The sequence below is a fragment of the Condylura cristata genome, unplaced genomic scaffold (assembly GCF_000260355.1).
Source record: "Condylura cristata isolate star-nosed mole 26May11 unplaced genomic scaffold, ConCri1.0 scaffold00005, whole genome shotgun sequence".
In the NCBI taxonomy this organism is placed as follows: domain Eukaryota; kingdom Metazoa; phylum Chordata; class Mammalia; order Eulipotyphla; family Talpidae; genus Condylura; species Condylura cristata.
Window position 1 is genome coordinate 25,809,822 of NW_004567106.1, and position 72,089 is coordinate 25,881,910.

At 38.7% G+C, this 72,089-nt stretch overlaps 3 protein-coding genes across 3 annotated transcripts; all 3 read right to left on the bottom strand.

The window, feature by feature from the left end:
• Window positions 1–11,039: 11,039 nt before the first annotated feature.
• Window positions 11,040–13,458, bottom strand: LOC101625994 (cytochrome c). The gene is made up of 3 exons (XM_004676786.2): window positions 13,336–13,458; window positions 12,145–12,321; window positions 11,040–12,046 (listed from the first exon to the last, which is right to left on the bottom strand). The coding sequence occupies exons 2-3, from the start codon at window positions 12,311–12,313 to the stop codon at window positions 11,898–11,900; spliced, it is 318 nt and encodes a 105-aa protein (XP_004676843.1). The 5' UTR covers window positions 12,314–12,321; window positions 13,336–13,458; the 3' UTR covers window positions 11,040–11,897.
• Window positions 13,459–20,566: 7,108 nt separating this feature from the next.
• LOC101626225 (chromosome unknown open reading frame, human C7orf31) lies at window positions 20,567–44,802 on the bottom strand. Its single transcript, XM_004676787.1, has 9 exons — window positions 44,669–44,802; window positions 40,370–40,546; window positions 34,934–35,005; window positions 32,675–32,704; window positions 29,049–29,230; window positions 27,157–27,245; window positions 24,464–24,638; window positions 24,082–24,173; window positions 20,567–21,388 (listed from the first exon to the last, which is right to left on the bottom strand). The coding sequence occupies exons 1-9, from the start codon at window positions 44,800–44,802 to the stop codon at window positions 20,567–20,569; spliced, it is 1,773 nt and encodes a 590-aa protein (XP_004676844.1).
• An 11,594-nt stretch (window positions 44,803–56,396) lies between these two features.
• NPVF (neuropeptide VF precursor) lies at window positions 56,397–59,630 on the bottom strand. The gene is made up of 3 exons (XM_004677131.1): window positions 59,493–59,630; window positions 57,907–58,301; window positions 56,397–56,463 (listed from the first exon to the last, which is right to left on the bottom strand). Exons 1-3 carry the CDS (start codon window positions 59,628–59,630, stop codon window positions 56,397–56,399), a joined length of 600 nt encoding a protein of 199 aa, XP_004677188.1.
• Window positions 59,631–72,089: the final 12,459 nt, after the last annotated feature.

Consider the following 72,089-nt stretch of genomic DNA (forward strand, 5'->3'; position numbering starts at 1 on the left):
GGCTCTGACTTTCCAATAAAAACCTTGAGGAGGTATTGAGGACGACCCAGAGGAGAGGTTACTGCCAGAAGTGCTCACCCTGGAGGCCAGAGTATTCTGATCAAAGGTGGATTTATTCTACCTTTGCCCTCAGGTGTGCTGGCCACACTCAAGTCATGGGTGTGCTCTGGCTGAGTGTTCCCCTGGTGGTGTGATCCAAGCCTCCCTGAAGAGGCATTGTATTACCACTGGCCCCATTCTGTCCTGCTTCGAAACTGTAAGCTCCAGAGGTGAAGCTGGGCGGCCATTTTCAGTCCAAAGGCCCTGCTGGCACCTGGGTTGCCAAAGCCCCAAAGGGGGAGGTAACAGCTTTGTGCTACCACACAGAGAGCTTCTGGTCCCACTGCAGGTGCTCTGGGATAGAGCTCTAAAGCCAGAGGTGATGGCTGCACCAAAGGAGAAAATCGCTGTGACAGAGAGCTGGCAGAGGTGCTGAGGGCACAGGCTGAAGGGAGTAGGGCTCATTACACAGAGAGGCTGTAGAGGGCTCACACTGGACTAGCAACTGGTGCTGGGCTGAGTTTCCAAATGTGAAAGAGCTACCAAAGCTCAGGGCTGGGGCTGGGATGGCCGCTCCCTGGTGCTGTCCATCAGTGGCCCCAAATGAGAACTGGGAGGTGAGTCGTGGGTATGATGGAGGTTGGGGGGAGTTTAATGCTTGAGCCAAAGGGAATGTGGAGTGCTGAGGTGATATTGCTACTGAACACCAAGCTGACATGGTGATGGTGGCAGAGGTTGTCCAGGTGCTGCCAATGCCACTAAAGATGCTGCTGTCAGCTGTCTGAATGGCACGAGGAAGGGACTGGCCCAAGTGGTGACTGTTGTTGAAGGAGGCATGGCAGGAGGCTGGCCAAATTGGATTAGGGAGCCCAGGGCTGGAGTGTCAGAGCAAAAACTGGGAAGTAGAGGTAGCGCTGGGCATACTGCTCATGGTGCTGGTCACTGTGCTCACAGCAGAGCAGAATCTGATGGTGATGGTCATGGTCCACTGCTTGTATGACTCTGGCTGGCCACTCAAGAGAGGGGCACTCATGCTAGTAGCCAGAGTAGTTGTTTGATTGAAGGAGAAGGAAGCTAATAAGGTCTTGTTCTTTCAGCCACTTCAACGTTCCCACTCTATCCTAAGAGGTTTCTTTCTTTTATTCTACAAACAACGTAGGGAAGGTCCACTTCAATCAACTTAGGGTTTACAGGGAGGAAATAGTTTGGGGCCTGAAAAGACCCTGTGAATGTCAGGTCTGATAAGGACTTGACCCAAAGAGTTTGAAATAAATATTTATTTATCTGAAGGGAGAGTCAGGCGAATTTTATGGCAATGTTTGATTGAACCCTCTGGTGTGTCCTGGATACTTGCTTGGGTCTTAACTGCTAAGGTATAGCAGTCTTGTTCTTCTATTTGTAGCTGCCATTGCCATCTTGAGATTCTAGAGGAATCGGTGAATCTGTCCCTCTCTTCAGTTTCATGCCTTTGACTAAAAAAATCAATTCATTTCTGAGTTAAATGTCTTTCCCAGTGGAGTATACAGCTATATAACATTTTAGTTTTAGGTAATCATTTAACAATATGTTCTTTGCTCTCAGAATCAATTAGGACATTTTTTTTTAAGATTTATTTATTTATGTATACAGAATTGGGGTGCAGGCCAGAGGTGCAGGGGCAGTGAGAGAATTCACCAGAGACAGAGTGGGGAGCAGAACAGGCTAACTGACGAAGTACGCTGCTGAGGGGAGCAGTGGGCGGGTTAGGGAGAGGTCTGCCACGCCATGTGGGTCACCTCCGGGGTGGGGATCAAACTCATGCTGAAGTGGCTTTAGCTTCTTAGTGCTGTGCTTTAACCTGCTGTGCCACCAGGGAGGGCCCAGGATATGTTTTTAAAAACAGGCCATATCAGATGTCTCCAGCAGTTGCAGAGACTGAAGGAGGCAATGATGATGGTAACAGTGGCGGTATTGAGGTGTGGTGAGGTGGGGGCTGCAGGCCATAGTGCTGGCCAGTGGGACACAGGCCTGGCTGGTTGTGGGGGCTGCCTGGTCTGCTGAGGACTGAACTTTGAGCTCCGAACCCTGCTCTTCTCCTCTGGTTAGAATGTGCAGTAAACAAACACCGCCACGTTGCCCCAGTTGGAGTCCCCGGTAACCCTCCTCCGAAGACTCTCTCTGCTCTACAGCCACTCATGTGCCGTTAGCATAGCCTGCTCCCACACTGGGCGCCTGGCTGCCAGCACCCTTGGTCCATGGCGTTTACCCTCTCATCAGACTCATCTTCTACCCTCTGAGGTCTTCCATCTGGGATGGTGGAACTTTATTAAATGAGTTTGTAAAAACACCTGGAAGACTATGTCCAATTCATCAAACCGATGTTCATTACTGGAATTACTTCCCACATTGTGCTGAATGGTTATCAGAGGACTGTGCTATCTGCTGAGATTTCAGAATAGTGTGCAGCCCTGTGACAGAACTGCACCTCCTGACTTTTCTCCACTACCAGAGCAGATCCACTTAACACTGTCTTCACTATCAAGTAGCACCCCTGTCACAGACAAAGGAGACTATGCTGAGTGCTCTCAAAGAAGACCAAATATTTGCTGATAGCCAGTAAAATGAATGAAGATGCTGTGATAGCAGTGGGAGATGTCCATGGGGGTCATTTAAGTTCCTGGTTCTTTTGTGCTTAATCCTGAGTCTCTGGAGAGAGGTGTCAATTCTGAGCTCAGAAGGTCACTTGAGTAAAAGATCCTGCATCTCTCCTATGAGTTCCTTGACCAATGCACACACAAGTGGTACCCCTGGTTCAACCACAAAGCCACTACCAGCTCTCACAGCTCTATTCCATACTTCTATTATCTAACCAATCTCTTTGGTAGAAGCATTGACTAGAAGATATTCAAAGGAGATCATTCTGGGGCAAAAAGGTAGTTCTAGCGATGAGAACGACATAAAGGTAAACTTGGCTTGAGAACTACGGCACCCCAGACATACTCAGAACGAGCCCAGGGAGTCTCCTCAGAGAGGACCACCTTGATAGCTGCGTGCGCCATGGCTCCACTTCTTCATATATACCCTTTGTTCTCAGATTTGTGCATTCCACCTGTCATTACGGGTTAGCTGTTAAGGGTGATGAACTGTTCTGAGTCATACACACTTTCACCAAGGAGCTATGGATGGTAATAATGACTACTAGGCAGTGTTGAGGTCAAACCGTCTATAACATCAGACACTTAGAATGAGGGGCCAGGGATAGAGAATTGTATTAGAAAGAAGGTGGTTTTGGAGTCAGAGAGATCTGAGTTTGAATCTTGGTTCTACCACTTAATAATGAGCAATTTAAACATTGCTCAGCTTTACTTCCTGATAAAATGAAGCTAGTAATTACTGCCACTCCACCCCAACATATACACATGCACAGGGCTTTTGTGTTAAATGAGACCAAACATAGAAAACACCTGATTGCCATGTAATTGGATCATAAAAAAAAATCAGAGCTATAAAATAGCTGCCATTATTGCTTTCAGTAAGGATTTTGACCCAGCTTGCCAAAATAGTCACAAATAGACTCATTTAAAATTCAAAGAACTGAATGCAACTCACAAGAGCATTATCAAAGCTTTTATTTAGGGAATAAATTGAAAAGTGGGATGTAATATGTCTGTGAATATCAAAATGAGCCTTTTTCTTGACAGACTTGGAACCAACACAGCACTTGCTCTATAGAGTTGTCAACAAGCAGGGAGGAGTTAAAGTGCTACAGAGGAAGATCGTGGGACTTGGAAAGGCAATTCTACTTTTCAGAAAATCAAAGACAGTTCAAGTATGATTAACTGTAATCTTGGATGCAGAATGAAGTTTGTTTGGGGCTTGGGACATAAACACGCCTGAGATGCTATTAGATTGTGGGGAGAGAAAGAATGCTATCCTTCTGTCATTAAAGCAGGGCTTAATAATAAGCAATTTAAACATTACTCAGCTTTATTTCCTGATAAAGTGAATCTATGAGGCAAGATCTTTACGGGGGAGGTCATTTGTAAGCGAACCTGCAGGTCCAGGATAGAAGGGTACAGTCCTCGAGGTCTGATATCCACTTTTCTCATGTGTGGAGCTACAGTGAAATAGCTTGCAGCTACTGCTTGAAGATAATGGAAAAGCAATCTGAACTTGACAAGATAAAATCTTAGAAAGAGTGGCAGAAAGAAGTGAGCTCACACTGTGTGACTGCATTTTGCTTCAAAGCCATTACCCATCTAGGTATGGAGCAAAGGCTAAAGAATCCAGGGAATAGACACAAAGGGAAAGACCTCAACTTCCTTTCTGTAATGGCAAAACAAAACCTAGAGATGTGAAGGGTGTCTTAGTGAGGAAGAGAGAGAATATGTACCCAACACTATTTTTACAGCTCAGAACAGAGCTGGATTTGTACTAGCCTTGCAACACTGAGGGGATAAGATTAGAGTTCAAGGTTCACCTTAGGACAAGTCCAGTCAACTCTCCAGGCTCTTAAACGTGTTTTTAAGAGCACAGTTGAACCAGACTGGAGAAAGGCTTTCCAAAGTTTCAATCCAGCCTCATCAGTTTGGCCTCAAAATAGGTTAGTCAGCTTCCATTCTCTCTACCTAGCAAACAACAGGGTGAACTTTCTCCAGAAGTTATCAACCCAGGCTATTATATTCATATTCTGTGTCAGAATTCAATTAAATATTCCTGCCCATCCAGTTAAGTTAGCCAATGTGGGCCCTCCCTGGTGGCGCAGCGGGTAAACGCAGCACTAAGAAGCTAAAGCCACTTCAACATGAGTTCGATCCCCGCCCCAGAGGTGACCCACATGGTGCAGCAGACCTCTTCTGACCTCCCAGCTGCTCTCCTCAGCAGTGTACTTAGTCAGTCAGCCTGTTCTGCTCCCCACTCTGTCTCTGGTGAATCCTCTCACTGTCCCTACACCTCTGGCCTGTACCCATCTCTGTATGTATAAATAAATAAATCTTAAAAAAATAAAAAGTTAGCCAATGTTTCAGTGTTTGCTGAATGCCAGACAATGTGCTAAATACTTTTGTTTAATCCTTATAATGGTCCTAAGTGCTAATATAATTACTATCTGCAGATGAAGAAACTAAGCACCAAAAGATTAGTGTCCCTGATTCTATCAAGCAGTGTCAGCAGGGGGCTCAGACCCATAGGTCATCTTTACACATTTACAAGTTTTTGTCTTACTTGAAAATATCATATGCTCCAATTCATGTCAGGTGACATGGAAATCTACAGATTTTTTTTACCCAAATCACAAAGATCTGTCTTTTCTTGGTCCCAATGTATTGCCTGATATAAGTAGGGAAAGCTACAATTTCGTTATATTTCCAGTTAATTAGAAAAGCTGTATTTTCCAGAATTTAGTCTATTCTATTGGAGCATGGCTCTTAGTGTGAAGTTCCCACACTGAATGAGAACAGTCTAAATCTATGTTAGGAAGGCAGATCACAAGGGGGATGGGAATGGGTGGTAGAGTGCTCATGCTGCATCTTTCTAATGAACATTCTGGACCATATCTGAATTAAGAACATTGCTGAAGGTGGGGAATGAGTGACAAGAACATTCCTTGTAGTCAGGAAGTAGAGAATTCGTATCTGAAATGGGAGGCAAGGTCATCTGCTGAGAATGGGAGTTTGAAGAGCATGATGAACTTCTAAATTAAACAAGAACTGGGAGGACATGGATAGTTCAGTTGAATATAGGTATCTTTATTATACATCGTTCCCTTGAACTCCTTCTATTTTGCTGTTAATGTCAACATCTTACCATACGATTAAATAGTGTTTCATTGTGTGGATGTATCACACTGATATAATCCTCTACCAGTGTACACATAGGTTATTTCCAAGCACTAGCTATTGTAAAAAAATGCTGCCATGAACATGGTAGAATATACTTTTTTTGAGTGGATCTTTTATTTTGTATAGAATGGAATTGCTGGGTCATATGGTATTTCCATGTTTAGTTTTAGGGTAAAATCCTGATTGTTTCCCAAAATGGCTGTTGTCTCATTGGGGTTTTGACCCACATCCTCCTATTATAAGCAATGAATGTTTTCCCAGGTATCTGCTGGTCTTCGGTATATCTCTTTGTGAATTGCCTGTAGATCTGATCTGCTGTGCATTTAGTGTGTTTTTTTGCTAAATTGTAACTTTTTTTGTTTGTTTTAGATATTATTCCCCTATTGGTTGTGTAATGTATACCTTTTCTCTTGTTTAGCAGAGTATCTTTTACATCTATTCTCCTCTGCTACGTAAAAGTTAAATTTGAGGTTATTTCAATTGCGTATTTTTGTCCCAGTTCTCTTGCTATAGGAGCTGAGCTTCTTTATCATTATGAAACATACTTCCAATGTTTTCTCCTAAGATTTCTAATTTTAGAGGTGTAGTAGTTCAGGAGAAATGACAAGGCTAAAATTGGAACCATGTGAAAAGCTGAGGAGCAAAAATCAAGTGAAAAAATGTTGAGAACAGGTGGCATTATGAAGGGTGGGTAATGCACTCACTTACATGCAGCTATTAATGGTATAATTAGAAAAAACAAACGAGAGTTGAGACAAGCATGTAAGCTAGAAGCTGAGGTTCCTGGTGAATGTGACAAAGATGCAGAAGTACAGACAACAGCAAAGGGCCCATGAAGCTATCAGGCATCTCAGAGGCCTGTGTGACTATTGGTCTGGGCTATGCCAAGAGGACAAGGCCTCTGTAGTGGAAGAATGAGCAGGCCCCACTTGTGAGGGCTGAAGAGGCCAGAAGTCTAGTCTCTAGTAAGGGAAGAACTGTGCAGTTCTTAAGACGCTAGTTTATAAGGAGTTAGGAGAACCATGGAAAAGCAGTTAGGACATGTGGTACTGCCAAGGTAATGCACCTCCTCTGGGCCTGTTAGATTTTATGATGCCTATGACTTTTGAGTATGAAACTAACTTCTAACAATGGTGTCAAATGTCTTAAAGATAATGGGTCGATTGAAATGACAAAAGACCTGACAAATAGGTTACTGCTAACTTTGGAAGTAATTTTTCACCAACTTTGAAGAAATCTGATGTGGATATTAAAATGAAGAAAAAAACTTTCACAGGTGTCACTCAATGAATAATCAACAGCAACCCCATGAAGTAATTTCTCCAAAATGGCAAAAACAAGTTTGTACAAACTCTAAACCAGAGCTCAAGAAATGTCTCCTGTAAGGTTTTTTAGTCAATACTTTAAACTTTGTGGACATTTCAGCCTTGCTATTATAGCACAACAGCCCAAGACATACCATAAGTGAATGCATGTGGCTGTGTCCCAATAAAGCTTTATTTATGGAACCAGGTGTCTAACCACGTTGGGCCCATGGACTCGTTTCTGACCTCTACTCCAATTTTTTTCTGATACTAAACACTACATCCCCACTCCTAAGACCACAGGTTAATAAAATTAAGTAGTTCAATGTTCCTTTTTTGAAGTACACTGTTCAAGCTATGGACTCATACTTAGTGATCCCCATGTGGAAGTCACTTTTTTAATGAATAGAGGAAGAAAAAGCAAGCAGGAAATTTCATGTTGGTTTCTGTCCTTAAAGAAGAGAAAGGACAAAATTGCCTTTGACTGGGACATTCACTTCAAATTTTTAAATTTACCACTTTTCCTTTTATATGATAGATTCCTTTGATATGATATAGGTTCTCTGTTTTAATAATCTTAAAGTTAACTCCATGCAATGGACAGGAAAAATGGTTTTCCATCCACAAAACATTTGTTGTATGTATAATATACCAAGCATATTCTAGTTCTAGGCTTCAATGATTTGTCTCTGCCTTCAGGTAGCTGTAATCTGATGTGGGAGATAAATCAAAAGGTAATTAACAGCTTGTGAAAAGGTCCAAAAGAGAAAGGATACTGTGAGGCGGCGGCAAAGATTTCAGAAATAGGAACCCATGACCTGGGTGTTTAAGGCTGGGTAGTCACTTTTTTCTCGACTGTATTACTAGAGATGGAATTTTTTGCACTGTAGACAGTATTTCTTGGCAGGTATTAGGAATGCCAATAGAGGGATGGAAAAGGCAGGCTATGGCCCCTCTTCCTCACTGAGGACTGCGAACACTTTCTTACTGCGGCCACTTTAGGTTCACATCTCTGAAGAACAAGTTCCCAGGCTGGTGGGCTGATTATGATGTGGGAGGGAGCAGCACCCAGAAGGGTTATGGGCTGTGTTCCACCCCGGACCACTTTGCTCTTGTACACAAATTATCTCAACCCAGCAGCTCAAGAGAGGGCCATTAGGGGACAGAATCAAAGGTACCTGCCTCAAACTCAAGGATCTGCCTTATGCCTGTTTCCCTCCTTCAAATGATTACTGGGGTAGGACCATTCCGATCCTTAGAAGCTCAGCCTGATTAAAAGTAGTTCCCAGCCCTCCCTGGTGGCGCAGCTGGTTAGAGCACAGCACTGAGAGTCTAGGGCCACTTCCGCATGAGTTCGATTTCCACCTGCCCCGGAGGTGACCACATGGTGTGGCAGACCTCTCCTGCCCCGCCCGCTGCTCCCCTCAGCAGTGTACTTCGTCAATCTGCCTGTTCTGTTCCCCACTCTGTCTCTGGTGAAGCCTCTCACTGCCTCTGAGCCTCTGGCCTGTACCCCAGTTCTGTATGCACAAATAAATAAATCTTTAAAAAAAAAAAATAGTCCCCATGGTTCGTTGGGCCTCGTTCAGGCTAATTTCCCCTCATAGTTGTATACTGGCACAGGTGGTCTTTGCCAGTATAAGACTAGCAAAGGTCTTTGCCAGTTCCAACATGAGGCTTTCCTAACCTGACTAAAATATCCCACCATACCAAAATTCTAGCCAATTAGTCAACCAGTTCCATCTCTAGCCAAGTTATTTCTAAAAACTGTCAAGGATGTATTATCTTCTACATATGTCCTCTTACTGTTGTGTATTTCTGTGTACAAAAAGCCATATTATTTGTTGGTGTCGCACAAAAACACAACCAGTGAAGTTCATCCTCAGAACCTGGACAGGTCACTTACTTACCCTTTGAGAAATAAGCCAATAAACATAGCAAATCTTTCTCAGCAAGTCAAGAAACATCAAGATAACCTGGAATCCAACTATTTAACAAGCAAGCAGAAATCTAGTAGTTTGTGTTATGTTAATTATGTGTACAGGGTAACGGTCAAAAGTGCAGACAAAGCAGCAGCTTAGGGTAGCCAGCACTACCTACAGGAGTTCCTCAGGGGGCAAAACCTTCTGGTCACTGTACAGGAATATTCACCTGCTGTTAAGCATCAACTTTGCCTACATGAACTATGCTACTCATTCTATGCTGAGTATCATTCTTGGCTTTCAAGTAGTCTTAGACAATGAAGGAGAGTTAACAGACCATCACCGTAAGAAAATTAGTTTTGGTTTAGTCTCATTAGAGCTAGACTGCTATCACACAACCTGAGTTGATAACTGGGGTTATACCAGCCTCTGGTAAGGCTTCTATCACAGCCTTCTCAATTTGTAATCTTCAGTGATTAAAGTGAGACTGAACATCTATAGAGAGACTGGAGAAAAATGTGGGGAAAAGGCAAGCTACATTTCTACTACCACAATACCACCTATGCAAAATAAATTGCCAACTTATGAATGGAAGAGGTGAAGTTATCGAAATGAGCATATCAGGTTTAGAAACATGAACTAGAATATGTATTCTCAAGGGCACTATTAAGTACTTGTTAGAATCCTAGATTAAGAAGGGAACATTGTTACAGATCCTGGTTCTATATCTGTGCTGTCCAAATAACAACCACTAGGCTACACAAACTGAAAGTAAAATAAAACTAAAAATTCAGCTGAGTCATATGAGGCCTATGTCAAGGGTTCAGAATCCAACTGTTTAGTGGCTAGCATCATACTGGACAGAACAGTCTAGAATACATCCATCATCACAGAAAATTGTTACTGGGCAATGCTGCTCAAGAAAACTTTGAGTGTAGGCAGCGCTCGGAAGAAACACTCCTTAAATATACTTGACCCTCGCTTTTGATACAGTATGTCACCTACCACAAAGCACTAAAAATGAAGATATGTGGGTGACAGTGCTTGTTTTACCTAGTTTCTTTATTTCTGAAAACATATATCCCTTACAACTAGTTTTGTCCCCTTTTGAATTATAGGGACAACTTATATTTGATTATCTATATAATATAGGCATTAGATGATGTGGCAGGACAAAAAAAAAAAAATCAACTCCCTGGACTCCATGTCTTTCCATATAGGTCCAGAATTATTGCTTATAAGCTAATTGCTGCATATTTGAATTATTAACTTGGGAATTTATCTCTGAAGGGTTTCCATACGAATTTTTAACTCTCCACCACTACCTCTCAGACTAGAACTTAATATCTCAATTATAACAGGCATTTTTTTTTGTTTCCCCAAATTTTTTCTACAAGTTTCCAGACTGATTTTTTTGTTCTCATCTATCTCTAATGATTGAAAATAAGATTTACAAGTTACTACTGGCTTTGCCAAGCCTATCTAATCACCCTACTACCTTTGAGGACCTTCCCAATCTCACTGTCCTGAGAGATGCCCTCACTAGATTTATACCAACCTAGATTTATACCCTTCAGTGAGAATTTTTTCATCATTCTTTGTGGCTTAATTCATGCCTACCCTATCCATGAAAATTTCAGGATCTACTCTAAACATGTATGGCATAGACTGTATGAAATAATTTAGCACATAAATTATACATTGTTTATGTGCCAGGTAATCACAACTAGAGGCACATTCTATCCACATTTGATATAAATGCTAAGGTGTTCATTTTGATCGAAGAAACACTAAGGATGAATTGCTAAAGTGTTTCAGCTCAAGCAAGCTGTCCTAGAAGACCAATTAAATGCAATCTAATATTATGACTAATGACAAATGTGCATTAACACAATACTGTACTTTTCAACCATTAAAAGTGTTACTGGGCATTAAAATCAAGTACATTAGAAAAATCATGATCTGTGATTGTTTTAATTATCTTAAGCCTTATGGTCACATGACTTACACATTTGTGCTGATGATATATCTGTTAATGAGTTGGCAAAAGCACCATTACCTATCACACATACATGGTAGTGCTATGAGTATATCTACTTTTGAATAGCTATTTAAAAGACAATCCTGAGCTGTATCTTAGTAAAGAATTCACAAGTTTTCGACTACATCTTGTCAAGCAAAAAATTTAAAAGTATCTGAAGTATCTTATAGATCACCTTTGTGAGAAGCATTTCTTTTTTTGATATTGTCAAACTAAAATGTCTTTCATTAAATGAAAGGCAACATTTTAGATACAGGAAATTTTAATCAAATTGGCATGTTAAGACCAAAAGGATAAAATGGGCATTGCCAGCTTATCTTCTGCCCCTGCCTTTACTAGGCTTATAACACAACTTGAAACACAGATGAATCTTGGTCTATATATGAGAAGCAAAGGGAATTTCTCAGTATTTATAAATATATTAATATAACCAGTTATATAAAATCTAAATATAAAACCAATTTCCTACAGGCTTGGAGATGGCATTCACCATCTCAGTTAAAAGTTGACGATCATTAATCAAGTAGCTAGATCTTTAGAAGGGCAAGCAAACATTGTACTTGATGAACTGTAACTGCTATCAAAATTCAAAACACCAATCATATTCATTTAACCACAAGCCAATCTTATTTAAATCAGGACTGTCAAACAAAAAAAATTCTATCAGCCATTCATGATCTGAATTCTGGTGTATGAGATCAATTTAAATATGGTACACACAAAAAGTCATGAGACATTTTCTGCTTTGTAATAAATAAGGCAGTGCCAACTATTACTCATTAGTAGCTTTCTTAAGGTAAGCTATCAATTCTGCCCTTTCTGACTTCTTCTTAATGCCAGCGAAGATCATTTTTGTTCCAGGGATGTACTTCTTGGGATTCTCCAAATACTCCATCAGTGTGTCCTCTTTCCAGGTGATGCCTAAATAAGAAAGATTTATTTAATATTTTACACTTCTGATTAAATTTTATGTAATGTGTGATTCAGTTGTGGCTATTTAACACCTGTCCCCCTCTTACCTTTGTTCTTGTTAGCATCTGTGTAAGAAAATCCAGGGGCCTGACCTGTCTTTCGCCCAAAGAGACCATGAAGATTTGGCCCAGTTTTGTGCTTGCCTCCCTTTTCCACAGTATGGCACTGAGCACACTTCTGAACAAAAATCTTCTTGCCCTTCTCAATGTCACTCATTTTTAAATCTAAAAAAAGAAAAGAAACAATTATTCTTGTTCTCTCCAATGAAAACCAATGATCATTCAGTTAATTATTAATCCACTGCAAAATCGATATTAATAACCAAAATAAATACTGTAATATTGGGATAGTCACTTCAATACCAAACATACTTAGAAGAACTTCTTGAAAACACCTGTCCGCATATGTAGATTTAATGTTAAAGCCCAAGTAAGTGTGGCCCTAGCTCAAAATAATTTCAAAAGATGAGGTCAAGGTCACACAATGTCATAAATCTGATTAAGCTGAACTGCAATTGCATTAAGTCAAAACCACCCAAATTTCAGTTTTTAAGAATATCCAATAATTCATACTATAATTTGAAGGTATCTCTCTGGGAATAAGGCAAAATATTTAAAAAAAAAAAAAAAAAGAAGAAGAAGAAGAAGTAGCTGCTTCAGCCTACTCGGGTCACTCTAAACTACCTTGTGGGCGTGAGGGCAGTGGCGGCTGTAGGGTCTGCCAGGGACCCCGGAACCCCTGAGGGCGACCACGAGGGTACTCGTTGGAGAAGCTACAACAAAAGCGACCTTTCCGAGATGCCTATGAAAGCTGCCGGTAAGAGCGACAGTGGTGAAGAAACGAGCCCTGACTGGATAAGTCTTTCTAAGAAGGGTGTGAGCGCTGCGCCCATTTCCCTCCATCCCTGCCCACACAAAAAGGAAGTCTCGTACATCATTTTCAGTTTCTTAGCCCCACTTACGGGAAGGCCCGCGTACTGGTCAGACTGCGTCCAAGCCGGTTTGGGCTTTCAGGGCCTTGACCGAGCTCATGCTTCTCGTTAGGCATGAGGTTCACTTCCCCGCCAGCAGTAGCCCACCATGCTCCGGCCCGGGACCTTAACTGCCTACCCTACCAGTCCCACGCCGGCTCCACTAGGATTTCCTAGGTACGGGCCTCTGTACACCCCTGAGCCTCAAACAGAAGGTCCCCTACGACTTGGCCTCCCACCCACTACGGTCCTCGCAGCCTGCACTCACCGCTTTGGTCGCGGGCGACTCGAAGGTTACCGTTCCCAAGCCGGACGTCCCGCTCTTTAAGTCCAAGGACACGCCGGTACGCGCCTATGTACCGGTGTTGGTGCAACCGAACTCGCTCCGCCTCCTCGCAGTCCGACGTACGTCCAGGCGGGAGGCTACGCGGTGACGCCTCCGCCCCTCATTGGCTCAGCACCAGCACCAGCAACTGCGCGCGCATGCCAGCTAGCAAGGTAGGATGTACTGCGGGGGTGCCCTTCTGCTCTAGGCCTCTCATGCACGGCAGTTACGACAGGCCTTAGGGCGTGCAACGGAGGTGGCTGACATCACCCGCCGGTCTTTTTGCGCATGCGTGCTCGCCTGGGCCAGTGGGGTGGAGTCCGGTGGTGGATCCCGGGCGTTATCTTACTGAGGCAACACCTTAGTGCTCGTTTAAGTAAGGCACTTGAGGCGGGGCGTTTTTGCCTCACTGGAGGTGAACGCCCCATCTTGCAAGCGCTTACAGGTGCTTTTGCTGGCTACGGTTCCTTCAGCTGGCGACATTTGCCCGGACTTGATCGAACTTGCACGGCAGGCGCCACAAAACTCCAGAGAAAGAGCCTAGAATCAGGCGTCTTGGAAATTGCCATTGAGCTGAACTTGTTCCGCCTTCAACATGTTCCTTTAATTCACTTAAAAAAAATCTCCGCTTGATGGACACCCTGAGATTAAGGAAGGTGCTGTCATTCAGTCTCTGCCGCCCTGCAGCAGCTCTTCTCACTGACCTGGTAACCATAAGTTCCTTGTCCTTCCTGTGTTCCTGAAAACAAAACCCAGTCGCTTGCACACGTGTGTGTGTCTGTGTGTACACATGCTTATGGTATCTATGCCCCAGGTATAGCTATGGGAATATACACGTATATAGTTACATAAGTATATATCTATACGTACTTACACGTAGTGATAAGTGATAAATAAAAAATGCATACGGTAAATTTGAGAGGACAGGGGGGCAGAATGAAGGAGTGCATATAGGTATACAGACGGTTTTGATAATTGAGATTGGATTATAGATTAATTTGTCTTTAAAATGTATACAATGAGAATATACGACATGACCAGTTGTCTCAAACAATCAAGAAAAGGGACCACGAAGCAGTCTTTTAAAAAGACTTCAATAAGACACAACTTAAAAGAGCTAAGGAGCTGGCTTCTGCCTCAGCAGGCCTCCCTGTGACTGTGGGGGACAGGGCCACAAAGTGACTAAGAACACAGGCAAAATGAAGCACAACCACCTCTGGTGTCTCACTAAACACACCTAGTTCCTGCAGGACCTGATCCAGGAAGTGTGTGTTTTGCCTTATGCGAGGGCGGGTCATGGAGCAGCAGCTGGAGGTCTCCTAAGGACAAGCAGGTCCTCAAGTTCATCTAGATAAGGGTGGGGACACAAAGCTGTTAAAAGGAAGAGAGAGGAGCTAGGCAAAGTCTGGGCTGCCATGAGGAATGCAGTCCCTAGGAAAGACTGAGCCCTGCCCCCAGCCCTCGTGCATAAATAATGAAAAAAGAAGTATTGAATGGGAAGATAAACACATTAAGAAATTACCAGTGTAATATAGAGAGCAAACACAAAACGGCAAGCTAAGGTGTAGGGAAGATAGAATAAGGAGGTCTAGTGTAAGATTATTAAGAATTTCAGAAGGATAAAACAGAGAACTAGGGAGAGCCCTATATTTAAAAATATGTCTTAGAATTTCCCAAAATGGTGAGAAGCTCAAATTTAGGAAATAGTGCCAAGCAAGATAAATAAAATGAACATTTAGACACATTAAGAACCCTTAAGACAAAGATAAGCACTTAAAATAACCAGGTATAAGAGATTGTATGCTAGAAATAAAAACACACAGCAATTACCCCAAATTCTTCAACAATGAAAACCAGAAGTCAGTAGAATAAGGAAACAGTAGACTATAGTAAAGCATAGAGTCAAAACCAAAATCCTTAGCATCCTCAGTTGGTTGAAGATGTTATTATTAGACCGAATTGTATGTCCAGATAAACTTTAAAGAATGAGAACAAAACATTTATAGGAAAGAAAAAATTACCATCAAGACTGTCACTGGAGAAACTTGTAAAGAGTGTACCTCAAGGAGGAGGAAAATTATCTTAGAAGAAAGGTCTGAAATAAAAGAATGAAATGTGAGAAATATAAATATGTAGGTGAATCTAAATATTAATTATATAAATCATGAAAATGTCTAATTTGGGAAATGAAAACCAAAGTGACTAAAATGTTCAACGATAGTGTTTAAGGAATGAGAGTTATCAGAATTTAGTTGTAAGTCTCGTGAAGTATTCATGTTAAAACTTTTAGCATAATTGCTAAATGAATAAAAATACAATATATAATTTCAGAAACCTTTGAAGGTAAAATAGAATGTAAAAATTTACTCTATCCCAAAGAGGATAAGAAAGGAGAAAAATACTGAATAGTATGGCAGAAGTTCTACTTCCAGCAGCCTATGCAGACAAACTCTTGATGAAGACAGTTAAAAAAATACTTGTGTAACAAGTCTCCCCCAAACTCAGCAGCTTAAAGCACAGATGTTTACCATCTTACTATCTGTGGGTAAGGAATCTGGAAGCAGGCTAGCTTGTTCTGGTTCTAGCTCAGTGTCTCTTATGAGATAGAGGCAGAGTTAGCTGAGAATCTAGTTCCAAACTCACTCGTGGGTAACAAGCCCTGATTTCTTACTGGCTTTTGGCTGGCGGCCTCTGGATGGGCCTGTTTACAGGATGGAAACTATGATGCACTGGGATGGGTCTTTGCAAAGGTGTAAATACACAGAAATTAGTGGGCATTACATGTCTGCATACCTATTTCTAGATACATAGATATACAGATGAATTTTTTATGTAGCAGTATGCTCATATCTATAATATCAAGTCAGAGCTTGCAGAGGCTGTGGACCCCGTTATCTCGTAAATAACTTTTGCTCTAGTCAGCATTTCAAAGGGCTATGCCCCTAAGAAGTGAGGGTGAGTTGGAAGATCTTACAGTCTACAACCTGACTTTTTTTCATTTTGGCCAAAGGAAACCTCAAGTTTTGAACTTGGAATTAAGGAACTCTGTTGCCTATAGGCATCAGGCAGAAAGAAATATCAATTCTCTCTAGAAGAAGAAAATATCAGCATAGGCCTCAATTATTTCTACAACTAAGGTTTTCAAATAAAACATTCACTGAAGAAAGAAAGGCAATTAGATCTATATGCCTAAGAAGGAGCAGAAGCAAGAAAGAACTCATAGGGACTCCAGGTTCTAGAATTATCAAACTGACTGAAATATTTGCTTATTCTCTAATAATAGCCAGTATATCCACACTGAAAAAAAAATTTAAAGGCTGTACTTTAGACCAATGGAGAATGATTACAAGTTGAGATTATTAGAGATGAAGGAAGAAGTCAAGAGCAACAAGAGGCTGACGCTAAATGAACACTTTTAATAATCATAGTGTTTGTAGGTGAAATATAGGTAACAGCAATAGCATATGTCATAGACCGGAAAATAGAGTTAAAAGTCTAAAATGTTTGCATTTTCCAGGGAGAGTGTATATCTTAGCTTCTAGGGAAACTAGTAGGATAATTCAAAAAAACTTTAAAAAGTACATTTTCAGAAATAATGGAATAATTGGAATGGTAATTTCACTGCAGGCAAGAAAAAAAGAGGTAAAATAACTTAGGCAGGAAAAATAAACACACTTTAAGATGATAAAATCCATATAGATTTGTTTTTCCTTAAGTATAAATAAGCAATCAAATAAATTAAATACAATTAAATCTAATTATGAGAAATACCTCTAGGTTAGATGACAAAAATTGAAATGTTTGCTCTTTCTAAAAGATACATCTAAAATATAAGAACGCAAAAGGTTTAAAAGAGTGGACTAATACAACAAGAAGCACCTGCAAAAAGATCAAGAAAAGCACTAAAAATTCATTGGAAAAATAACAAATCTTGTAGACACTGAAAATTTTATTGAAAGTTTAGACCAAGTGAAAAATCCCTTGAAAAATAAAAATGATCAAAACTAATAAAAGAATAAAAAGTAAATTTTAATAGTATTAGAACTGTTAAAGAAATTTAATTAATAATTTAAAAACTTCCCACAAAGGAAATTAAGCCCAAATGGCTCCAAATGGTGAGTTACACCAAATAAAGAACTAATCCCAGTAACTTCAGTAAATTCCTGTAGAATTTAGAGTATCTTGTTACAACTAAGTTTAAAATATGTCCTTATTTCCCCACATCTATCTATTATGTGACTAGACTCACTCAATAAGTGATTTAAATAGGATATGACAGGAATAGCCACCCTGCCACATTCAATCTTTGATGCTGGCACTCATACCTGTATGCTTTCTTCATCTCCTCCCCTGAGATGTGGAATTGACTTTATTTGGGATGGTGGTAGTGGGACAACGTCAAAAAATTGCACTGGCCCTTTCTTTATTAGTTAGGGAGCCAAAACAGGAGACTGCCATTTATGTAGTTATGTATTCCAAAGCACACTCAAGAATTGAAGTAATAGCCCAGCATGTCTATATTCCTGTTGGAAGCACCAAGAGGAAAACCTTAATAAAACCCTCTAAGTCTTCTCCACCAGCTGGTGGGTTGCAGAGGTTTTCTGGGCCTCAGGGGATTAGTATTAACTAAGAACCAAGGCTTGATCTTAAAGTAAATATGCATTTCCTTTTCTGAATTGCATAGTTATCCCTTAGATCTGTTTGTGAAAGGTTAGGTGGAAGATTTAGAATAGACCTTGTTATTTGCCAGGTCTTTCCTACCTTATTAATCAGTTTTACCCTCCTAGCTGTACTCAAGATTTGTGGCCTAAATCTGGTCTGAGCTTTGGTACAGGAATATGAAACTTTTTAGCTGTAAGGTTTCTGTTGTACAGATTAGATAGTATGCTGCTTCTCGGTTTCAATTCTAAATATCCAAAGTTCACCACTGATTAATTCAAAGTTAACCACTGCTAGGGAACTCTCTGGATCAAGTTGCTCTGATCACCCTGCTGTTGTATTGCCCTAGTATAATAGCCATTCCCACTGGCCTCTGACAAGTTAATTGTGAGCCTGACCTATACCAAGTGGGATTCTTGCCCTTGCTAGTTGCTGGGTGCCTCACTGTTGGTAACCCTGACTTCCTGAACTCCTGTCAGTGACATCACTGAGAATCTCTCTCCTCCTAGGATCCTGACTGACACAAACATTTATTCCCCGTTTCAGAAGGTACCCTGTCCTCAGCTATGTGTCGGTAGAGTGAATTCCCATCACCAGCATGTAGTTTTGTGCCTGAAGGGAAAGTGCAAAAATAAAACCCCAAATTCCTGTACTAAAGGGTTGCATCTTCCTAAGTTTGTTCTTTGGAATTCTTGCCGGATATGCTTGTTGTCATACTTCCAGATATATAACATATTAAAGGCTATTATGAATACTGTGACTAAGTCAGGTGATTATTTCCCTCAGTTTTCTTCAATATATTTTACCTGTTAACTTTTTGCCTCCTATAGTGTCTATTATAATTAGTGTTACAGAATAGTTTGGAAAAACATTCCCTAATTTTTGTCAAGAATAGTTTTAAACAATGGTGCGCCAAAATGACGTTATGAAACAAAAAATCAAAAGAAATCTCAACATTCATAGCAATTCTTCATGAACTTTCCTTGGTAAACTATGTCTAAAATGTACCTCTTTGTACATTAAGAGTTGACTTGCTTTTTGTAGTTGACTAACTCTTGATGGCATTTTAAAAAAAAATTCTGTTGGCTTTCGAATAATTGATACCAAGATATCAGCTTCAGTCTGTGTTCTCCTTAATTTCATGTGTTGAAATCCTAACCCCCAAAGTTACTAAGAGGCGGGCCTTTGGGAGGTGATTAAGTTAGGAAGGCAGAACCCTCATGAATGGGACCTGTGCCTAGAGAGAGCCTCTCTAGAGGAAGAGATTGGCTCTTCCCCATGGGAGGTCACAGTGAGAAGAGGCTGTCTGTGAGGTAGCATAACCTGCCTGACACCAAGTCTGTAGGCACCATGACCTTGGACATCCCAGCCTCAGAATCTGCAGAAATAAGTGTTTATTGTTTAGAAGCCAATTAGTTTGTGTTTTGTTACTATTGTGGTAGAAGTCCAAATGGATGAAGACACCATCCTTACTGGCCACAATTAGAACTGCTGTACTATTTTATCTGCATAAAAAACTGTTTCATTTTTTTTGGTTGGTTAAAGTAGATACCCAGTGTAGAATGCCTGCATGTAGAACATTTTGGGTTTCATCTTTTTAGTGATTTATTTTATCTACATATTTATATAAAGGAACAGGGCTTACACATTTACTTTATGAAGGGACTATAGCTTGTAGTGCTCTCCACTCCCTCAATTAACTGGACCTTTTGAGTTTTATCTTTTGTACTTGAAATGATCTTGTACAGACATTTACAGAAAATGACAGTGTTCACATATGTATTTTTATTAAGTAAACTTGTGTAGACATCCACCAATTTATTATTTTTTTTCCCAAATAACAACCCTTGAACAACACATGGTTTTGAAATGCATGGGTCCATTTACAGACTGTTTTCAATCTTTCCTCATCTCCCTCCTGCTCCGCAGCCTACTGAATGTGAGGACTATGAGGATGGAGACCTTCATGATGCTCCGCTTATGATTTTCTTAATAACATTTCCTTTTCTTTAGTATACTTAATTGTAAGAACACAATATATAATGCATATACAAAATATGGTCAAAATCAAACTATTAGTGGTAAAGTTTTTGGGAAGTCAAAAGTTACATCAAGATTTTTGACTGCATGGGGTTGATGCCCCAACATCCTGTGTTGTTCAAGGGTCAAATGTATTCATTGTTGTCAATCAGTGATTTAAAACTTGTACATATTGCTTCTCATGATTTTGGAAAATTTTCTTGGAGTATAATTAGACAATGAGATTTAAAGACTAAACATTCTTCTGGTACTAGTATTTTATTGCCAAATTGTTAATCTTTTTAAGATGTCAGATCACCACCTCTTCTGATTTCTCTGAGCAGTTCTTAACTTAAATTCCCAAAAACATAAACCTCATTAACTAGGTCATGGTAGAAACAAGGTCATACTAGAAAAGAGACTCCAGCAACAAGGGAGAAATTCTGTTATATTTTTTCTTGCAAGCGGCTGGGTTTTGAAGGGAAGGATGAATGTCTCAATGATAGAAATAATAGGAATTAAAGCCATAGAATTGGTGTTTCATTCCTGAGTCATCCTTAACCCTAAGATCATTATGGTCTTCTAGAATTGATTTGTAGAACTGCTTTTGTGCACCAGTTTTTGAAAATGAGTTCTTAAGCTCCAGTAGGTCAGTCTGTGGCTTGGTCACTCCAGTTCTAGGAATCCAATCCAGGTTAGGTCTTGCTTCTTCGTTGTTTTCCATATTCAAAGTCAACTGTTCTTCTGGTTCATTTAAAAAATGTTCTAAGTCCAAAGCTGCTGAGTCTGATTTATTGTGTAAAACATTAGGCTTACTAAGACTAACAGAGTTTTGACATATAGCATACGGATCATGCATGGTAGATTTAAGGTGGTCATACTGGATGTAATGGTTTGGGTTACAGTATGTTACAGGTTGCGGTTTTAGTGACAGCTGTCTCCAGTACAAGTCTTCTGTCTTTTTAGTGTCTGTGATTTTTGGAAGTGATTTTATATCATAAGTGTTAGTCAGACCTTTTGTTTCGTAACAGGATGGGAGTGTATAGGTAGACAGCAAGTGTTGTTCTTCCTTAATCTTGTCTTCAATTGCCTGGTTTTTATGGCTCACACCCGCCGGTGTATTATCTCTAAGTGCCATCATTTCAGTAGAACTGGGTATAAAGGTATGAAAATTACACAAAACTCTGGGGGTACAATCTGGACAGGAAGGTTGTTTTTGCTGTAGAGTAGCCTGCAGAGGACGTCGGTTCTGACTTAATCGGGCAATTCGTCCTTCCAAGGGTCTGGATGGTTTTAAGACAGAGTGGAATTTTTCTTGCTGTAGCCATGAGATAAAAAGGAGAAAGTCAATTAGTTAGTACATCTAGCATTGTCGGGTATTGCCACAAATGGCATGTCCAAAGTCAGACGCATTTTCACTGTTTGAGTGGACAGAGTATGCATGTAGCAGTGTACACTGAAGTGTGTGATGATGCTTATGGGTCATATCAAACACATGATTTTTACCCCCTGGTGCTTCCTGCTAGTATAGAAAGAACATATTTTCATTTGGCTGTAGAAAATTCCTCTATGTAGTAACTCATTGCTATCAAACTTTTATGTAGATGAAAGAATCACTGGAACAAAACTGCTGTCTACCACCCGCAGATGATATTAACAGTTATTTAAATCTCAGCCACAGGGTTTATTACACCAACGCAAGTTTTCTTCAGCTCCGATTGTCAAATCAGAGTTGGAGCTGGGAGAAAATGAGATTCCTAAGCTTGATTCTAGAGGCTGTGATGCAGAAGGCCTGCAGTAGGGCTCAGGAATTTGCTTTTTAAAAAACATCTTATGTCCCTCCCTGGTGGCGCAGCGGGTTAAAGCACAGCACTAAGAAACTTAAGCCACTTCTGCTTGAGTTCGATCCCCGCCTGCCCGGGAGGAGATCCACATGGCGCGGCAGACCTCTCCTGACCTGCCCGCCACTCCCCTCAGCGGTGTACCTCGTAGATCTGCCTGTTCTGCTCCCCGTTCTGTGAGTGGTGAGTCCACTCACCATCCCTGCACCACGGGCCTGTACCCTAGCTCTGTATGCATAAATAAATAAATCTTTAAATAAATAAAATAAAAACTCACAAGATTTGTGCAATATCACTGAATGTATATTTTACCTTAAAAGAAAAAACTGCAGTCAAATTAAACTTTGGTTAATAATATGCATACTGAGTGTTCAGGAGAGAATACTGATGCTTGAATTTTACTCTGAAATGCATAGAAATAAAGTTTATTGATGGTAAAAGGGATAGAAAGATGGATATTTCATGTGATTAAAATAACTATTATAAATGCTAATGGTTTAACCTAGGTGAGGAGTATATGGGTGTTCAAGTATGTTTGAAAATTTTTATACTAATAAATTGAAGAAAAAAACAAAAAAAGACAGTGATGGAATGATAGCAGAGGTGATAAAAACGAGAATGGTGAGAAATAATAACTATGGTTTGGACTTAGAAAACAAAATGGACTTAGGAACATCCTTTAAAAATCTACTGGTTCAAAGTTGTAGGAATTTCTATATTGTTTTAGCAAATTTGTTTAACTTAGTTAAAGCCTTAACTAATCAGGTCTGGGTAAATGCTATAAAACCACCCTCCTCCCCAGCTCTTTGAAAAGCTGTTAAATTTGTCACAAATACAAAAAGTATAGGGTTTTGTACTTTTTTTTGTATTGTATTCTCTATCCTTTACTTATCCTACTTATACAAGAAGCAGCTTTTCGTAGCTATTTTATTTTACTACTATAAAATATTTCATATGCCTTCCCCAAGTCCATTATTTGTTTGAGTTAGAAAGAGCAAGATTCATTTAAACCTTTAGAAGAAGTCCCAATGGCTTTAGGCATATTATATATTGTTATTAATAAAAATTTAGGTGTTCATTTACTTGAATCATAATTTTACACATAATGCACTTGACAAGTGTCCTCTGTATAATGGAACATATATTCCTTTGTAAGAATGATAAAGTGCATTCTAAGAGCTAGACAATGTCAGGGTATGTAGACAGTCTTGTCTGGCCTTAGAGAACGCAAGTGAAAAAAAAAAAAAAAAACTAAAAGCCCTTCCAAATGATAAAGCACGGTCTCTGAAGCTATCAGTCTTACCATTTTCTGTTGCTTTGGGAAATACTGCAAGTACTGTGAAATGAACGTGCTTAAGTTTAAAAATGCAAATTAAAATCTCTTATAGCTGTTTTTTACATTTCCACAATTTGCATTTTTGAAAAAATTAATGTCTCACTAACTTTGCAGTTTTAGAGGTTAAAATTAAGGGTCAAATAAAACAATACAAATATATCCTACTAGATCATTTTTCATAATTTTACTACTACTAACTCATTTATGTAATTAAGGCAAAAGATTATGATTTTTATTAATAAAGGGTTTGATTATTTAAAGCCCATTTAATTAGTTAAGAAACCTCTACTGAGGGAGGGCAAGGGCAAAGAATTAAAGTAGTATAAGGGATGGTGGCGAGAAAAAAGAATATTATTGACATTCATTTGCAGAGAATTTATTGGCTTTTGATTATAATTCAGCCAATTCTCAATTATTGTGGCTCTCAGGAAGAAGCCTTTATCTTTTCAAAAAGCAGTGAAAATGTACAGGATATACAATTATGCAAAACATCAGAAAATTAATTAGGAATCACATTAATGAAATGCATTAACTTAATGAGATTCTTAATGTACTTGTAAACCAATTCCTTCCTAAATTTTAGCAACACATTTAGCACAGTAGAAAATCCATTAAAAAGACCTTAGCACCCTAATGAGAAAGATCTTGCTTTGTTTCAAATAATGTATAAGCATATTCAAATGAGGTCAGATCAATTCATAATTAACTTTCAAAATGAGTTAAATTTTCCTTTTGCTTGTTTAGTCACCAATATTCATGAAGCAAGTAAAAAGTGGATAAAACAAAAGGCCAACAACTGATACTTTCCTCCTGAATAACTGAGAGCTGACTTACCGGTTCTGGGTCAAATCCTATCTGTCCAGTGAGCTCTGCTACCTCCTTTTCATGGTAATCATCCAGTTCAAGAGGATTCATCGGTCCCTGACCTTGACAGAAACATCACAGCATATTATTTACTAGAATAAATGAAGAATGGTACCTAAATGACTTTTTATAGAAACGCTTAACTATTCCCTTTATAATTTAATTCGAACCAATAAAATGAAAGCCAACTTCACTTCCCAGTTACTTGCTTAGAGAAACTTACTACTCTCCTTAATTTCTGTTTGTACTTTTATTAAGACACAGGGAAAATATTAGAAGATTAAAATTAACAATATTACTTGCAAATATTCCAATTTTGCTTTTTTATTACTTGCATAAAATGCATTCATACCTGTAAAATCACTATTGTATGAAGTGATCCAGTGGGACCGCTCAAGATTTCTTTGTATGTTGGCTTCTTTTAGAGAGTTAACAGGATCCCACGAATTTAAAGAAGTGTTAGGCGCGAAGGTTTTAGGAGGTTTGGGGTAGAATACTGGCTTGTGTTTCCCAACACATTTAGGGAACTAGAATATAAATGTAAAAAATTATTGATATTAACATCCTATGGTAGAATAGGGTTAATTCACTCAGCAGTAAGAGAGGCAAAGGACATTCTGGCTGAAGTCAGATACTATGTTTCTCTTCATTATCTACTAATTTCCTATAACTGCTACTATATTTGGAATTAAGCATAATATTTTAAAAGGAATGGTGAGGTCTTTTCTAAAAGTCTTTGCTTGGGCAAAGACTCTGGAAATATCCATTGAAGCAATGTTCCTGGCAATACTTTATCTTCCAAGGAAATTTTGTTAGAAATACAAATAACTCTAAGTGCTCCTTTTACTAAATTTAATCAAAACTGTGTGCCTCCCACTTTGTCTTCCCATTGTATGAATTTCTGATGACAGTTAAGTCACTCATATTCAAATAAAATTTTTCATTCTGTAGCCACCACTGCTTCATAAAGTATAGATGTAAAAGTAACTGAGTGAATATATTTCATTGCAGTCTTCTTTGGTTTTAGAATTTCATTTTTCCTCAGAGTGATAACATTCAATAAATATTTTCTGAGCACCTATACGTGCAAGGTAGTAGCAAGAAACAAGGATGGATCACAAACAAATCTTGCCATCCAGGAGTGTGTTGGCCAAAGAGGAAATAAGGCACAAGTGAACACAAATGATGAGAAGTAACTCTTTGTTATAAAAGGAGTTAAGACAACAGAGGAGGGAAGAGGTTGATTCTAGTTGAATGTGGAGTGGGGCTGAGAGCAGAGAAGGCAGAGAGAGGCCTTGAATGACATGCACTGATGGAGCAGGTAAAGGGACAACAGGAGTAAAGACATGCATAAAAGTATGGAATGAATGTTTCTTGAACAACATGCACTTGTTGCTCTCACAGTCAGGCTTACCCTTAATGTCTGAAGGACCTGACCTAGAAGATGATGAGAGCCCACATTCCATTCATCTAGCTAGTGTAATTTATAAATCAAGCAAATAAACTTGAATCAATAAAATATGTTCCATTCTCCTATCTTATCAAAATGCCTCTGAACAATCTGGAGGACCAGCTCTGATTTAGACTTTTTAGACTACTTCAAGTTCTGCATTGGCCATGGGGTTTAGAAAGAGGCAGCCACTGGCCCATCTTCAGCACCTCTTACTGCTTTCTTCCTCACCCCAGTTCCACCCCAAGCTATGATGGAGCTTATGTCTTGCCTGTAGGGGTAACCTAACTCTGAAATTCAAAACTCCTTTACATATTACGTCCACTTTGGCTATACAAATATGTAAACATGGAATGGTTTCTTGAATAACTTCTTATATTTCTGTGTTGCTTAGATATAGATATTTTTCTTGAAAGACTGAAAGAAATCAGTAAAATAGATGATTCTCCAAGGTTTTTTCTTGACATAACGTTTCAAATTAAAAAGCAGGCAATTGCCTAGCTCATTGCAACATCCAAACTCTGGTCTACCACAGTGGTTCTTCCCCAGCAAAATTCAAGTATTTCCAGTCTTCCATAGTAATTTCTTGCCTACTTAAGAGACTGATTAAGGCAAGGAGAGAATACTATTTATTCCATAACAATACCATATTTCCCTTAGTCTCTTGGCATTGCTTAGCTATTATTATTGTCAAATGTCTAGATATTTTCCTTTATGAGCTAGAATTTTCCCTTTTTACCCATGTGAAGTCCTAGTATGTGGTAGGAGCAGAGACTGGTATCACACAAGCCTGAGTTCTCTGTGAGTCAGTCACTACTCTCTGAGCCTCAATTTTCTCATCTTTAAAGTGGGAATGATGATATTAACCTTTTGAGATTGCTGTAACAGGCAAATAATATACTATCTCTAAAGTGGCTAGAGTATAGCAACTTGTGAGTAAATGGTAGCTATGATTTGTTTATTTTTTGATTGTACATAAATATAATAGTAGATATAATAACTTGCAAATCTTTCTGAAAATCTCCCATTGATGATGCATATTTGGAGTTGACTGATATATATATAATAAATCAGGAATAAGAGTTGGGTTAAGTGAAAGGAGAAAGGCAAACACTATAATTTCACTCGTGTGTAAGATAATGAAAGCAAATGAATAAACAAAATCTTAGATACAGAGGACAGATTTGAGGTTACCAGTAGTTAAGGGAGTTGGGGGTAAATGGGTCAACTGTATGGGGGGAATGAAACCTAGATTTTTGATGGCAAGCGTAGTGTATGTATAGAAGGAAAATTATAATGCTTTGCATGTGAAACTTACATGTTAAATACCAATTTTATCTCAATAAAAATGTATTAATAAAAAAGTTGGGGGGATACAGTCCTTCATGTTTTTTTGGGGGTATCTTATTGGAAATGTTACATAGTTGCCAAGGGTATGTAAAATCAGCTAAGAAAACAGAAAATATGTATTGTGGTCAGAATCTCAAAATTTTCATCTAGATATAAAATAAAAACAATCCATTTTAGATTTTTATGAATTATAGAATCAAAATATTTTTACTTTGTTTTAAACATACACTTTCAGAGTTACTTACATCATAATATACACCCTGACCTGGCCACGTCAAGGCTTTCTTCTTTGAGTCCATGGGAAAATCAAGCAGTTCATATCTGTAAGGATTACCTGAAAATTTCAGGAAAAACACTGTAGTCCTGGCTATGCAACAATAATCTCCTAATTAATGGATTTTATTGGTGGAGTAAGTAGAACCAAGATAATAGGAGGTAAAGAATAATGCATGTACACATTATAGTTATATAGTTTTAGCTTGTTTGAATTCTTGCCCCATAAATGAGCAGCATGTGGGCAACACAGAGTGAGAATATGTCTCATCTCTAACCCTAATACTATCAGGTGTAGGAGGAGCCATTAGTACTGCATCTTTCTTGCTAGTGAAAGGAATTTCTAGATAAATTAGAAATTTTTCTGGATCCTCTCTATGGTTGCTGAAGGCTCAGCAATGCATTTCTGCACTGTTTTGGGCTTCCCTCCTAAGTGCCAGGAAATGGAGTTAGTACTAGATTATTAAAGTGGTATTGAAAGAACATTTTTTTTTATTAAAAAGTTTATTTTTACATCATTTTGCACATTTTTTTTCATCTCAATTGTAATCCCCATGGGTTTCCCATCACCAAATCACCCCTGTGCCACCACCATAGTCCCGTGCATTTCCCTCCCTTCCCCCCCCCCCGTTTTTGATCCCATTCCCCACTCCACCCCCACAGAATGTCTCTGGTCTATGGTTGTTCATTATTTTTGTTATTTTCTCGCCTGGTCCATTATACTCCTACTATGAGTGAAACCACCCGGTATTTTTCTTTCTCTTTCTGGCTTATCTCACTAAGCATGATCTTTTCCAGCTCCATCCAAGTTGCTGCAAAAGACATGTGTTTCTCTTTTTTGGTTGCTGAGTAATATTCCATTGTATATATGTACCACATCAGAAAGAACATTTTAAAGAATAAAGTTCCTTAGGTATTGTGGTATTTGACAAGTTTTATCAAACACACCATGGTATCCTGTGGTCCTATGATAAGTTCACTCTACTGTCTAGATACTTAGGTGGGTTATTAATGATGGCAGTATTCTATTGCTACATTTGGGTGAAACATTCATGTATAGAGGAACTGCATTGTAATATACTTCTTGGGCCTTAGTTCAGCCTAAATTCATTCAACAAGTATTTATCTCTGCCTACCTTGTACCTTCTCTGTCACCTTAGGTTACCTTCTGTATAGTAACTTCAGTCTTTATGGGTTTCTTTCCTGTTTTGAGGTGTATAGAGTGGGAGAGGCTTGATGACTGGCTATGGACTTATCATCCTCTCTAATAAAGCTCATCTGGGAAGACCCCAAAGATAATATATTTGAGATGATGCCCCTTCAAGGTGTTAGGAGGACCTGAACAAACTGCTCCCATTACTTTCTGAGTCTTATTTCAATGATAATCTCCTAGTTTATCACAGATGCTTGCCCACATCTGGACTCTGATCCTGGGAACGCAGCTTTGCCCCTTGTGCTGATCACCTGAGCTAGGCTAAAATTCTCAAAAGCTAACCATAAGAGGGAGTAGGAAGGCAGTTGAAATAGAAAATACAAGTAGACTAAAAACAATTCCACAATGTTAGGTTTCTGTTTCTACCTTGGGGATTCCGTATAAAGAATAAAAGTTAAGTGCATCTATATGAACATCATCAACAACAAAAAAAGTTAAGTGCATCTGCCTGAACTGGTCTATAAAGAAACTGACCCATTGGGTCTGTGGTGGGGCCCCAGGTGGCTCCAAAGTGCAGCCCCGAGCTGAGAACAACTTTCCTAATCCACTAATGGATCACATTTTTGTGACCTGAATCTTTGTGCTACTTTATTATCAAATAAGCCCCAAAAGTAAGAATTAATACTGGTTTTGATTTCAAATCATGTTTACCTCTTGTCTTCAAAACTGTAGTATCATAAGCCTTTGTTGGCACAGTGGGAGGAAATGGCTGATGGCTTCGGGCTTTAATGCCAGTGTAGAGCTCCTTAGGTGATGTGAAGGTTGGGAACATGGCACCACGGGAGATGTGTGTGTGATAGGGGTGTTCAATTGGATACAGGGAACAGATTTCTCTGTTAGTTGAGCAAAAAACAAAACAACACACACACACACAAACAAAAGAGAACAGAAGGAAGTACAATTAAAAACATCAACTATCAATATTTATTGGGACCCTTTTTTTGTGGCAGGTACTCTTCTACTCCTTGGAGATATGACAGTGAACCAAAGTTTCTATGATATTCTTAGAGTTAGTATTTGGGTGAAACATATGCCACAAAATGATATTGTCTTAATTTTGCTAGATAAATACAAATACATTAATTTTTTAATGAAATGAATCACATCAAATCCTTAACAGTGGATAAATTTCCTAACTGGTAGAGTATTATAAGACAGAAGATATGTGATTGTCATAGTTTTTTTTAGATGATACAGGAGGAGTTTCTAGTTGTTTTCAGTTCCTGCCTCTTGTTTTAAGTGGACTTCAGATCTTTATTTTTGGAATAATTTTGGGCATTCAGCTTCTGTATTCCATGATCTCTAACTGTCTTGGATTGAACTTTCAACCTAGGCTCTGTTTCTTTAAGCAATCAATCAACAAAGTACACTGTAACCTGTTTATATACATAATGCTATGTAGAAATAAAAAAGCCAAAAGTAACTAGTATACTGAAGGGGGAAAAAAGACGTTAGAAAGTCTACAGAGATGGGCCCTCCCTGGTGGCGCAGCGGGTTAAAGCACAATACTAAGAAGTTTAAGCCACTTCCCCATGAGTTCGATTCCCGCCTGCCCCGGAGGAGATCCACATGGTGCGGCAGACCTCTCCTGACCCACCTGCTGCTCCCCTCAGCAGTGTACTTCCTTGATCTGCCTGTTCTGCTCCCCTCCCTGTTTCTGGTGAATCCTCTCACCCTCCACATCTCTGGCCTGTACCCCAGCTTTATATGAATACATAAATAAATCTTTTTTTTTTTTTTGAAAAAAAGTCTACAGAGATAATTTTACTGGCATTAAAAGAACTGGCAGGGATTTTTTAAGAACTCTGAAAGCTATCTAAATTAGAAGAAAATTGAGATTAGGCAGTGCATGGGCTTGATAAATGTTATATATAATTAAAATATTACGAGGAAAAAGCAAGACCAGCATTATAGTTGAATCTGTTAGTAACTGTGGGTGGTATATTGACTATGAAATAGTGAGGATAATTTGTATAAGGAACACATTTTTAAAATATCTAATTTCTTTTCTACTTTATGACTTTACAATTCCCAAAATTTTTGTTTGGTTCATTTTGCCACATATTCTCAGTGTCATTTAAATCAAGGTATGGGAAGAAACAGCTTCATGGAACAAAGGAAAAATGGCAAAGGTATTTATTAAAATATCTTAAATTATATCATGAAGCTTTAAGTCCAGATCCAGTTCTCAATGTGTCACCCAATTGGTAACTAACATGCTTGAGGGCCCAGCCCCAGATCTAGGCCCTACTGTGTACCCAGCATGCTGATGCAAACCTGCAATGAATTCAGCGGCCTTGGCATCATGTGGGTTCTCTGAGATACCTAGAGGCTCAAGGTTCTCAGCAAATTCCTAGTTATTTCCTATAGATATTATAAGAAATTAAGATTGATTTGCAAGAGAAAAGGCTGACTCCAGGTAAAGTCATTTATGAAGCCTACTCTTTGTGTAAAAGTATTCAGAATTCTTACCATTGTCACAAACTGTTATCTAACACAATTCTGAATTACATATATAGCTTTTTTTTTTAATATTTATTTATTTGTGCATACAGAACTGGGGTACAGGTCAGAGACTCAGGGGTGGCGAAAGACTTCACCAGAGACAGAATGGGGTGCAGAACAGGCAGATCAACGAAGTACACTGCTGAGGGGAGCAGCGGGTGGGTCAGGAGAGGTCTGCCACGCCATGTGGTCACCTCCAGGGCAGGCGGGAATCGAACTCATGTGGAAGTGTTTTCAGCTTCTTAGTGCAGTGCTTTAACCCGCTGCGCCACCAGGGAGGGCCACATATATAGCTTTTTAAAAAAGTTATTAATTACTGATTGCTTCTCAAGTTAATTTACCTTGCTTAAAATGTGCCATATCAAGCACTGCACCACATGGTATGTGTGAGCTTGTCAATTCTGTGATGATGTGAGGACTCAGAATTGGGGTATTCCTGAGTCTTGCCTCCTGACATCCCTCATGGTTGTGTAAAGACTAGTGTAGTAACTTCTCTTGCAATGAAGTATAATACTGGTTGTACTTCATTTTATATACTACATATTGAATTTAATTTGCTCTAAAAAATATTTCAATGTCCAATTCTATGGATTCTTGGATTCTATAGTAGACTGGCCCCTGGAATTAATTTCCCCTTACAAATCTTCTTAAAAGTAAGTAAGCATGTATAGTTTGAGCGACTGTCTTACATATATCATAGACATATAATTTAGAAGCCAACTTAAAGAATTCCCCCTGACCAATTTGTTTGAATTTCCCCATAACAAATATAAATAATATATGATTACTGCTATTCATCATGTTCCAAAGTACAAAGTAAATCTCCTTGAATGCATATGATACAAATAAGTGACTGAATATATAAATAAAGAAATGCCGGAGAACAGACAAATCTGTGCAGAAGAATGCGTGATAATTTAGGTGGGTACTCTGTCTTCAAGGAAGTGGAGCATAATTCCATACTCAAGTATGAACTGTCCAAGTGACTTTCTCCTAAAGAATATAGTATAGTAAGGAGGTAAAAGAAGATTAACTATGCAGTGTTAAACCTGACAAATACTACCTCAGCTAGGTAATCAAGGCTAAAGTCAACAGCGATAAGTTGTACTGGTGATATGGCCACTTGACAGGATATGATGAAAATGGAGCTTTACCTTTGTGGTTTTCCTCCCTGACGTCCATTAGCTCAGTAATTGTAAGACAAATAACATACATCCCAATTGGGAGGCATTTTACAAAACACCTGGTCGGTAGTTCTCAAAACTGTGTAGATCATTTAAAAAGAAAAAAAGACTGAAAAAGTGTCACAGCCAAAAAGAACCCAAGGAGACAAGACCCTAAATGTAATGCATCCTGGATGGGATCCTGGAATAGGTAAAGGACAGTGGGGAAAAACTAAGGAAATATGAGTAAAATATGATCTTTAGTTAAGTGTAGTATAGCAACACTTACTCGTTGTGATAAATAACCAAACTCATGTAAGATGTTAATAACAGGGGAAACTGGGTGTTGGGCTGTTGGAACTCTGAGCCATTGCTCTAGCAATGCTGCAAAACTGTACTAAATTTACTTTATGAAATATCAGCAGGGATTATAACTGGGGGAAATCAGTAATACCATTGCCTTGAATTTGTACCAGTCTCTCCTCCTACTTGTTAAACAATTTTTTTAAAAATGATAAGTCTCATTTATCCTCACACTATCTTGAACAGATGGAATGCAATTTTTTTCTTCATTATAGCAGGGAAGGATAATATAAGTTATATACTTACTCTACTGTTGAACTAGGTGGTTTGGGCATCCTAGAATAAAAACAGGAACAAATTGGTTTATATTAGGAAATTTTAAAAACTTACACTGTTTTTAAAAACTTGCTTAAGAATGTATCCCATTTTCAATTTTTTTTTCTCTTTAAGATATTCTTGATTTACTTTCTGAAACACTGAATATTGATGAGGGACAGAGCGATACCATCACATTTCAGCTGTCTACTGATCGTCATTTCTCATTCTACTTATTCAACTTAAGTGAATTTAAAAAGAAAATTTAAAATTTAAAAAAAAGACTGAAAAAGGATACATAGCCAAAAGCAACCCAAGGTGTCAAGACCACTAAATGTAATGTATCCTGGGTGGGATCCTGGAATAGGTAAAGGACAGTGGGGAAAAACTAAGGAAATATGAGTAAAATATGATCTTTAGTTAAGTGAAGTATATAGCATTTTGTATGTTTTATTCACAGCACAGGCACAACACCTTGTGCTTGTAATGATAAGAGCTCTCTGCTTCTCACTGACACCCACCCCAATAGTGAAGTAGGAGCCAAAGGGCTCTGAGGCAGCTTGTCACCATGCAAGTGGTGCAATACATGACCCAAAGTGACCTGAGTGTGGCCTCGTTACTGCATGTTCTTTGTCCCTTTGCCCAGAATTACTGGTCTTTCTCATAATAGTAAATGTGGCCCAGTTGATGGAGAGGCTAGAATAAAACTGAATAAATTCATAGAGGCATGCCTTTTCTGAATACATTCATTTTGAGGTTGTTAATTTGCTAATTAATTACTCTGGGCCCTGAATGCCAAGAAGTAATACTGTAATCCAGGAATAAAATCCATACTAGAGAGGGATTATCATCCACTTAACACTGATTTTTCAACAACCAGTTTCAGTCTGAAAATATTTCTGAATGATTTCAGGGATAAAAAATGAACAGAATGTACACAGGGGTGATTTGGTGATGGGAAACCCATGGGGATTACAATTGAGATGAAAAAAAAAATGTGAAAAATGATGTTAAAATAAACTTTTTAATAAAAAAAAAAAAATGAACAGAATGTTACTAGTTGATAGTAAAGATCAGTAAAATTGAACACACTGTTTAATTTTCCTTCTACTTAGAAAGTTTTATAAGCTATAAAATTTCATCACTCAATAGTGAACTAAAAACACATAATTCATATAGACTATAAAAGGCTTATGTCTCCTTTTATTTGGACTTTATGGGTTTGGAACTAGAACACAGAATGGAATTGTCTTCCAAGCTATTTTTCTGGTTGAGTCGGGGAAGGTGGGAAACAAGTATAAGAATCCAAAGGATATCAGGTTACTAGATTGGTTATTGTTTATGAAATATTAATCAGCATCTGAACAACCTCTCATACGTTATACTTAGCTATGATACTAACATGTATGTGCCTAAAATTGATGTGATTCAAAATGGAAAGAAATATTTAAAAAAAAGAAAAGCTTTATAAGAAACTTAGAGTTTGAGAATATAAGTGAAAATGAAAAATGTTCATAGACATTAATTCCTTGACCTGGAGGGTTCCATTGTTTTACTACCACACTCTTGAAACTTGACTATTCCCATAGTGGTAAACAGGACTTAGCAATCATGTATTTTGTGTTTTTTGGCTCCCTCTTGTGGCTGAACTGTATATTCAATTCTTACCTAGAAACAGATTCCTAAGACTTCTCTTAAAGGTAAAAAGGTGACTGTCATTTTTTTCAATGCTGTTTTATTTTTAGTTGAAAATTTAAAAGTATACTTTTGTAATATGCTCATCATACATATTACAACATTATAAAAAATAATTTAATATGTAGAAAAAAATTCCTCTAGCAAAGAGTAAATTAATAAGTATTTTTATCTAAAAAAGGGACTGTTCTCATAACATTTAGATTAAAATTTTTCATAGATGGTACAGGAACATCTTCTGTGAACCTATTAATAAATGTTACAGACTTTTCTTAGATTACGTTAGGTCAAAGGCCAAGAAATAGACCAAATGACCTGATTGAATTCCTCTACACATTACTGTTTCATATTTCTTAATGTTTCTTCACTTGTATAAGTGGGTTTTGGCTTATTTGTTTTATTTTTGTTATTTACATGGTTTCTATTACTAATGATCTATGTTTTTAAAAAGGAATACGTGTTTTTCTAAAAGCTCCAATTTTGGGTTAAAAGTACTCATGTAACTCATTTCTATTGGGAAAAAAATGTTATAAGGAAAAGAAACCTCAAACTTACAAAGAATCATTTCCATAGAGGTCACTTTTTTTGTTCTGTGTCAAATAATAAAATTGCTCAATAGGAAGCTTTCTGAAAAAAAAAAAGAATAAATTCAAGTTTTTTTTTTACATAATACAATGGTGAAACATTTAAAGAGAAACAAAAAACATATATATATGTTATATGGAAATATAGTATAAAAGGTAGTATTTTAAATCAGTGGAAAAGAATTTTCAACAAACACAAGAAAAATTCAATAGCCATTTAGAAAAAATAGATTTCTATGTCTATTTGCAAAGATATTTCAGGTGGATTAAAAGTAGAAGGAATTGGAAAAACATAAATATTATGAGAAAAATACAAGATAGTGCTTTTTTCCCTTGTGTAGGGACAACATTCAAAAATAAGATTTTTTTTTAAAGGTCAAAAACCAAAGGGAAATTTGATAACATCAAGTGCCAAACTTTTGAAGACAGGACAGCATATAAAGGTACAATTAAAACAAAATTATAAGAAATATTTGCAATAAAGATATATAAACATTTAACTAATACCCAGAATATAAAGAATTAAGAAGAATCTATAGCTAAAAGACAAAGAATAAAATTGGACAAAGAATAAGAACAGATAAAGAGATGTAAATAGTCATATATATAAAAGAAAAAAAAGCCATATAAACCAGAAGCAGGAAGGTATATACTGGACGGTGTCACTTCCAGGTGGAATATAGAAAAAACAAATAAAGAGTTAGACAAAGATGTTCTTTAAAACCAATCTTTGAAAGCTGGTCTAACATGTGTGGATTTTTTGGGGACTATGGTGGAGGACTATCAGTTACTATACCTTAGTAGGGAGATTAATCCTACATTGTTCAATACAATAGCAAAACTATGGCACTAAATCAATAATAAAAAAAATTCTGCATTAAAAAAAGAAAAAGAAAACAAGTATAAGGAAAATACTCAGTCTATTTAGGGAAATGTATTCTGATCACTAAGCTAAACTTAACTCATTAGACAGGCAAAATAATAGAGTTTGATACTATACTTCACAGCTGGTCAAAATTATGAGGAAATGGGTACTTTTAGATACTACTATGAGAATATAAATCATTTGGGCTATATATACTAATATTTATAACAATCATTTATTGTGACCCATGATCTCCACTTAAAATTTTGTCTAGAGAAACAGTTTGAGATTCACAGCCAAGTTGGGAGGGAGGTGGAATTCCCAAGTACCTTTTCCCCTCACATGCTTAGCCTACTCCATTGCCAACCTCCCCCCCAGAGTGGCACATCTGTTACAGCTGATGAGCCTGCACTGATGCATCATTATCCCCTAAAGTCCATGGCATTCCTTTTAATACTTGCAATATTTTGTTACACAATGCTGTGCTCGACCGTCCCTTGTGGTTGTTCAGTGTCTTTTGAAGGCCCACCCTATACACATTTGACCCAGTGTAGATTTCACAAAACTTGCTTTCCCAGCCCTGTGTACAGGTAAAGGAAGAAATGTCTCCACTAGAGGATATCCTCTAATGGAGCTGTTGAATTGGAGGCAGAACTGATGATGTGGCAATTTGGGGCTCCTTATGACTCTGGAGAAAACAGGCAAAGAAGGACTTTAACAAGTAGACTGGGTTGACTGATTCTTAATATCAAGGACAGGAGGACTGTTGCTATACAATGAAGGGGAAAGGAATAGTACTAGAAGTTGACGACTCTGTTCTCTAAAGGGAGAAAGTTAATGGAATAATGTAGGAGCTTCACACAGGTAGGAACATTAAGGATCGCTGAAGGACAAAATTTGGGGCTGCTCCACCAGGTAATGCATATCTAACCAGCTCAGGCACTGGCTGAGGATAAGAGACCTTGGAGTGGGTAAAGGAGGAAGGAAATCTTCATGCCAACAACAGCCTAATAACAAGCTGTGGAAATGAGGACTGTGGCCTTACACCACATTTTCTTTTTTTTTTTTTTTTTCCTGTGCCCTGTATATTTTTATATAGAGATTGAACGACTCTTTTCTTTTTCCTTATTATTTCCTATAAGGTGTGAACATCATGGTTTACTTTGTCAAGTTTAGAGGCATGGACTACCAGGACAAGACTGTGCATGAACTACAGACATGCATACCACCCAGAGATCCTGGTTTGCAGTTCTATGCAGGACCTGATGACACCTTGGGTGACCCCTGTGGGGGGGAGGTAAGTAAATTTTCACTAGTCTCAAACGTGTTGCATTTTCTTATATTGAAACAAGTTACCAAACTTTGCTGTATATTATAATTATCTGAAAGACTTGACTCAAATGAAGATTCTTTTTCAGTAAATATTGACTGGGCTTTAAGATTTTACATTCATTATTTAATGGACCACATATTGATTCATGTTGCTGTGGTCCACAACCACAAGTTAAATAGAAAAACATGTTGCTGCTATTGCTGCTGTTGCTTTTAGTGACACTGGGAGCTCTCAAAGAGTTTTTATAATACCTTATCTACATTTTGCTAGTTACCTACATTGTTAATAGCCCAGTTCTCATGGGCTCTAGAAAATCCACTCTGGCTTTCCTAACAACTGGGTTCCTATGTGTGCACTAAATTCTAACAGTCATTCACATCTGCACTAGACTTTGACTTGAATCTGAGTACTACAAGAACATATAGGCTTCAGGTGGGATCTCATATGGCTAATAAAGTAGTAGCAGAGATGTAAATTTTAGCAAAGACACTTCCCTTGCTGAGACCAGTCCTAAGAATGAATTTGACTACTGTTCCCTGAAGTGTAGCAATTAGCCTATTTCTTTAGCCTCCCATAGTTTTGTGAGTTAACCTAATATTTTCTCATAAATCCTCTTCTTGAAGTGGCCAAATTGGATTGTTTTGTTAGCAATAAAAAATCCTAATGCATACCAATAAGTAGTGAACTTATAATTTAATTTGAAAAGAATAAAAGTAGCTTTATTAGAAAAATGAACCTTTAAAAAGGCAAATGTAATTTAATTCAAGTGAGATAATGTCTGGAAAGCACTTAGGACAATGTGTGGCCTGAAGAATAATGCTATTGTTTAAAAAAAAGATTGTTTCCTTTCCATTCTAAAAGTTTGCACAATTACATAAAAGCCTATACAAATACCACCATGTAGTAGATTCTAGACCTTGCTTGCTAAAAAACAGATGTAAGAAAGTTGAGAGTAGAGGTGTGCAGCTCTCATAAGAAAGAGTAGAGGTGTGCAGCTCTCATAAGAAAGAAAAATTTCAAGAATAGGATCAGAGTTCATGGAATTTATAAAAGAACGTTTATAATTTAATTGGCATTTAAATGAGGAAGTAAAACTAAAGGAATTAGAAAACTATAGGTAAAGCTCCACTACATAGATTTCTGAAATATCTATAAAGTAACAACATGTTTTTGGAACATTTAAGATATTACCGGCATTATTATTTTAAGATAATACTGTCAGATATGACAGAGAAGATAAGAAAAGGCCCTGGCTCACTTGTGTTCCCTCTCCCCCACTTCTACACTTTGGTTGTTTAGATAAGCTGTATTTTGCCAAAGTTTCTAGCATTTACCTGGGTTACAGTAATTTTCCCAATCATTTATGTTCAGTGATTTCATAGCTGAATGAATTCACTGTTCACCATCAACCCTTCTTATCACAGCATCTCTGTTCTTTAGTTATGATTCTGATTCATTGTTTTGTTTGTTAAATTTCATACTTTAGGCTTTTTAAAAAAACGTTATTGGGTGCTACAGACGGTACATTCCCACATGCTTCAGGTGCTCGCTTGTTTCTTTGGGCTTGAGTGACAACTTCACTATAATCTCCTTGGGTAAAGAAAAAATGTTTTTAAAGATTTATTTTATTTATTTATGCATTCAAGAACTAGGGTCTAGGCTAGAGGTGCTGGGGTGAGAGGATTCAGCAGAGATAGAGTGAGGAGCAGAACAGGTGGATCTGATGAAATATGCTGCTGAGGGGAGCAGTGGGCAAGACAGGAGAGGTCTGCTGAGCCAGGTATAGAATTCTGTGGCTGGCAAAAGCTTGATAGTGTTGAGACTTTAACCCCTGAGCCACCATGAAGGCCCCTGCATTCTAATTGGAACAAATACTTCTTCCAGTGTTATAAGGCTATATTCAAATAAACACCAAACACAAACCTTTCACTGAAAACTCAATTTTAGAAGCTATCTTTCACCTTTTTAAAAATAAATAAACTCTAATTGTGTGAGTGTACTTCCAGTTCTTTTTGAATACTGTGACATTATTAATATACAAATTTGGGGAACAATTGCAGTAAATTACCTAAGAAGCTATAGTTTCTGAACAATGCTTCTTGTTATGCTCAGAGTACTGAATAGATAAATTATTAGCTGGGATAAAAAAATGTATGAATACATGACAAGAACTTGAAGTTTAGAATAAGTAAGCCTGGAGTCGATACCTATTCTGTAACTTCAAAATGGTCTGACCCAAGGAAAAGTATTAAATCCCTGGGCCTCATTGTAAAATCAAGATAACAATATTCATTTTACAAAGAAACATATCTATGTTTTATTAGAAAGTTTTATGAAATGGTACTTAAAAATATGTTGTCTGAACTAAGGAATTGGAGATCTTCTTTATAATATTCAATATATTGATATTTGTACTTTTTCTCATTGGACTGAAGTCTTTTCATTTGTCTTCTTTTTAATTTGCTTTATTGAGACTTTGATAACATCATCAACTACTACATGTTCTTTTGTTACTTTTTCTCTTTCTGAGGCTTGTCTTATTTCTTTGAGCTGATTTAGAACAAAAACAACTAACTAGCCAGACTGTTAGTAAATGAGGTACTTGGATTGTTAGATAAAGCAGGAGTAGGTAGGCTCTGTCTGAAGGTTTGATGGATTTTGCTTTGGGTAAATGTCATTTTTTTAATAGTTTATATGACATTTCATTTTCTGCTCAGTTTTTTTTTGCTTTCTCTTAAGTTTTAAACTGTTATACATACTACACATGTGCTTTAAGATTTATATATGATTTGAATATTCTAACACTGAAAAGAACTCAATATACTTGAAGAGATTAACAAACAAATCAGAAGTCAAAAGTTCCCAAAATCAAGAACATCTGTATAGATGAGCTCAGTGATTTGCCCAAGCAAAAACATTTTTAATTTAACCTCTCTTAGGAATAGTCCACTTATTTTTGGATAAAATATTACCAAAAGAGTTAGACTGATCAAATACTTGAATATCTCTAAGGACAGCAAAAGCATCCATAAATAAAGATTTCTAACTAACTTAGCAATTAGAAGTCATATAATTAGTTTTTCCATTTGTGTCTTTTCATTAACAGCAAAAGAAGTAAAATATGAAGGTAGATTTAATAGAAGGTTCACAATAGAAATAAAGGAAATGAATAATAAAGACCTCTGTGTGAGCAGAGAAAGCTTACTTACCTTGGCCAGTTTTCTCCACCAAATCCATAATGCTGGTGTCCTTTGCCCATGGCAGAAAGAGGTTCGCCCTTTGGTCTGTGTTCTTCAGGGAGTGAAATAGGCATCATCCTGCCATACTCCCTTTCAGTGCCCCACGTTAGCCTACATTGTTTGAGAGACTCCCTTAATTCACGATATCTGAAAAAGGAGAGGCCTGAAACAGCTTCATCATGGAATGTTAGGATCTGAGTATTTGTGTTCCCCCAAAATTCATCTGTTGATTTACTAATGTCTAGGGTGATGGTGTAAGGTGGGATTCTTTAGGCCGGGAAGAGTTAGTAAAGATAAAGCCCTTATGAATGGGACTGCTGTTCTTATCAAAGACAGGGCAAGAGTGCTAGCTTCCTCCTCCATGTGAGGATATATTGCAAAGTGCCAGCTATGAACCAAGAATCCTTTTCATTAAGACATGGTCATGTTGGTTACCTCTGGAATTGTAAGAAATAAACATATATTGCTTATAAGCTATCTGGTCTGCAGTATGTTGTTAGAGCACCCCAACAGACAAAGAAAAAACAACTAAAATCCTGAGCTTCAAAGTTATTTTTAGATTGTTTTCAGAACACAGAATTATCAGTGCTGGGTAAATAATGACAGATATTATTTAGGTATCTGCATCTGCTGAAGCAGTGAGGTTAAACTCCTGAGGAACTGCAGATTATCATTTTTTTCTTTTATAGTTGTTAACACATGTACTTATTTCTTTTAAAAATCTTTATTAAGATATAATTCATATGCCAGATGATTCATCCACTTGAAGTATATAATTACTGCACACTTGAAATTCATACAAAGTTACCTCAATTAAAAAAACATACAATTAAGTGAATTTTATATAGTCACAGATCTGTACCAACATAGCTATGATCCTTTTAAACATCTTCATCATCTCAAAAACATCTTCAGTTATGGTCCCCCTATGCTAGCCCTAAGCAACCGCTAATCCACCTCTTCTCTCTCTAGACCTGCATGTTCTGGACATTACATATACATGAAATCATTTGTGGGGGCTTTTGTAACTATACCATATATCAGCTGTTCATTTCTTTTGGGCTGAATCATTTTCCATCTTATGGATATAACATGTTTTCTTCATTCATCAACTGATGAATGTCGGGATTTTTCTACATTTTGGCAATGGTGAAAAATTCTATGAACATGTATGTACTAAGCTTTGTTTGAGTACTTGTTTTCAGTTCTTTTGGGTATATACCTAGAAGAGGGATGGGCTGTATCACATAATAATTCTATGTTTAATTTTTTGATGAACTATTCTTGTTATTTATTTATTTATTTATTTTTAATTATTTTTAAAGATTTATTTATTTGTGCATACAGAACTGGGGTACAGGCCAGAGGCTCAGGGATGGTGAGAGGCTTCACCAGAGACAGAATGGGGAACAGAACAGGCAGATCGAGGAAGTACACTGCTGAGGGGAGCAGCGGGGGGTGGTGGGCAGGAGAGGTCTGCCACACCATGTGGTCACCTCGGAGGCAGGCAGGAATCGAACTCATGCGGAAGCGGCTTTAGATTATCAGTGTTGTGCTTTAACCGGCTGCGCCACCAGGGAGGGCCGAACTATTCTTGTTTTGTAAGGATAACTTTAATGAAATGCAGCCAGTCAGTCATTTTATACTGTCTACTGTCTGTGGCTGGCTTTTATTTTTATTTTTAAGTTTTATTTATTCATGCACAGAAGAACCAGAAGTACAGTGGGTGAGAGGATTCATCAGAGACAGAGTGGGGGGCAGAACAGGCAGATCTACTGAAATACACTGCTGAGGGGAGCACTGGGCAAGACAGGGTTGCCATATGGGTTAGATCACTGGGGCAGAGAATGGAACTCAGACCCTTTATGGTGATAGTGTTGAGACTTAACCCCTAGGCCACCAGTACACCCTGTCTGCAGCTGTTTTTATCCTACAGCAACAGAGTTGAGTAGTTGACAAAGATTGTAAAGTCTAAAATGTCTCCTATCTGGTCTTTTACACAAGAAGCTTGCCAGTCAAGCAAGGAGATTTGGGTGGCTAGCTGTAGAGACCTGTGGAAGGGAAGGGTGGAGGCACTCAGCTCTGGAGCCTTTACCTGCTTATGGCTATCATCAACATTCACAGTTTGAGGGGCATGACAAGTGAAAAATAGTTAAACATATTTGATTAACGAACACCCAAGCTTTAACAGCTGAGCTTTAAAAAGTTACATTTAGGCCCTCCCTGGTGGTGCAGTGGGTTAAAGCACAGCACTGAGAAGCTAAAGCCACTTCCACATGAGTTCGATTCCCGCCTGCCCTGGAGGTGACCACATGGCGTGGCAGACCTCTCCTGGCCCGCCTGCTGCTCCTCTCAGCAGTGTACTTCATCGATCTGCCTGTTCTGTTCCCCGCTCTGTCTCTGGTGAAGCCCCTCACCGCCCCTGAGCCTCTGGCCTGTACCCCAGTTCTGCATGCACAAATAAATCTTAAGAAAAAGTTACATTTAAATTAGATGAGTCAGTTTCTCAACATCTGACCCCATATATTACACTATTTCTGGAAGATGAGCTAGTAAAAAAATGTTAATCAATCATTTGGTTTGCAGGAAACCATTTCAAATGTGGCAAAGCAAAAATAAGTCATATTTCTGTTTTATTTTAGGGTATCCTATTTCTCTCCCTTAGCTTTAATGTTAATAGACTCTCAGAGAAGAAAGTACTTATTTATTGTAATTGAAGTATTAGGATTAAATAATTTTAAAGCTTCAATGACACATGTTTCCATAAAGGAAAATAACAAAATTATTAGTGCTGCAGCCTGTAGCTATATAAAATTAAAGTTTACTTGTTTTTGACAAAGATATGTTCCTTATGGATGAAACACTCTTGCTTTAGCGTAATTTTACAGAATTTTGAGCATTCCATTCCAAACTCTGGGGGCTTAAGTTAGCCAGTAGTTATTGGAAGGCATGATAAAGGAAAGCTGAGCACCAAGGTGCTGTCATCACCAGTTGGCTGGGCGCTAATAGTAAAAAACTAAATGAATGAAAATTCAAGAATCAGAAAGCAATGGAATGAATCCAGAAACAAAAGTGGAAACCTATAATGAACTCTTAAAACAATTCTCAAATGCTTCTGTAATTGAGATGTTTGTCTGATGAGCTAGAGAATCTGCTAGAGATAAGGTGATGTTAACTTAATAGATAAAAGGGATAGGAATCTGTGATTATTTGAGTAGCTATAACTGCCATTTTAAAGCTTTCAATGAAAATGTACAAAAGAATATCATGTGTTTATTAATATTTTTATAGGGATCAAGTCACACAAGTGGGTGTGTGTATCTTCAAAGTTTTAAAGGGCTGCTGTCATGGAAATGACTGATTATTCTTGTTTTGCATGCTTCTGAAGAAAGAACCAGGATCAGTGGGTAGAAATTACAAAGAGGAAATAAAATCTCTGTAGAAAGAAAATTACCTAACAATCAGGAGCATTCAAAAATGGAATGGACTGCTTGTGTAATAATGAGGTCCTAATTTGAAAACTGCTTAAACTGAAGAAGGAAGGGGCTTTCTGTCTGATTTATTAAAGCACATTGAAAAATTTGATGGCGTAAAATTAAAAACAACAACAAAATCAAGAGAGTCACCACAGACTATTTTTCGTGGTTCTTATGGTTTAGATCATTTTCTTATGATGATCAAGTAAATATGTTACAGAAAAGCTGGTATTATGATGTTGGCAAAATGTACCTGGAACTTTATATGTAAAATGGGGGTAATGCTAGTGTTGATGTCACAGAGTTACTCTGAGGATTAAAAATATTACTCCACACAAAGTATCTGGTACAGTGCCAATACAAAGTAGGCACTCAGTATATATTAGATGCAATTTTATCATAATCTGTAATTAATATTATAGGAAACTTGGCAAAGCAAAAATTTAGACTGCTAGAATGAACAGTAGTTCTGGGAGTATTTTTGAGCAAATGATGATAGGGAACCACTACACTACTTTTTATAAAGTTTGATTAATGTAGGTTAATTTCCAATTGAAGGAACTGATCATTCTAGAATGATGAGGATGTAGTAGATGACTCTGTTATCTGCCTTTTAAACACACATCACAGTTTATTTGTACATTCCTAAAAGAAGTGGACACCTCAAGGTTTTAGTTCACTGTTAGATATGCCTTCCCTGGGATGTGTTCAACAGAAGAGCCCCACTATGATAAATGTTTACCTCACATACAAAAATACAGTATAACTTTTCCTCCTTTGCTCTGTTTTTTACCTGTGATGTGAGGCAGTTGGGCGAGTAGTTGTTTCTAGTGGAGTGTGTATTTCGTTAGAGTAAAAGGTGTCGGACAGTATGTCAGATCCATCAAGCTCCCTGCAACAGTAGGGCCTGCCGTGAATTACCTCCATGCTTCTTGGTTAATCAGGCACAATCTGAAAAAGAAGAGGTGGACACACTTGACCACAGTTATGCTGACCCTTTTTCAACAGGCTGGAAACATACTTTGTACGACTTCATTGTTCAAACCAACACTGGAAATCAGGGGCTTCCCTGTTTGCCGGAAGCCCACATGTTCACACATGCATGTGACTGTTCTGAGATGTCACACCAGTAATACTTAAGTCCTGTGGAATGAATTTCAAGAGAAACAAATTCACAAAGTAGAAGATGTTTCTTAGAACACTGCGTGGCTGATCTGTATGTAGTTCTATATAAAACTGCTACTTCGCAGACATGGACTAAAATTCATTTTTGGCCTCACATTTAACCTTAACGATTCAAGTAAGCAGCTACTCCTCCCCTCTCCCCAGACCCTCTCCCCAAAGTTCTTTCTGAAAGCAAGGCACCGCATCCAACATGCTCAGCAATTGTACTTCTACAGGTGTCTGGGATCCTGAGCAGAGAAGGCCTTTGTAGAGAAGATGGAGAATTAGCAGAGCAGATTGAAATGAACCCCTAAGTCTCGAGCACCCCATCCTTCCCTAGGACTTGGGGGTTGGCCGCAGGAGGAGGCGCTGGGACCTCGAGCTCGGGGTTGGTTTACAGCACCAGCCTTCCGGATCACCAGCGCCCAGCCGAGCGGTGCCGCGAGGTTCGGGCGCACCTGGGGCACCGGCCAGGCAGCGGCACGAGACCGCGCGTTCCCTTCACCTCCCAGAGCTGGCGGGTCTCCGCGGGGCGTGAATTCGGCTGTTGTCCGCACCTGCGGCCCCGGGAGCTAGCGGGCAGGTGCGGGGGAAGGAGAGAGAAAGACGGCGGGAGGGCGAGGGGCGGGGTTGAGGGTGCCTGTGACGGCGACCGTGACCGTGACACTAGGTAACGCATCCTGGCTGGCGACGGCCAGCGGGCTACCACGGCTCGCAGAGGTTTCGCAGGAAGCCAGCCCCGGAGCCACGAGACTAGTGAGCGGCACGGGGCCGGGAAGTGAGGGAAGAGGCCCCGACCGCCAGTCCAGAGGCGAAAGGTGCGGGTCCGCGGACCTCTGCCCGGCTGATCCACCCCTTGTTCCTTCCGTACTACTCCACCCTAGCCTTGGGCGCCCCCGTTTTTCTTCCTCCAGAGCGTGGTATTTTACGTGTGCACTGGGTGGATGACACGGGCAGGATCAAGAGAGAGGCAGGGCTGGTGAGGCAAGAGCTTCAGACCTCTCCTCTTCCTTGCTTGTCCCTTCGCTGGAATAGGTGACAGTGCGACTAGATGAAGGGGCCCAGACGCAGCAAGGGTGGCTTTTGCAGGAATGGGTGAGGATCAGGTTGATGTCAGATCCATCAAGCTCCCTGCAACAGTAGGATCTGCCGTGAATTACCTCCATGGTTCTAGGTTAATCAGACACAATCTGAAAAAGAAGAGGTGGAACCTGCTCAGTTCCCAAGGACCTGGTTCTGCTTCCTTTATTTCAGTTGTCCAGAAATGAATATGAAACAAGTTTCTGCACTTCCAGGGCCATGAGGTTCTGTGATGACTGAGAACTGAGCCCCCAAGAAGGGGAGGTGTTGAAAGGTCACTGCAGGAGAGGCTCTTATTAAACCAGAAAGAACACAGAAAAAGAACACCTCTGAGAAGGGAGGTGTAAGATATGTCCTCTATTTTAGAAGTCTTTAATCAAACCAGCAGTGGGTATTCATTTGTGCAGCGTCTTCTATGTGAGAGCTGATGTAAGGGGAAGAAAGGTGCAGGAGCAGACAAGGTGGTATTTATAGTCTGTTTTTCAGTTCCTACACCTCTCCTGCAGCTCTTATAGTCAAGTAGAACTGTCTGTTGAGAGATTGTTGTGAATTTGGTGAAGTCTGGCCCCTTTATACATCTTTTTGCCCTTCAGTTTCTTATGAGTCCACCCTCCGCCCTAACCTCTTTGATGCTTCTGTTTTGGGGATTCCCTCATTCTAATGGGCTTTGTATCTTTTGTGTCTGAGATAGCTTTGATTCCCAAAAAGTAATTGGCCCACAATATAATAGTACAGGGTTAATTCATACTCACTCATAGATTCTGATCTTGTCTGTAAATTTCCCTTAGATTCACAGTCTACTGGTGCTAGTTTTTTCTGTTTAAAATTATATATATTTTTATTGAAGTAATTGTATAAAATTAGAGATACGGGTTCACACCCTTTCAGATATATACCACCACACCACACCCACCACCAAAGCACCAGTCACCCTTCCCCATAGTCTGTTTAGCTCCCTCCTCCCTTTGCTTCCCATATCTTCCCATCTCTCTAGTAGCCTCAGTTCTGTAGTCAGATTTCTAGGCTTTGTTTTGATTTAGTTTTGTCTGTATCTGTATTTGGTTTCTTTATATACTACAGATGCGAGACAACATTCTATTTGTCCTTCAGACTTATTGTACTGAGCATAATCCTTTTCAGTTCTGTTCTTGTGGTTGCAGATACTGCTGCCAGTTTTTAAGTAAGAAACTGGGCCATCATCCTTGGTACCTCTCTTTTACTCATATTCTTTATCCAGTTTATAACATATTCATCAGCTCTACTTTCAAAATATACTTAGAATCTAGCTACTTCACACAATCTCTTCCTCTACTACCCTGGTTCATTACTCTATTATCTATTCTCTGCATTATTTAAAGTCTCCTAACTAATCTGGTTTCCTTTCTTGTCATCTATAACCGGTACTCCATTCAGAGGCCAAAGGAACAATTTTAGGTCTATTAACTTGCCATTAGTTTTCTACTTACATGATCTATTCCTGTTCCTTACTCCTTTCCTGCCTTTTGTATTAATCAAGAATTTATTATTCATCTCCTCCATTAACCTTTTTGATGGTAACCTTTATTGGTTACTCAAGAAATTGCAAAATGCTTTCTAACTGTATTACAGTTTACTTAAATTAGTGCTTTCACCACATACTGGACAGTGAATGAGATATTTGAAATACCTGCTACCCTCAGCCTCCAGGGGAGACATCCAAAACACCCCCTACCCCAAATACATCGAAAAAATAAAGACCCATGTCACCAGAAAAAAAAAAAAAGGCTGAGATATCTAAGATACTTGTGCTTCCCACAAAGAAATGCCTTACAAAAGAAATTGTGAATTCCTGCATCTCCTGGAGGTGATCCTTTGCTGCCTTCTGGTCCTCTTTTGTATTAACCACCCCTTATAGGTACCAGTCACCAGACTACTCCAATAAGAATATAAGCAACAACTGAAAGCCACCCTTACTACATTAAAAAACAAAAAATGTGGAGACATAAGAACTCAGTACAAATATCAGAACCAAAAATCCCCAAAGGAGTCCTGACTCAGTGGTTGGTTTAATATACAAAGGTCAATCGTGATTCATATAACAGGCAATTTAACAATGTAAAATACTTAAAAAAAAAAAAGCCTCTGGACATCAACAAGCATCCTGAGGGCTTTGTGGTTAAGAGGGAGGAAGAAGGGAAAGGGGCAGGGGGATACAGGGATGGTGGTAGGGGAATACAATAAAGCAGAAAAAAAATTTAACCAAAATAAATTTTAACCCAACTAGCAAAAATAAAATTACACTGGGGTAATAAGCAACACATTGGAACTGTCCCTGGAAACCGGTGTACCACCCTAATTATAAGCCTTGTAGAATTCTTTGTAGATTTTGTGCATGTATATCTTTGCTAAACATAAAATAAATTCCATAAGAAGAATGCTAAGATTTGGGAAATTAATTAGTACAACTTTACTGTCTGTGCAGAAATGATGTCTGTAGTATTTCTGATGTGTAACTATCCAGTCTTTGCTCAAAGACCTTTATAAGGCTCAAATTTGTCAGATCTAATTATTAGAGCTAATTGTTAGAAGTTATTTTTTTTTCAGATTTGCCAATTTTTATCTTTCACCAATAGACAACAGCACAGAGGCCTTTCTAGTCTATGACTAGTCCTGATTTTAGAAGTCCAGGGTTTTCATTAGTCCCAACAAAGTGATCCTTCTCCCCTGTCTCATTTCACAGCTTTTCTGTATAGCTATGCTGTGTTTATTGGTATTGGGGTAAACAGTACCTGCACACTTGAAAAGTGAGAGAGTAGGTTTGATTAGGGTAACACACAAGACTTCAGAAGTGATTCAGTGTCCAAAGTAGGGCCACGCATGCGTGACCCTACAATGTACAGTTTTATCAGGTTTGATTGGCACGTGAAAGGCTCATGCATCAGGGAAATCATTCACTGTATTGATGTAGCACCCTTGGCTTCAGGCCTGCTTCACTCCTCCATCAGGCTGCCACCATTGACCTCTCACTGACCTTTGATGTAGGACAGGGCCAAGATTGAAAGGGAGAGGTTTAAGGTGCACTTGTTAAAATGCCACCCATCCAGACTGAAGTCCAAACAGCATAATTTACCATAATACATTTTAATTAATCAAATAAAAAAGAGGTTGTGGTGTCTAATCAAAGAAAGTAAAGCTTATTAAAAAGCAAATGGCTTAATTGGGAGGGAAACAAAAGTGAATTAGGTCAAAAAGATGTATTAAGAAGAAACTAAAGACATCTTTATTAAAATAGATCTATTGTTGGCTTGTGTGAAAGGAAATGCACATAGAAAATGAAGACTCAGGCAAATATTTTAGCATTTTATTGCTTTGTGACCTCAGTGGCTGTCAATTTTAGAGTAAATGCAATCTTTGCATTCCACTGCAGATATTTTAATATAACAAGATCTCTCTTTATTGAGGCAAACACATAATTATTTTTATATAATTCAGGGGTACAGGAACACCCCTTCAGATGTATGTCAGCACAACACACTCACCCCAAGGCACCCATAGTCCACCATGGCCACGCTATGATTTCTGTAAAAAGGATAATACTGATTTTCAATAGGTAGTTGATTTTGATTTAAGTTTATACTTTTCCCTAGTGATGTACTGATTCCCTGATGTTAATAATATTTAACTCACAGCTATACTAGATTTGCAAAAATACTTACTTTTACTTCATATTCATTGTTGAGTTACATTAGTTTAAAAATTTTAAATTGTTAACCTTAAATGTACAGTATATTATAAAGGATAAAACAGGATCATAATATTTTTGTTGTGATGGTAGTAGTGATGCTGAGTATTGTTATTTTGATCTAAGAATCTAAAATTATGTACAAATGTGGAACATTTTCTGCCCTCTAGTGGTTCAAAATATTTTTGCAGTATTGGTAACAACCTGCTTTACTTTTAACGCTATGTGGTATTTTAAAAGCGGCTTGAGAATTATGTGACTGCATTGCTGAGCTAATTAATATTGTTGCATATTTTAAGAAATAGAAGCAGTGCTTTCTATGTTCCCTATTAATCACAACACACCAATTCTTGGACATCAGACAAGAAGTAAAATACTCCCTTTTAAGTAAGTTTTCTTCAGTTTAGAAATGATATTCCTCTATAAGGACAGTACTAATTAAACACTAACCTTGTCAAATTAATAATTTAATTCTGCTCCCTATCATAACGGTGATTTTCCTGTTTGGATACTTTCAGAATTTAGTTCCTATTTAGGTGGAGATAATGTGTGGTAATATTGTTTATTTCCCATGTTATACATGGTGTCATTCTGAATTATATTATATAGAATTAAACAAACCACAAACTGACAAAATCATAGAGAGAGGGAAAAGATTGGTGGTTTCCAGAGACTGGATGTTGGGGATGAGCAAGATGAATGAGGGTGAAAAGGTATAAATTTGCAATTACAAGGTAAATAATTATTAGAGATGTGATACACACTTGGTAACTCTACATACACTTGTTGACATAGTTGACAATGTTGTATATTTGAAAGATGCTAAAATGATACATCTCAAATATTTTCATCACATACTTTGTAACTGTTCTAACTAAACTACTTACAATTATTTGCAATATATACAGATATCAAATCATTCTGTTGCACATCTAAAATTAAGGCAATGCTATATACAACATATTTCAATAAATATTATGATCTGGTGAAGGAAAACATATTAAAATGCTACTTAGATTATAAAATAAGGAAGTGAGCTTGTAGAGCCTGGGCAGATCTGTCTAGTTGTTCACTTAGTTTTCATGCTCTTTATGTGTTGTTTCATGCATTGGAGCAATGTGCTCAAAGAAGACACCGAATTTCCCAGCTTCCCTTACAGATGTGGGTGGCGAATGACATGGAAAAGAAAGTTTTAAAGTGCCATTTAAAGGGACCCTTCAGAAAAACAGCACCTGGGAGGGATCGTGATGAGCTGGTAGGGGTCAAATGTGTAAGGATCGTGGAGCAGAAAGACGGCAGAGGTTCAAATCCTTGGTTTCTAGAATTGCTACAACTGCCCAGAACTACTTCCTTCTAAACATTCTTACATGAAGAGAAAAAAACACTTCTCTTTGTTAAAATTATTGTTACATGCAACTGCATCCTAATTTGACTTCTGTCTTGAAGGATTTTTTTTTAAATATTTATTTATTTATTTGTACAGAACTGGGGTACAGGCCAGAGATGTGGAGGGTGAGAGGATTCACCAGAGACAGAGTGGGGAGCAGAACAGGCAGATCGACGAAGCACACTGCTGAGGGGAGCAGCGGGTGGGTCAGGAGAGGTCTGCCACACCATGTGGTCACCTCCAGGGCAGGCGGGAATCGAACTCATGCGGAAGTGGCTTTAGCTTCTCAGTGCAGTGCTTTAACCCGCTGCGCCACCAGGGAGGGCCCTTGAAGGATTTTAATGGGTAGAAAAATGGCTTTTTTTTCTACCCATGAACTGAAAGAATTAGCATGAACAAAGGTGTGGAAAGGTGAAAGTGTATGTTTTCAGGGAACAACATATCGTTATGTTTATTAATATGTTTTGCAAAGGACAAATGTTGCAACATGTTTGCAGGAAGATCTTTGTGGGGAAAAAAAGAAACCCATCCATGAAAAACTGGAGGACAGTGCTCTCACCTTCTTGCCTGTTTCATTTTGTTGGTCACACTTAGGTGAACACTGACCTTTCATTTTTCTCACTAAAAATTGGGCCCAGAGTCAGTACCCCTTGCCCCTTTTTATATTTCTCAAAGTCAGTGTCATAGTATGATGTATAAAATGTGGACTTGAGATTGTGTGGAAGTCCCCTTTCTGTGACAGCTATTGAGTATAACATGGATCAGGTATTCTGATTTCCTCTGAAGTCCCCACACACCACTCACCTACACAGGCTGAAGTTTAGGTTAGGACTCATCCAAATGGAATTTTCTTGGGGAAGGGAAGTGTTGGAAGGGAGGAGGAGGGGTGTATGGGATATGTTGGGGGCTTCTCTCAGGAGTGCTCATGGAGGAGAGCAACATCATCATTAGCAGTATCCTCTCTCCTATGCTTCTGTAACAAATGTTTAGAGGAAAGTGGGCTAAGAGAATTAGCCCACTCAAGAGATTGAGTGATTCTGATTGTTTTCAGTTGATTCTGTTTTGTTCTCAACATTTAAATGGCCAGTCAGATAAGAAGCTTCGTTTAGAAATTGACTTACATATTAATTTAAAATAATCCAAAAAAATCAAAATTTTCTATTGCAGTGATTCTTAAATGTCATGGGATCACATACCCCACTGAGAAGTTATCCAAGAACACAAACTCTCCCCAGAGTACACACCTATGTGTAATGATTCAGAGAAAACATTGGTTTTTTTTTAAAGATTTATTTATTTATTCATATATAGAGAGCTGGGGTACAGGCCAGAGATGCGGGAGGGTGAGAGGATTCACCAGAGACAGAGGGGAGGGAGCAGAACAGGCAGATCTACGAAGTACACCACTGAGGGGAGCATGTGGGTCAGGAGAGGGGAGCATGTGGGTCAGGAGAGGTCTGCCAGGAGAGGGGAGCATGTGGGTCAGGAGAGGTCTGCCTCACCCTGTGGATCTCCTTGGGGCAGGCGGGGATTGAACTCATGCAGAAGTGGCTTAAGCTTCTTAGTGCTGTGCTTTAACCCGCTGCGCCACCAGGAAGGGCCCCAGCAGCGAAGTTTTTAATTCAACACCAACATCTGGCACATAGGTGTGTACTTTGGGGAGAGTTTGTGTTCTTGGATAACTTCTCAGTGGGGTATGTGATCCCATGACATTTAAGAATCACTGCAATAGAAAATTTTGATTTTTTTGGATTATTTTAAATTAATATGTAAGTCAATTTCTAAACGAAGCTTCTTACCTGACTGGCCATTTAAGTGTTGACTGGTCATTTAAATTCCAAAGTGACATCACCACTTCCAGAATTTTAAAAGGCAGTTGTTTTCCTAGTCGTCAATCTGCTGACCTACTTGGAGCATAGGATTGGGTTTTGTGAAGAGTTGTTTTTGCGAGCATTAGTACTGTGCTGTGAATGCCCCTCTCCATGCTCAGCTATTGAGGACTACTGAGTTCCTTCCTCTTCACCAGGAGGGGCTTCTGGAAATGTGTTACATGTGCTTGAAAGAAACAAAAGGTTGGTGCCAAACCACCAGCCTTTGGGCCTTTGGGCCTTTGGGTAAATAGTGAGTCTGGGGGCAGCAGGACAGAGGAAGTATGTTGGAGAGTGATCTGTGGGTGACCAGATATGTGCTTTGGGAAAGAAAGATTTGTATAACCTATTTCAAATTGTATTTTCAATGGAACACTGGAAATGAAATGGGCATGTATGGGGTGGGTGCCCATATCCCAGGGCAGGGGCTGAGGCCACTGCGGGGATGGAGGGGTCTCATGAGTGACAGAAGAGTTGCAGGCAGAGGACTGAGAAAGGATGGGCATGCCATCCACCTGGGTAAAAATGTTCCTGACCCCTTGCCTCTAATCTCACTCTTTTTCACCCCAATGGAGTCCAAGGAAAAAGCCATAGAGTAAGGAAGCAGGTGCAGTTGGAAGGCAGAGCAGGAACTGACTATACTCCTGTATTTGAACTTAGGCCTTATTTGGGAACAGTGGAGAATGAATGAGTGAATGAACGAATACAGACTGAATTGTTGATTACAACGGGGGTCATGCATTTTTGTTTGATATCATTTAGGAACAATAGTGAAGTTCATGGTAGCTGGCCCATCCAGGTGCAAGTGCCGATTTCTGTACAGTCCCTTCTCTGCTGGCTATATTTTAAAAAGGTCAGTGGGCACAATAATAGCTTTGCTTTTTTGAACAAGTCACCAGCCCTGCAGTTATATTGTACATATGTCATAGGATGTAAACAGACTCCCAGTTTTGCATGATTGGCCCTTGGACTGCATGTAGAAAATGGGAACTACTGGGATTTATAAACAAGGGGAGGAGTTGGATGTTGGGAATGTGAGGAGAAAGTCTTGGGGGAACAGGAAATACTCACTATGCGGCCCAGTGCAAAATTTAACAATACTGCAACCTTGTTCAAGATGATTAAAAGCTTCAAGACAGTGACAAGAGCTGATTAAAAGACTGTGACTTCACGGGTTGCATGGCCAGGAAGTCACTTGGGTGAACCACAGACTTCAGAAGACAAAGGACCCTGCTAGGAGTTTAAAGAGGCATTTGGGAGGATGGTTTTGTTTTAACAGAGACTTTTTGCTGAAATGCTACGCATTATGATCCCCTCCTCAAGGTTCCGCAAATCTCAGTGCAACCACAGAATCCCTTATGTGAATGGATTTCTTGTAGAAGCTGGTGGAGGTGCTGGGAGGTTAAGACAGTAAGTCAAATATGTAAAGGGACAAATGATCTGGTCCTCTTCACCTAACATTTTCCATAAGTTTCAAGAGTTTATATAAAGAATCCTTGTTTGACATAAGAACTTGTTTTTATGTTGTGGAACATCAAGGAACAAAGTGGCCTTTGGTTTATTTATTAGTGTGGAAGAATGGTGCATATTTTCTCTATTGCTCAAAATTGGTGACAATCTTTGGGTATAGAGGCACTAAGTGCCTGACAGTGTGAGAACCATGGATGGGCAGGGCCAGGTTGGGATTTCTAGAGTGTGGCAGAGCCACACGAACCCCTGCCTGTCTCAGCTCGTGTCTCTCCCAGCTGTACGTGAGAAGTTAGCTTAGAGGAGGCCTGCTGCAGCTGTCCCTCATTCTGGAGGCCAAGCTGGAAGGGTTTCTAGACACTCAATCACTCGTAGAGTACTAGGTCCTGAAGGGGGACGGCAGTTCATTTCTGACAGCTGGTTTGCTTAGGCGTCACCCCCTTTTAGCAGGGCAGAGAGGAGGGGAGGCAAATGGGTGTAGCTGGGGGCATCTGGCAGTTGGCCTTGGTATGGTAAGGATGTCTGTGTTTTCTTTGGATTGTGTGGATGCTGAGAAAGTAGCTGGCTTGAGCTTTTTTTTTTTTTCCTGACAGTAAGGGAATATGGGGATGAATGGGGGTAGCTGGAAAAGAGCATGGCAGGTCTGGGGAGTGTGAAGCTGGGCATTGGGCTTCCTGAAGAACTCACTTGCAGAAAATGCAGCTTTAGACAGAGATGGCAAGACCCCACACACACACACATCGGCCTCTCCCTCCACCACTTTTACATCCTGGAAAGGGCAGGACAGGAGTGAAGGAGAGGTCACCAGCTCCCCTTCCACCACCCCATCCCACCACCATGCTCTTAGGTGAGAAGAGGAGGGTCAGAGAAGGAGCAGACCTTGTCCCCCTGCACTTCAGGAATCTCCAGCTAGCAGTCTAGCAGGCAGTGGGGGAAGGGAAATTTCGCTTTATATATGAGGTTAGCATCTTCAGCTGGGCTTGAGTAAGATTTTTAATATCAAGAAGTGACCGAGGAAGTTACAGAATCTATCCAGGGTATCATTAAGGGATCTCAACCCAGCAGGGAAAGGAGATTCAACACTGCCCAGCTGGGGGCAGGATGGGAGAAAAATAACACCACTTCTGGCTTATACTCTATGGAATTGAGACTGCTCAATAAACCTGCTATATTTGATGAAGAACTTCATATTGTTATGACGAAAGTTGAATCTCTGTACGTTTGTGTTGTGGTGTACAGTGTTCATCAATTCTTAGTTTTCTGAGTGATGGGATTTTCCTGTAAATCAAAGCTTTGAAATTTATTACACAGGAGAAAAGACACATACCAGAAAGCAAATTTCCAAATATAGAAGAGACCCTTAAAATGGCATCTGATGGTTACCTTTTTTATCACTATATGTTTTCTAAAAAATTCAGTCTATCAGAGGTTCACTGTTGATGCAGTAGAAAAAAAATGTGTAACAATCATGTCTCTAAGTCATTTGTTATTTATGTTAATTTGTCGATGATGTATTTCTGTTAACTTCTTTAATTTTCATCACAGTATTTGATAGACTACTCTTCTATTGAATTTTGTCCTTAAATGTAACTGTGTCTGATTTTTACATAGGACAGTCATATGGCTTCAGTCTTTCTTCTTTCTTTCTTCTTCCCTCCCCCCTAATCCCTTTACCACAGACTTCTTAAGTATTTGCAATGCTCTTTTTATTTAGACAAAATTATTTTATCTTTACAATATTCTTTGAATTGTTTTTTCTAACTGATCAAAAGATGGTAATGACCTTCCTTCCGTTCTGTTCTTTGCAGATTATATTCACAGCCTTGTGTCATCTTTAGGGATTGACTCCAGTTTTTTTCTGTTTCAATTCCACATCATCTATTTTCTTGAATATGAGTCTCCTAAAATATAAGCAGTACAAAAAAATGTCCTCACCCACCAGAATAATAGGATGTTAGCTCATATATAAATATAAACTGTGATTTTAATTGCTTACTTATATTTAGCGGACTTTTGTTGCACTTGAAATGAGTAAGATATCGATGGGACCCCAAATTTGAAATAGACATTTAGACTTACAAACTTCCCATTGGTTTAGCTCTCTTGCTCATCCCTGTCCTACTGCTATTGTCTGCTTGATCATTTCCAGCTCAGAATGATATCTCAGGACCTCAGCAGAAACATCAGCAATTCTTCTTTTCCTGATGAATAGCCTCCAGGCCTCTATGTGTTGCTTCTGAGTGCCCTTTCTGTTCCTCTCTCTTTTTGGCCTTCTCTCCTCTCCTCTTCATGTGCCCGTTGCTCTCACCAAGCCAAACTGCTTATGTTCTTGACTCACCATGCTCTGCTTTCCCTTTTCTCCCATCAGTCTCTGTTCACAATAGAGTCAGCTTTGCAAGTCTAACTTGTGAAACATCCCTGGATTCCCACATGAAGAAACAGTAGTTGTACTAGACCCTCCATAGGACCTCATTAATGCTACCTATTATTTCATTCATCCTGTCAAATATTGAGGACTTACCACTTACAGACACAGTTCTAGGCACTGGAGGTCTGTCAGTTGACACAAATTATGGGATGTATAGGAGTGAAATCCTATTAAAGGAGTGGGCCCTAACTATGTAATGTGCTGGATGTGGTTACATCCCATGGTGAAAAAGCAAGCCTTGGGGTGGCGGGGAGGAAAGAGGCAAACCAAGCCTGGAATGTTTTGTGAAGTCCTCACTGATAAGGTGTCACAGTTTGCCACTTTCCTTCCTTCAGGGCTTCATTAGAGTATCCTGTGCTACATTATAGGACTTTTTAAAAATTTATACTTTCTACTAGAAAATAATGGGTAGGTGGCTTTTAATTTTTGAACCTCTTCTCTATTATGATTTGTCCACAATAGATAATAATTAACACAAAGAGTGATTATAAATCCACTTGCCTATAAGATAGGAAACAGTAAAAGAAAAAAAATTAAAAGGGAGAAATCCTTCTGAATTTGAGACCTGTGTGAGTGTCCTTTGTATCTTGCCTATGGGAGGTCAGAGGGTGGACACTAAGTTATAGTCTTAAGTCGCACATGTCCTACTTAATGTGTGGTTAAGAGCAGTGAAGTGGATGCCCCTGTGTGGCTGAGGGGACACCCATCTCTCTACTTCATACTTATATTAGTGTTTACACCTGACTTTCTATAGTCTCAGTTTACATATATTTAGCTTCCTGTGTCTTTTCCTTTTTCTCTTTTAAGAAATGATGCTACTTAAGAACTGATTTTGAAAAGATGTAGTTCTTTGAAAGTTTTCTACCTCAACTCTATATATCTGCCCATGCATTTGAACTGGTTTATAAAGATTTACCTTGGGGGTTTCTGATGAGGAGTCCGGATTTCTTGGGGCTGGCAGGTCATCAGGGAAAGTAACTCAGTGGCAGATGGTGAATTCATGGATTGTTGGAGCAGGTCACTCAGTGTCTTGGTGATACTTGCTGTTCTACCAAACCTTTGGGGCAGATTAGGAACACGCCTCAAGATGCTTTCCTTCATGTGTCTTCCAAATCTCAGAGGCAGGTTGGCCATTTCCCCAGTGCTTCTTTGTTTCATGTTTCTCCCAAATCTCAACGGCAGGTTGGCTGCTGAGTGTGGCATTTTGTTGACTGCAGATGCACTCATCTTAATGATGTTTCCTGGTCCCCAATCTTTTAATTCTTCAAAATTGAGACTTCTTTCCTTTTTCCCTTTAGGGTCTCCTGTGGGCTATAATTAGAAATGACCATGAAAGTCATTTATCATTGTTCTAAAAAATAGATTTGAACCCTAAATTAACTTAAACCCAGACTTCAGTCTGCAGAATTGTTAAAGCTATAAGCAAACTTTGTGTTCACATGTGCAAATTTTTTAATAAATAATTTGTATTAAGCTTCTTAAAGCAATCTAGTTTCTCCATCCCTGGGCTATTGTAAGAAAACTATAAATTATTAATAAAATATGTATAGTGAATACAGCAATGTATTCAAGTGGCAGGAACATAATGAAGTACTGAAATGAAGCAGAAGGTTATTTTACTGCAGTTATTCTTTTTCAGTTTTTGATGCATGTTGTTATGAAATAGTTTACATAGTTTTATATCTTGACTTTAGAGAAACCTTCCACTATCTCTTCAAGTTTAATGTATTCCCCCTCTTTCACTATGGTCATAGTAGTTAACACTTAGAAACAAGATGCTAGCCAGATTTTTGGGTAGGAGGATTCAAGAAATTTCTTTACTACCTCCCAATATTCAGAGTTCCATTCTCAGAACACTTCTCAAGACACCATATTTTTATTAGCAAATAAGTTACATTGTTAGTAAAGTTACAATTGATTTGCAGTTTACTGAACTATGAGTATACCAACTTTTAAAGAACCATTTAAAATACAATTTTTAATTAGATTTAGTTTTACCATGAGTTTTTGTTCATATGAAGATTTTTAAACTTTGCAGGTTGTGTACATAATATCTACTCTTTTCAGCAAAGATGAAAATTATAGAAAAGCTTAAAGAAGAAAATAGAAATAACGTGCAGTCACATTAACTAGGAATAAAAATTTAATTTTGATATAGATTTACCACAAACATTGCATTATTTGCTTATAGTTGAAGACTACTCAAATGTCCATCTGCAGTATAGCCAGATTTATTTCTGCAGCTACTGATTACAGCTGTTTACTTCTGAGTCGAGATTTATTAATGTACCTTATATTTTCTAAGTTTCCGTTCTATATTTTCCGTTCTAAAATTTTCATGCTAAAAAGTATAAGTTACAGCATCACATTGTTATAGGAAGGCTGAAGCTTGACAAAAACAGCACCAATGATCTTATTCCTTACTTTTTACAAAAGTATTAGACTCAGGACCAATATTATGTGGTTAATGCTAGTCATGTTAGATAGAGTTAAGCCACTTACCTCAGGATATTTGCCATAATTTTCTTTGCTGTAAAAATTGGACATCATTAATTCATCTGCACAAAAGATTTTTGATGTTAACAGTGTCGAAGTGGCTAAAGTCAATAAAATAAATCGTTTGGATGAAATAACTTCCATTTTGTCCAATATCTAGAATTAAGTTTATATGTTTAACGCGATCTACAAGGAGGGTAGAATGAGCTTTTTATACTGTCTAAAATGAAAGGAAAGTTTGCCTTAACAGTGAAATCAATCCCACATGTTGTTAAGTACTAATATTAATTAGAGGGCTTAGCTAAAATATGTATGTAGGGAATGTGGGTAATTCATTCTGGGAAGACAGCAATTGCTTCTGTTTGCAAATTCATTCACTTTGAAAATAATTTTTCTTATTATGAAGGAGCTTCTAATTAGATAAGTTTGAGGTCACAGTAATTTAGAGTCCAAACAAACAAGAATGCTTCTTTTCTCCAAGTGCAAACAAAAATACTTTCCTTTCAGTGTTTGCGTCAATTCTTGGAAGAAGGAAATAACAGTATTCAATACATACCATCTATGTTAATTTTTTAAATCCATTCAAAAAAGCAAGGCATAATATTTTCAAAATGTCAGGCAAAATTAAGAATGTGAGAATTCCAAATCGCATAATACTCAAGTAAAATGTCATTAATTAACTTTTTGTAAATGCTATTTTGTTGTTAAAAGGCTTCAGGAATAAATGTCAGCAGCAACGCGAGGCTGTGCGTAAGACCATGCACTAGGCATTTTGACAAACTGGCTGTCTCAGGAGAAGCTGGAGACATTCAAGCCCTTTTGTATTAGCCCTTTGGGCCTTATTTGGCAAACTGTATAAATAATCAAGATTTTATTTCTGTGATGATGCTGCATCCTTCCTATCTTCTTAAAACCCTTCAAAGCTCTTGCAGAGATTTGGGAAGTGACATATATGCAAAATGTGTTGCTCCCCTGACCCGTATTATTTAGGTAATCTCAGAGTGCCACAGGCATAGTAACATCATGGTAGAAGAAAAGGATGCACAGAAACAAATGTTTATTTACTGAAATGCCAAAGCAGGTCTCTTGTGGAGTAGCTGAGTGGTATTCTTAAAGGCCTCCCTTGTCTCTAGACTGCCTAGGTTCTAGAGAAATCATGACTTGTTCTCACTTGTCCATTCAGCCCTCTCAAGAGAAAAAGACCTTACATTAATTGCTTTCAACATTAGTTACTTCTAGACACAGACACTTGGAAGTGAATTCACAAAAGAGCCAGTAATTGTACTTTTCGTGTCAAGAGTGGTATCTCTTGTAGCTTGTCTCACCAACCTGCCATTGGATAAGAGCATTAGGTATGAGATATACAGTGGGCAGAAGTGAAGATCTTTCGTGAGATATACAATGGGAAGAAGTATAGATCTCCAGAGTAAATCAAAATGATGAAAAACAATAGCAGGCAAATACTTGGGTACCACTTGGCCTCTGGTAAGACAATTGACATCACTGGCCTCGTTTGTTTTGGATTGCGGTAACCAAGCATCCCCACAGTAGGAGGCAATTAATTCAGTTCATATTCTGGTGTTAATTTTGTAACACTGTTATTGGATTATTTGGGTTTAATTTCCCTGAGGATTTAATATATCTCTCTTCCAATTTGTTCCTTCACAAACTGCTGATGGAACTTCCTTTTCTTGTGGTCAGTAGATCCAAACTTTTGAGAAATGGGTGAAGCAAGTTTACAACCTGGAAAATGGGGATCAGCCTGGGTCTCTTTCAAAATATGTTTATATCTAGTTGTTTTAAACATTAGCAGTTCACCCGTTTTCAGGGCTGCTACTTGGGATTTGGCACAATGATGAGGTTTTCTGACTGCAGTCAGCATCCTGAGTAGTTGATATGACTGATTATTCCCCTGCCTCCACCAGATTTAAGCTTCCAAATTTGCAGTGTAATTAGAGTTATCTTAATAATATAGCACTTGGCTCTTGTCAACCATCTCTTCAATTAGCATTGAAAACATTAACAGATATAAAACAATATTACCTAACACACAGCATGTAATCACTTTAAATCTTTTAATGAAATATCTGCCACAGACATAGCACATTTAGGAATTCTTGATTAGACATATGAACATAGAAATTTGACCTTTTTGATGTGTGGCTTCACTTATCAAGATTTTCGAGACCCTAAGGTTACTCCTGAATTTCTCTCTCCAGGTTGGGTACTCCTCCTGAGCATTATACTCTGCAGATATTCAGCTTCCTAAAAGAGAGTGCTGTTGGATGTCCCACAGTCATCTCAATTCCAGAATGTCCAAAGGAGACTTTATCTTTACAGTAACCATTTTCATTCCCATTTCAAGGAATAATACAGTATCAGTTAGAGATCAATCAGGAGACAGAAAATCCAGGAAATAATTAATTTGAAGAATTACTCATTGTGACAGGAGATTTTCTATAAAGGGTAATGAACCACTAGGGCCAAGGGCTTGACGTATTCCAGGAAAGGACAAATGGGAATTCAGACCATCCTGAGAAGGTATGGATGGAGGAGAAGATTGCTGGGTTACCAGGGCCAGAACCTATATACAATCACGAGCAGAAGACACCCTTCTGGGGTGCACAAGGGCCAAGGCTGGAAGACAACTTCTGGGTATCTAGGTATCTCTGAGACTTGCATGGAGTCTGCCGATGAAACTTGAGGGGGGTGAGTGCAACTAGATGGCCCCCACTTGTAGTAGTGGGTAGAAACACAAGCAAATAGAAGCATGCTTGAGCCACAAAGCATGCTTGAGCTTCTTCAGCTCCCTTTCAGTGCTTTCTACTGACAAAGCTTAAAGTTGTGCCAGTTGCAGTGGAAAAATCTTTTCTGGACCTGTCTATATTATCCCAGAGCTTGCAATGAAGTGTGGATTTGGAGCTAGGGGGCAATAAACAGATAACTAGCAGTTGCTAACATCCACCCATTTGTCTAAGTCAAATTTTTTTGTGATATTCATGATTTCTTCCCCTTTTTCTTGCACATCCCATTCCATAATTAGTGAACAGTTGTTTCTAGTTTTGTGCTATTACACTACATAATAATCAGTGCTTTCAGAGTGCTAATCAAATGCCAGGGACTGTTCTAAGTACTTTGTGAATTAATTTATTTATCTTTCACAATAATCCTGTGAGCAGGGACTATTTTTATTCTTACTCTACAGAAGGAGTAAGTAGCTTTTTTTCACCAATGGCAGAGTCAGATTTGAGCCAAAACACACACATGCCACTGTGCCAGTTTAGACAATCAAGTCTGGTTTCTTCTAACTTCTCAATAACTCTTACATCTGTTCATACCTCTTTATTCCCATTGCTGTTATCAGTCCACCATTCCCCTGTCTAGATCTTTTCTTGGTCCTCTTCAGTTCTTTGTCCATAGTGAAATTTGAAAAATTTTACAAACCATTGTACATAAGACTTTCTTCCTTAATAACTTTTGATGATTTTTCATATCCTTTGAGTCATTTGGCCAGTCCTTGATGACCTGTATTCTGTTTAATTATCTAGCATTATCTCTTGCCACTGCCTATGTCATTTGCTTGATGACAAGCTTCTTTTTATTCTTTCCAGTGGATATATTTTCTCTTGCCTGCAGGCCTCTGCCTGTGATTTTCCTTGCATGGAATATTCATCCCATCTCTTCTTTCCTTCTCTCACCATTTCATTGCTTGGGTCTCAGTTGAGGCACCATCGTGCAAGAAGTCTCTCCTGACTTCTAGCTCCAAGAAATAGCTCTTTGTTCTCTCCTGATCATGGCTTTTTTCACTCTGACTTGTCTCATTTCCTGGCCTGCCCCCCTCCAATGCTCTGCAAATATGTGAGAGCAGAACCTTGCTGGTGTCAATCACAGTGGTATTTCCATTGTCTATTTCACAGCTACTCAGGAACTTTTATTTCTAAATGAATGCATTTTTAAAAAATTAGTATTGGAAATAGGAGTTCAAACTAAAGTTTCTTGTTAATTGTTTTTCCCAGTCTTCCAAACTGTTGAACAATGTTTTCCCCTTGCTATGACTTATGCATTAGTAGAGCTTAAATTTGTGTCTTATCCTGAAATCATAACATCTTAATATTCTCTTGTCGAGGATTCACCTGTAGGACTTTCCAGATTGTGACCCATACAGGGGTAGTCAGGTATGAATAGACAGATGTGAGTTTAAGTTTATTCTGTCATAGTGCTGTATCTGATTTGGTAAGTTCAGGTAGCTCTTGCCAGGTATGGATTCAAAATAAAATGGACTGCATGATGCAGGAAGGCTTTCTGACGATGTTTCAGGTTCTCTCAACAGACAAACTTCATAGCCCTACTGGCTTCTCTGACTGAGGACAGAATAGGGTTCTTTCATTATTATTCCTTCATGCTCACTGAATGCACCCTAACCTCTGGCAAGTAGCTAGACTTGGGGGACAAATCACTTCTACCCATCAGCAGCTGAGCTGATTTGAGTTGGGCTTAGGACTTTGTAGGACCTTAGTATAGTTGTACTTTTGGTAAAACATTTAAAGTAAGAGGTTTTTATGGCACTGGCTGCACATTTTATTTATATTTTACAGAGAAAGACCAGCTCACTTCACACATTGATCTGTGCCCTATGAAGCCTCTGTGATGTCTACGAAAGAGGTGGTTAATTTTAATTTGCAGAGGAACCTCATTACAGAGCCCTGCTCCTTCTCCTCAAGTCAACAGTTTACTCCCAGGGCACTTCCCTTTTTATTGTCTTTTTTTCTTCCTTTCCTTCTAAGTATAATCCAGTTGTACTGTGCAGAAGAATTTATGGATATTATAGTGCTTGTTTGGATTTCCTGTTTGCAAAGTATTTTGCAACCATTTATTAACGAATTTCAGATCCTCTTTAGAGGTGGATGGTGATATTGCTGTATAATTCATTTCAGCATTGAATGTGCAAAGAGAAAGAAATACCTGCCTTGGTTCCAAGTAAAATCATTCTATGTAAATTGTATGAAATTATTATTTTTAAAGTGCGTGGTGGTGCCTGTGTTTCAAGATTTACGAGCGACTTGTTATAATGAGCCTGTCATATTTTGATAGCAGGATTGTATTTACTTCTCTGCTTTTTACAATGACAGATTACAATGCCAGAGGCCTTAGAAGGTGCTGACGTGAACATGAGACAAAGATTATTTCTCTATGTAGTAAAAGCTGTTGAAATTAAATTCTAGTTGAAGTAACTTAGCGAATCAATTTGTACAATACAAGAATAAACATTAAATATTTATCAAAATTAATTCACATGATTTATTCCAGAAGGTCCATTAAATGCCAAGGTCCTTGTATCTAAAAGATGAATTTTAGAACAGTATATTGAACAAACTTTCAATATAAGTATTAGGTTTTCCAAATGATATGGAGTGATAATACTTAAAAAAATTTAAAAGCAGTTGTGCAAGACTGATCAGGAAGCTGCCTTTCTGCACCACAGCTTTCCAATTCAGGCTTTTATGCTTTTTAATGTTTCATTTTTATTGGCATTTTTTCCTTGCAGGAAAAAAATGTGTGATTTTTACTGACCTGGCAGGGAGCTGTGATACCTCCTGCCAAAGTGTCAAGAAAACTCAGAATTCTCTACATGAGGGACAAAGACCAGATGTTTAGTTAAAACAACACATAGTTTTTACACAAATATAGACCATGGAAACTAAGACTTTTAGTGGAATTTTTCCTCTCTTTTGGTCTAGCTTTACTTTTAATGTTTAAAAATCCATCAACCCCCCACTTTGTAATCCCAACCTATGCCAAATAATGTAATTTCTTATAAGATGCATGCTTTTCAGCATCTTGGATTTTTATTTGCTATATTACATTTGTATTATATTTGTTTTGAAGGATTTTGCTCTAGCATGTGGAATGTGTTCTTCAAATAATAATTTGTTTTACTAAAAAGAAAAATGGAAGACTGAATAGCCTAATCCTTAGGTAGCTTCTTTTTCACAAGTCTGGCCATACCTTTGCTGGGAAGGAGATCTGTTGCTTAAACCTGCACAGATAATGTGTTTTGGAGGATGTTCGCAAAGACACTATTTTCATCTTTGTATCTGCTCCTGGTGCTGTAGATTCAGACCACTGCAAATGTGCACTTTCCTAGCCTGCCCACTACCAGTGCCCCAGCAATCCTCCATCACTTTCCATCTAATGAAATGAGCGTCATCCCTAGTGTGGATTCTCCTAGATGCCCTTTGAGCCCTAAGAAGTGAAAAGGGGGTGATTTGAAACATCCATATTTGCTGCACTGCCTGTTTTTCTCCTTTTGATTAGGGGTCACCCGCCTTCTATACTCTGACGCCACAGTAGCCAGGCACTTCTACCCATTCTTGAATTGACATGCTGGTACTTTGAGCTTTATCTTTTTTGTTTCCAGTCCTTTGCCTTTGGCCATACTACTGCCCTAGGTCTGGGCTCCCGAGGGTGCTGCATTCCCTATGTTCCTGTATCACTTGGATCATAGTTGCTGGACTTCATCACTGACGAGGGGCTTATACTTTGCAACACTGGCTCTACTGGACCCCCAAGGGAATGCATTCATGACATCGTTAGGAACTACAGCACAGCCAATTCTGCTGGTTAAACTTAAGCAATTCCAAGTGAGCAAACAGAAAATCCCTCAGCCAAGTAGATGTCTTTGGAGGATCACTTAAAGAGACACTATTCAATGTACAGTAACATTGGCTATATATTTAATTACAAGGGAAGATTTCCTGGACATTTCCTCAATTTTAAAAGGTAAAATGTAGACAGAAATATCCATATGAATTGAGATTAAATGAGCTAATAAATGTTCATGTCACTCCATGAAATACCTAGTGGATTTAACTCTACACAGGGTTTTGGGGACCATTTGAGCTTATGACATCAAAGAAACTATAATAAAAAGAAAATAGACAAAGCTGGTAAAGGTTTGAGAGAGATTAGATGAATAAGCCAGTATGTTAACTCTAGGACAATGTCCTATTATAATCACAGACTTGAATGCCCAGAGTGTTTTAGAGTGGTTGGTGTTGGCTGATTCACCCTAGTGGAGTGTCACTGATTCATCGATAGGAGTAGCCAGTGACCATAACTTAGAAACATTTGATTAGATAAATGTGGATCTTCCTGGGCCTATGCCCACCTGCTAAACTCAAGGTCAAAGGTAGTAGTATTTTAGCCTGATTTGTTTAAATTCACCAATTTAAAAATTCCTTTAATGTATATCTTTGCCTGATATTACTTGGGTAAAAATATACTAGGAAAAGGAGTGTCAATCCCGACACCGCTAACGACAGAAGACACAATAAACACAGAAATGGAATAAGTGAGACATTGCTGTGGGCTCATGTTGTGGCTCCCTGTGTAGTTTCCTATTCTTGTGTTTTGTAGCAGAGGCTCTCATATCAGCACAGCTGCAAAAGGAGGATCTTTATGGTATACTACTCAAGAGTCCTTGGCTCCATGCTGCTATTTCTAATGCACTTAAACAAAATGGGGAATTTATTATAAAGATTCCAAGGTGTCATGAATGGGAGTGGGGTCTCTAGAACTCCTGTAGCCTTGCATTCCAGTGTCCATTGGAATCTCCTGGACTCTTATTCCTTCTCTCTTGTGCATCATTCCTGTTATTTCCTTCTACCACCATCTTGATTTTTCTGCCTCTCCTCTCTATCCACTTGCCAATACCTCCTGGGTTTATACACCTTCAGTCATCCCCTGAGAAACTGCCTAGTTTCAGTTTCAGATTTAAAAAACTTCAGGAGGATTCTGATTGGTCCAGTCAAGGAAAGGTGTCCCCCTCCTGAACCAGTCATCTGTGGCCAGGGGTAGGTGTGGCCTATGAGTAAAAGAGTTGGGGGTAGGTGAAGCTACTGAAAAGAAGATACAAAAGACATCCCACAAAATGGGATAGATGGGGATGAGGGTGAGGGAGTCTGGACTCCTCTCTCCTTAAATCCAATTACCCACATAGAGGAAAACTGCTCCCCAAGTTGGTGAAAAACTTAGTTCTGATTTGCAATGAAAGGGTAGCTTCCCCATCCAGTGTTGATGTGGGTGCTCCCCTTTCTCTCTAAAGGAGAGGGAGGAGGTCACTATCCCAACCTGGTGATGGCAGTGGAAGGTGTTTTCGTCTGCACCATCTGGGTCTTTGTCTTTTGCAAACAGGTGTTCTTGTATGATATTTTTGTGACTCGTGGGGCTTTGATGGTAAAAACAAAACAAAGCAAAACAAATTCTAGATATTCCTTCCCCAGGGGCAGCACAAGGCACAATTCCCAGCTCTTTCTCTATATATCTATCAAATGCAGTGCCAACTTTGAGAGCCTGTAAGACTCCTTTCTCCCTGGGCAGGTGAGAACACTGGCTCAGGTGTTTCTCTTTGGCATGTGGAGAGATTCTTGTTTTCAGTGTTTGGCTTGCACCAGATATGAAGCACTGTCCTGAGAATTTCAAGACCAGGTGGTTTAGTCCCTAACTAATCCTAAACTCTTTTACCTTGGGCCACTTTCCTAAATGTTTTACACCCTTTCATTTGCTGTGGTGACAATTCTTACCTCATTTTTCCCCCCTAGGTCAAGTGAGTTCTATGACCTGGAGCAAAGTGGTTCATTGCTTTTTGAATAAAAAAATTTCTTTTTCTATTAAATTGACAGATTTGCCGTTCTCTCACTGCTTGTGGGTAGTCTTCCTTGGAAGCAGGCCAGAATTCCCTTTCCTTCCTTCCATAAAGAACTGTGTAGAGATCAGTGAGAAGTGTTTATTTTGGAGATTGTAAAAATAACACTCTTGTGTATAATTCCAAGTTAAGTATATATTCTTTTGATAATTAGCTTCATTGTTCTCTGTCAATTTTTTGACAGTATTTACACTAAATTAGAGGCAATAATAATGGGACATTCTAGTTCAGTCCTACAAGCATATCTGTCTACAATAAAATATTTGCTTTCTGTGACAGAAAGCATTTTAGAAGTGTTCATTAAGACAATTTGATAACTGTGTATCCATTATTAATAACCCAAGGCAGGGAATTACATGTTACGTGACTCATATAACCAATAAGGAAGCTTCCATTTCCATAATTATAAAGAATTCATAACACATCCATTTTACTATTCTGTATCATTTGACCCATTTATGGCTCATTTTGAAAGAGTAAGATTTAAAAATTTATAAGATTTTTCGATTGAAAAATCTGCCAGGTACTTCTCCCTTCCATTGCTATCAGTGAGTGCTCTCCATCGAAGAGGCCTTCTGTTTGTTTCACATCCCTCTCACCACTAGCATAGAAAGTTCCAGATGCTTCAGTTTATGATGATCCCTCTCCTTTTTGGAGAGAGCCTGAGCAGTGGACACATCCCCCTCCTCTTTCTGGAAAGTCTGCTATGGGACAATTGTCAAAAGAGTTGGAGTGGGGGTGGGTGATATTCCAGAACAAAATAAATCCATGGGGGTGCATGCAGTGTGGCCACTGACTGCCACATACTCTGTGCAGTGGCCCAGTCAGAGTTTTTGTTCCACCCATTTGGAGAAAAAAGTTGAACAAATAATCAGCAGGGCTGGCTGAGTCATCATCCTACTAAATTTCCCTCAAAATGACCTTTTCTGGTCGCTGCTACTGCCGCTGCTGCTCTTCTTACTGTTTTCTAGACTTAGCTGTGAGCTGGGAAGAGGAGGAAGTGGGAGGCAGACTGGGAGGGAAGATCACACCACTGGCAGCCTGGCAAAAAATGCACTTTTATCTTCTAGATTTTCTTTCTGGTCCAGGAGAGAGAACTAGGCCTACTGAATGATTACTGATCTGTAAGTCGCTTCCCCACCCCAAATCTCAAAAGCAGTGGTGTTCGGAGCCGCTGGCCAGTAGGGCAAGGCCATGCCCACCTGGCACCTGAGAACTTGGGCAGCACTGTTCTTGCTATGTGGTAAATTAGAAGCCAGAGACTAACTCCTTTCCCTCGGGAGCTGACTGCATCACCCTCTCTATTTGGACAAGCCAGTGAACAACAATTGCTGAAGTGATTTTGATGAAATGTGACATTTGTAGACTGTGGCCACCGACCAAAGAATCTGAGTAACACCATCCAGCATTTTATAGGCCACAAAATATAAGCTGTCCAGCATTTATTGCTTGTACTAACAGCTTGAGCCAAGTTTCCTAAGTCTCCAGCGTGGAGCTCTTACTGTTGCTAATTTTACTATCAGCAAAGGAAAGGGGAAGAGGAAACAGCATGGAGTAGCTGAGGGGCGTGCTGCTGTGAAGCACCAGGAACTTGGGCCATCAGGAGAGAGGGCAACTTTCTTTCTAAAACTTAAAAGGACTCAGTTGGCACAGAAGTAAAATGGAAAAATGTAATATAGAAAAAGTCCTATGCCGAGATTCTGCACTGGCCTCTCACGATGGCAGTGATATACATATCATGTCATTCACCGGGGATTGTTAAAACTCTCTAGGGAAATTTCCAATATGATGGATGGAACTCTAATATTAATATAGGATTCATCATGATAATGTAAGTCATAGATCTAAATCTCCCTCCATCAACTGAGTAATCCTTTTCTAGTCTATTATACAGGTACTACATTGCTTTAAATAGTGTCATATCCCGGAGACTTTCCTTATCTGCAGTTTCTGAAGTTCTGTTCACAGGAATAGTGGCCCACAGAGTCATTCATCTCTCACCAGGCTATCAAGACCATCTGCATTTCTCTTTTTTTTATTAATATTTAGTGCTCCTTAAAATATACTTAATTTGTAATTTTTTCACAAATAGCAAAAGCATCATTCAACATGTACTATGCAGTGAGTGTGAAGGGAGGAGCTGATTATTAATGAAATTGTTGATAATTATACAAAGAAGAAAGTGATTTCTGGGTTGATTTCATCATCTAGTATCAAACCTATGCATGGGTATTGTTCAGTTACCTTTTTCTGGGTAACACTGACACCAAATGCTTCTCTGGAATCTTAGAAGACAGTGACAGCCTTTCTGAATTGAGAATGATTGCAGTGTTGATAGTAGTAATAAAAATGTTAAGACTTGTTAGCTTTTTTCAATTAAAATTTGAATATTCATTAGTGGAGCATATTCCATCTCTTTCTTCATCTTAGTATGAAACACACATAAAACGAAATCCATGATGGGCCCTCCCTAATGGCACAGCAGGTTATATCACAGCACTAAGAAGCTAAAGCCACTTCAGCATGAGTTCGATTCCCGCCAGCCCTGGAGGTGATCTACATGGTGCAGCAGACCTCTCCTGACCCGCCCAGTGCTCCCCTCAGTAGGCCTGTCTGCACCCCATTGTCTCTGGTGAATCCTCTTGCCACCCCTGCACCTCTGGCCTGCACCCCAGTTCTGTATGCATAAATAAATAAATCTTTAAAAAAAATAGATCCATGAGTCCCTGCCATGAATATAAACCTAACCTGCATACCTTTATGCACACAAACAAGTTGATCCTCAAGTTTTAATCAGGAACAGAGGTTTTCCTTCCCTGCAATCACTGCTTGCTCTGTCCCTCTTGTCTAGATTGGTAATGTGCACTGATTCCACCTGCTCCAGCTCTATATCTGCTTAGGGTATTGATTTATATATGGGTGGGATGCATTTAAAAGGTGTCAAGGTCTAAGAAGACTTGCTATAAAGAACATAGTTTAACGTAGAATCGAGCATTTCCTACCTTTCTTTTAATTTTCAATCCTTTTCCTTCCGCAAGTTCTAAAAATGCATTGGGAAATGCTGGCCTGATGGAGGTGTTCATAAACTTGGATGTTCCTATTTTGGGGGGCTTAGATTTTTGTTGGAGACTTTGCTAAGGACTCTTGTTTACCCTTTTAAATCCTGGCTCAGATGTCACTTCCCCTGTGAAGATTTCTCTGCTTGCCCTGGAATATAGACAATATAGTTGTTCCCTTTTCCCCTTAACCTTATAATTTCCCCCCCAAATTTATTTTAATGTTTAGGTCATAAGATTATTTATTATTTTCACCACCCTAGAAGGGGTGAATTTACAATCTTCTTTATTTTAAGGAGCATATTTTTTTAATCCTTAGTTACAAAGTATCTGGCTCATTGTTAGAGTTCAACAAATTTCTGCAGAAGGAATGAATGGATAAGTAAAACCTGGGAACTTGAGCAGAAAAATTATCTTTCTCAAGCATTGATATGTGATTAATGAATGAACCCTTTGAGTTAAGTACTTTTTCCATATAGTGACTAATTTCCACTCAGTTGATTGGATTGAGATTGACTTTGATATGAAATGGTTAATCATTTGTCAGAAATACTAGATTGATTCTTAGTCTGTTTTCCCCGCTTGTATATGAAAGATTCTAGCACCCATTCATGACAAAGACATTTTTCTTATCTGTACTCATCATCAATCCATGACTTAGAATTTCCCTTTTTCTTTTAAGTACTAAGGTAAAATGGAATTTATAGACCTTTTACCTGTCATTAAAAACATAGCATTACAAAGAATTACAGAGTAGACTATATTGTTTTTAACTTTTATATACATAATAGTTAATACATTTTTTTTTCTGTAGCTTTTTGCTGGAGGCTTCAGGCTTTCAAA

Excerpts from the sequence above, each read along its gene's own strand:
- LOC101626225 (XM_004676787.1), bottom strand. The coding sequence starts at position 44,802 with ATGGAGGTAATTCACGGCAGGCCCTACTGTTGCAGGGAGCTTGATGGA. Across the intron at positions 40,547-44,668 it reads CCAACTGCCTCACATCACAG|ATATCGTGAATTAAGGGAGT; the intron begins GTAAAAAACAGA and ends CTCCTTTTTCAG. Across the intron at positions 27,246-29,048 it reads TACAGTTTTGAAGACAAGAG|GTAATCCTTACAGATATGAA; the intron begins GTAAACATGATT and ends TGAAATTTTCAG.
- NPVF (XM_004677131.1), bottom strand. The coding sequence starts at position 59,630 with ATGGAAGTTATTTCATCCAAACGATTTATTTTATTGACTTTAGCCACT. Across the intron at positions 58,302-59,492 it reads ATTATGGCAAATATCCTGAG|CCCACAGGAGACCCTAAAGG; the intron begins GTAAGTGGCTTA and ends TTCTAATTATAG. Across the intron at positions 56,464-57,906 it reads CCTCATCAGAAACCCCCAAG|GAGACTCATATTCAAGAAAA; the intron begins GTAAATCTTTAT and ends CTTATATTTTAG.
- LOC101625994 (XM_004676786.2), bottom strand. The coding sequence starts at position 12,313 with ATGAGTGACATTGAGAAGGGCAAGAAGATTTTTGTTCAGAAGTGTGCT. Across the intron at positions 12,047-12,144 it reads AGATGCTAACAAGAACAAAG|GCATCACCTGGAAAGAGGAC; the intron begins GTAAGAGGGGGA and ends TTTCTTATTTAG.